The 72,089-nt window shown below is 33.5% G+C and overlaps 6 protein-coding genes and 1 long non-coding RNA gene across 10 annotated transcripts in view; 4 read left to right on the forward strand and 3 right to left on the reverse strand.

Moving 5' to 3' along the window:
• LOC119642993 (serine/threonine-protein phosphatase PP2A 65 kDa regulatory subunit-like) overlaps positions 1-667 on the reverse strand; it is a 1,989-nt gene extending 1,322 nt beyond the window's left edge. For both annotated transcript variants that reach the window (XM_038042334.1, XM_038042335.1), the window contains exon 1: positions 6-667. In XM_038042334.1, coding sequence (XP_037898262.1) covers positions 6-249 — 244 coding nt within the window. In that variant the 5' untranslated portion in view covers positions 250-667. The remainder of the gene's footprint in view (positions 1-5) is intronic.
• A 5,105-nt stretch (positions 668-5,772) lies between these two features.
• On the forward strand, positions 5,773-6,149 carry LOC119642979 (LIX1-like protein). The gene is made up of 2 exons (XM_038042312.1): positions 5,773-5,976; positions 6,043-6,149. The coding sequence occupies exons 1-2, from the start codon at positions 5,837-5,839 to the stop codon at positions 6,092-6,094; spliced, it is 192 nt and encodes a 63-aa protein (XP_037898240.1). The 5' UTR covers positions 5,773-5,836; the 3' UTR covers positions 6,095-6,149.
• A 13,338-nt stretch (positions 6,150-19,487) lies between these two features.
• On the forward strand, positions 19,488-22,061 carry LOC119642963 (nucleoporin Nup37-like). Its single transcript, XM_038042298.1, has 4 exons — positions 19,488-19,559; positions 19,883-20,017; positions 20,079-21,426; positions 21,655-22,061. Exons 1-3 carry the CDS (start codon positions 19,488-19,490, stop codon positions 20,679-20,681), a joined length of 810 nt encoding a protein of 269 aa, XP_037898226.1. The 3' UTR covers positions 20,682-21,426; positions 21,655-22,061.
• A 3,551-nt stretch (positions 22,062-25,612) lies between these two features.
• Positions 25,613-52,098, reverse strand: LOC119643000 (protein yellow). The gene is made up of 3 exons (XM_038042350.1): positions 51,660-52,098; positions 28,490-28,838; positions 25,613-28,436 (listed from the first exon to the last, which is right to left on the reverse strand). The coding sequence occupies exons 1-3, from the start codon at positions 51,872-51,874 to the stop codon at positions 27,759-27,761; spliced, it is 1,242 nt and encodes a 413-aa protein (XP_037898278.1). The 5' UTR covers positions 51,875-52,098; the 3' UTR covers positions 25,613-27,758.
• On the forward strand, positions 45,603-49,414 carry LOC119643001. 3 transcript variants are annotated; one of them, XR_005248188.1, is made up of 5 exons: positions 45,603-46,046; positions 46,115-46,207; positions 46,268-48,795; positions 48,854-49,076; positions 49,145-49,413. It is a non-coding gene; the product is annotated as an uncharacterized LOC119643001 (long non-coding RNA). The 3 variants fall into 3 exon arrangements; XR_005248189.1 differs by having other exon boundaries at positions 48,883-49,076; XR_005248187.1 differs by having other exon boundaries at positions 46,268-49,076; positions 49,145-49,414.
• Positions 52,099-62,982: 10,884 nt separating the features above from the next.
• On the forward strand, positions 62,983-63,597 carry LOC119642981 (probable ATP-dependent RNA helicase DDX55 homolog). The gene is made up of 2 exons (XM_038042316.1): positions 62,983-63,144; positions 63,211-63,597. The coding sequence occupies exons 1-2, from the start codon at positions 63,043-63,045 to the stop codon at positions 63,283-63,285; spliced, it is 177 nt and encodes a 58-aa protein (XP_037898244.1). The 5' UTR covers positions 62,983-63,042; the 3' UTR covers positions 63,286-63,597.
• A 5,412-nt stretch (positions 63,598-69,009) lies between these two features.
• LOC119642964 lies at positions 69,010-70,368 on the reverse strand. Its single transcript, XM_038042300.1, has 3 exons — positions 70,299-70,368; positions 69,405-70,231; positions 69,010-69,240 (listed from the first exon to the last, which is right to left on the reverse strand). Exons 1-3 carry the CDS (start codon positions 70,366-70,368, stop codon positions 69,010-69,012), a joined length of 1,128 nt encoding a protein of 375 aa, XP_037898228.1.
• Positions 70,369-72,089: the final 1,721 nt, after the last annotated feature.

Here is a 72,089-nt window from a genome sequence, read left to right on the forward strand (position 1 = left end):
TTTACCTGCTGCTATTCCTGCCATAGCTTCCGAGTCAAAATGTTTTACATCGACGTCTACACCGCTATTAAGTTTTTCCAAAGTACGTTTAGCTTGAGTGTCAATAACACTGCTTTCAAGATAAGGTGACATTTCTTGCAAACTTTTCGCTACGTTAAAACGAACATTGGCAACACAATCGGAAGCCAGCAAAAGTACCTTTTCGCCACACACTTCAGCCAGCATATTTAAGCAGAACGGACAGGTCATCCTGCGATGAAAGTGTGAAATTATATAAAGTCTTGCAATCCAATCTCTTAGAACTTTCTTGGTGCTCCAAGCCGTTCTTTGTCATTGACATCAAATTCATAACTTTTAAACCGTTGAGACTAAAATCGACAATTGGCAATTGATGAAGCAGCGTCAGCATAGACTTCTGAAAGTGTTTGATGAGTTTTGATAGCAGCTTCATTTAAATCAGACTACAAAAATTTAATTCAATAGTACCAAATGGAAACCTTTGTAGTTTATTTCGCCCACTTGTCCGGCCTTTTATTAAGTGCGAAATTAGTATTGTGTTGCTGAAAACTGGATAAAATTGCAATTTACATACCTTTCCATTTCCTACGCAACACTACATTGCTTAGATGCCAAGCTGCTCAATACATAAGTGCTAAGACCAGGAGATTATTGCGAAATCGGTAACAAAGAAGTTGCCTTCGCAGCCTGATCTTGCAAATTCTCGCTGCATTACTTAAGGGAAAGATAATTAAAAAGAAATATGTCTTTAAAAATATTCGCCCATGCTTAAATCATTTATATCAGATTAGAAGAGATTTTAATTTATTGCAAAATCGACAACAAAGACTGCTTTCTTGGTTTACGAAGTTCCCAAAAACAGTTGCAACCGCGGCTAATTCACTTTCTGTTTCATGTGGTTTCCCTCTTGGTCCTTGCAAGAAGGAGAGATATGTTCGCCATAAAAATTTGCAAACCATTTTTAGAAATTAATTCATTAACCAATTAAGGAGTGAAAGCTGAAATTTTTCGAATATACTACTTTGGTATTTCCTAGAGCCGCCGAAAACTGGTTTCAAACTTACTCAGACTATTGATGCATTACAATGAAATTTATATAGAAATACATGGAGCTGGAGACTTGGGCTTTTAAGATTTCATCACTTCTACGCTAAGTCGATATTACACCTTATGACAGATTATTTTAAAGTGATTACCTATTCTTCTTAAACGTCTATTCCATTCGACTTACTCTTTTTTTTTTTTTTTATTGAACAGAGATGGCCAATAAATTTGTGGCTTATATGTCCAAATAATAAACTGTTGTAATTTTTAGTCACGATTATGTATAAACCGTAACAAAAAAATAAGAGCGGCCGTAATAACTGGAGTGAACATGTTAAATGTAATTGTGTGTGTGTGTGTGTGTGTAAGTGTGCTTGTTGAGCTCCTGAAGCTCAGACAGTATTGCAAACTTTGGCTGAAAACGAAAGGGAATGTCATGGAAATTGAAAATGATTGAACGCAAAAAAAGGAAAAAAAAAAAAAAAGAAAGAGGAGGAAAAAGAAAAATTCTAAAAGGATAAATTGGCTTTTCTAATAAAGCAAGTTAGTTCCCCGAGATGACGTACATTTTTTTCTGCAAAGAGATCGAGGAGACAGCCATATAACTTGAAGAAGCTAAAGGAATCTCTAATGCCATCAAGCCTGTGACATCTGAAGATTAGATGCTCAGCAGACTCAACAACATTGCAAACTTCACAAACATCACATGGTATAGCGCGAATCATTTTCAAATAAACATAAGTGTGACCACTCATGAGCCTATAAAGAATTTTGATTTCCCAGGAATTAAAAGCAGAAACAGAGAAGGGTTTGAACTGAAATGTGGGATTTAATTTATAGAAAAGACGATTGGATTTAACGCGCGCGATTACTTTAAATTCGTCGTTTAGCTGTTGAAGGATGTGGCTGCGAATTGCCCGAATTGCTTCATTGGGAGTATATTTGATGGACAAAATTATCCCATCAACACGAGCTCTCCCTGCATGAAAGTCGGCTTTTACATTTAAAAAAAAGCCGCAGTGGCCAGGTACCCAAACGAGGTGACAGTCATCCACTTGAGATTCGTGCAATGTCTTGTGAATGTCAAACACATATTGATTTTCTGCATCTCTTTTATTTATTAGAAGTAGAGCAGACCTGCTGTCGGAAAAAATAACAAAACGTCTGATACCATCGGAAACAGCAATCATGATAGCATGTCGAATGGCGAGCAACTCAATAAAAGTAGAGGAAAGTTCCTCTTCCACTTTGACTCGAAGTATTGTTTCAGATAGATGTTTCACGACCGAGAAGCCGGATACATTATGTCCGACGGAACCGTCAGTGGCATATATATCATATCCGTTGTTGTAATAAAAAAGGAGCTTTTCTTGGCATAACAACCTTATACAAGAGAAGTTGACATTTTGTTTTGAGGTAGAGATTGGTTCGAGAATGTTCATGAAGACTTTGCATTTGCTGGTAATGAAAGGCAAGGGGGGAATTGAATCTAACTTATCAAAAATATGACGAAGTTTTTGATAGCAAAAAGTATAGCTGCAAGTGACAGTGTCACTGAGAGATATAATTTCCTGAAAAAAGGAAGGTTTTATCATCTTGACATTAATTAACTCCTTGGCAGTGCAAAAAAGGGCTCTTTCGGAAACTGGCCATTCACCAGATATAACATTGAGAATATGTTGAGGAGTTGAGGGGGTCAGTCCAGTACAACGCTTTAACATTCGGTTTACAAATGCTTGTAAACGTTTTTTAATATATTTTGGGAAATTGCAACATGTGGAATGTCCAAATTCAATTTTGGACCTGACTAGAGATTTGTAAACGGTCAAAGCATTTTTGGGAGGCAAGCCTGCCTGATTGTTTGTCATGAGTTTGATGATGTTGCATCCAGACTGACAATCTTTGAACGCCCTTTCATAATGCCCACGAAAGGTTAAGCTGTCATTTAAAATTCTCCCAAGAAATCGAAGAACCTGATTAACTTAGGTACCTTTGATAAGAAGTCTGATTTCACGTTTAGAACCTTTGGCAAAATAAATAGTGTTTGTCTTGCTGGGGTTAAAATATAAATTAAGATTAGCCCAGCACCAATACACGCTTGGATAAAAAATTAAGTATCCACAGCCGCGTTTGAAGAGGAATCGAAAAGTTTAGGAGAATTCTACAGAGCTTAATCAAGTTGACAAAGTCATAGGCTTTGCTGATGTCCAGGGAGAGCATGACAACCTTTTTCCCTGCTTCGGCTGTCTATCTGTCCTTCTGCTCAACTTTGTAGTATTTGTCGTAAGCATTCTCGCTTTTTCGCAAAAATAAGGAGACCGCTCACACATTTGCAAAAGAATTTAGTATAAAATGTGGCTCACATATTACATATCGTTTTTCTTACAAATTGTTCGATACATTTTATATTTCGATTTTCATACAAATTGTTACACACATTTTATATTCCGTTTTTCACACAAAATAGCAATTCCTCGGAAAAATAAATAAACTGTTGATGGACTGGATTTGAGTACATCCAAAAAAAGTGAAGTCTAACCAACGATAGCAACCAATCATGGCTTACCTTGTGCTTTGGTGGGGAGAGATGATTTTAATTATTTACTTTAAGGCCTAAGGCATAGATTATGCTGAAATGCATCTATATTACCTTTGTCCACAGCGAAACCTATGCGAGATTTTTGAACAGAAGTTCAAATGTTGCAATGTTGTCAATCAATCAATTGTAATTTCTTCCACTTTGACGCGGGGTAGATAACAATTTCTACACGTAGTTTATTGGTATATCCCTCAGACTTTGAGGACGGTGCTCCCGCCAGCCAAAAACAAGTAAATATAACAGCTATATTACTTCAAGCTTGCGGGCTAAGTCTAAAGTGTCAAAATATTACTTTACCGTCAATACCGGGACGACAATTGATATCGCGGTGATTTACCGACTGTGGGTCTCCTGTATTTGCTGACTTATATTTATTCAATCAAATGTTCTGTTATTTCGTTCTTCTATAAATTCTGTTATTCTTCTACCCCTTTATTTTGTTTAAGCATGGCGAAGTTAACCATTTTTAACCATTCTTAACCATTCACATCTGCTATATCCACCCATCAGAAGGATATAGAAATAAACCAAAGGAAAACCCCTTATTATCGCAAGGAAACGCGCCCAGCGCTTCTGGGCGCGTAGCTGCATACGAACAATCTCATCCTCGGCATATGACCGAAATAGTGCAGTTCTTCAATAATAAAACTCCAGCCGCGCTGTAAATGGCAATTAATGTAAATGTCTTCGCGAATAATGTTAAGCGCTTCTGCGAATTCTATACAGTACTCGTGCAGTTCACAAACGTCTTTCGTCAAAGCTCCATATCGGCCACCAATTGGGAGAAGTTCAAGGCGAACTGCAAGCTGTGAGCGGTTAATTGGAAACAATTTTTAAGACCGACAGTCTAGCGGCTGTCCCCCCGTAATGAACGATCCGGTGGAGGCTCACCCTATGGCTTCATATAGGGTAGACCAGGAAGTTCTTGAATTTTTCTTTACTAAGATGGCCGTCTCTAGAGGAGAAGAACCAGGTCATCGGAAGAAACCTTAAAATTGTCCACCCGATTAAGCAACCTACAGATCTCCAAATAAACAAGCGCCCTCACAACGAGCGGCGATTACCTGCTAATCAAAAAGATGAGCTACGAAATTGAGCTCAAGGTCGAAGACGAGTTTTGCCATTCAGCCTCCATGGGAAGATCTTTAAGGGTCTCCGCACAGCACAGGTCAGCTGAGCAACACAGAAGAGAGCTACCTGCGGCTGCTTACAGGATACCGAATAGCGCGCTACATCCGTGAGCAGCTGAATTGCCACTCATGAGAGGAGCAAGAGGAAGACGATTTTTGCGAAGAGATGACCGGCCAAAAAGTAGCAAAGGACTCGAAAAATAACTTGATCCAAACTTTCAAATACTTGGAGCCGACCTTCCCAAAACCACAAGGTCCACGTGGCGTTCTACAGTGCGTATGACATCTTTTATGCTTCAATAAACCACCAAATGGTTGGACGGGACATCGGCAAGCGCGTGCAAGCCTCGTTAGGGTCGTGCTAAAACATGTGGTTGCTCACAAGCAATTCGCGGGTTCATCTGGTCAAGGCTTTATACGACTTTGATAGATGTTTTGTTTAACTTTCTATCAGGTATTAACAGAAATTGGTAAAGGAATTTATTAAAGAATACAAACGTACTGCAGAAATACGTCTATCTATTTATTATTTATGTATATGTTTGTTCAACAGAAACTATGCTCTTACTTGCGAAAGGATTCAGCTTTGAGAAACAGAGCAGCTCCTTTTCCTATTGTCGTACCCTGATTAGTTCTTTATTGTTCCGAAAATTACTGGAAGCGATGATAATAATTTCTTCATAACTCTTTCTTTTTCTTCCTTTTATTTCCAGTCAATGTTGTTGAAGCCTTACAAGAGTTTTGGCAAATTAAACAAGCCAGCGGTGCTGACTTGAAAAACGGGTCAGTTAGTGTGTTATGTCACCTTACCGGCGGGCAGTTGTTTTGGTAGTTTTCAGGTGCACTCTCACATTACGTTATTATTAATAACAACTCCAACAATAATTGAAATTAATTATTTTTATTATATCTTTAAGTTTACATTTTAAAATTAATAATTAAAAAACAAGTTTAATATAAACGCAAAATTATAAGAAATTAACGCTTTGTTTAGAATTGCCCCACAAAAGCTGAAGCACGTCGCAGTTCGGCAAAGATAGCCCTAATGAATTCAGTTTTCAATGAGCATCCATCGAGACGCATTACCGATGAATTCATAGAAAAGGCAGTGCAAGATGCAAGAGCCTCTTTTAAAGGAAACCTGAAAGAAGGGGACGGTCCAAATACCGGAATTGGGGCCTTCAGGTTATCTATGACTTTTAATTTAATATCATTTTATCTCATTTATATCGGAAAATTTTGATATTTTAGGTTTATGTTGGAAGCGTACCATGGCGTACCATGTTGGAATTTCAAGAATTAATGATCGTTTTTCAACTCCATATATATATACTCTGTAAAAGTGTATGGGCAAGACTCATCGTTTTATTTTTTACAGAATGTACGTGGAAATTTATATTACGTGCATATTAGGTGAATAATTATGTCCTTTGAATCATTTGATCTATTTTCAATGCCAACCAAAGTGCAGGAACTTCCAAGATTTCTGCGAAATTTCAAGGAAATATATGTATTTTTAGGAATGGAAAAATGTTTACGGCAGATATTTTTCGGATGAGCAGGTGGCCAGACCAAAATGCATGTTCAATTATTGAGAAGTGTAAACAAACATATACGCTTATTCTTTAAAGCGCGCATAGATTATACATGCGACAGCTGTTCATAAACGAACACTTTTCAATAATTGAAAAGTGTAAACAAATGTGTGGACGCTTAGTCGCACGGCTTGCCTTCGTCAAAGAAACAGGATCCTGCGGCAGTGGTAGTATCCACATGATCACTCTACTTGGATACGTGCTATTTATGCTGTTGACAGGAAAAACTGGAGTGGATCGAAACGCTTCTTCATTATAAGGTAAATATATTATTCTATATTTCCATATCTAACATTCATTCATTGATTCCTATTTTATTTTAGTTTACAAAAGGGGCAGGACACCGCCCACAATGAACAAGGCACAATTTTGTATTAAATACAGCAAAGTAAAGGTATATATGTATTAAAAAAAATTTGTTATATATTACTTATGTAATTATCTATTTTATTTCAGATTAAGCAATAAGCATACGCCGCCGGTCACCGCCTCATCATGAAAGTGAGTTGCTATATTCCAATGGTAAGTTTGTGTTTATTCATACTTATTATTATGTATAACTTATTCATTTGCTTTTATTTCATTTTAGATTAAAAAAGGCATACGCCTGCACTATCATTTCAGCGCAAATCGATATTTCCATAGGCCAATGATAAGTTTGTGGTCATCTTTTTATCGACATAGCAGCAACCCTTGTTTATTTTTATGCATATTTTATATATTATGTATGTATATTATGCATAAGCGGGGGTTATAATAATTTATTTATTATTATTATTATTGTAATGTTAAGTTCATAATGGTGTAGACCTAGAGGGAAACCAGCCATTCAACATAGTTGGCAACGCGCGTATCATGGTACCTCAAGGTTGGTGTGAAAAACCGTCCCAGGCAGCCTGAACTACTTTGTTTGTCAATGGTTTGCGTTGGCGACAATAAAGATATCGATTTCAAATTTGGAAGAAATATTGGAAGTTTCTGCACGCGGGTTGGTATTGAAACTGGGGCAAATTGGTCAGAGTATACACGCGATATATATATATATACACTATACGGGATCTCTATCATAACCGAAATCACAGGTTTGGTTTTCGTCGCAGAATTTTTTTCTAGATTGCCCAGTTGTTTGCAACTTTTTTTTTTGTATGTATATGGGATTATTAAAATATTTTGTCGGTTTAATATACAAACACAACATTTCTTATTTAACATACAAGTGATTTAATTACGTTTTTGATTTTGGCCATGTTTTTTTAGACAACTCATGCTATATCCTTAGACTGACTATGATTACTATGTTACAACTTAGCATTTGGCCTACTTCCACTAAAAATTCCACTTAAAAAAAAGTATCATGTGTTCTGAGTATAGGGAGAACAGAGTTGATTTCAATAAATGGTAAAAGGCAACGTACCAATTCTGTTAAATGAATAAAAACGGAAAAGTGAATAGTGATAATTTCCAAAAAAATGGAAGACTTTCTACGCGTTGATTTGTAAATTGATAATTGCGTTATGGATCGCATATCGTTGTAATGCATCCACTTTAAAATGTAACAGAATTGTGTAAAATCAGCATAATTCATTTGCAAAAAGAAAAAGAATAATTATGTCACACTTCAACTAGCTGAGAATTTCATATCGTAATGCAATACGACGCTAGCCGTCCTAATTAAAATAGCCCGTCGCAATTTTACGTTTACGTTAGCATTAAGGTATTGTGTAAAATCTAAGTATAAATAGCCAAGCCAAAATTAAATAAAGTCAATTGTTATGAATTAACAATTCATCTTAGTGTTTTATTCGTTAGAGAAAAAAAGGCGTTCTAACCTCCTAAATGCATTAGCTAGGGACTACTTCTAGCCGATCTCTGTATTGGCACTAAAAGTAGCGGACAGACTTGGCGGACTGAAACCAGGAAGAGTAGTAATTCATTTTACAGCAATACTTAAGACACCAAACAAGAAAGATTCATAGGGAGTCTTTCCACATAACATTAAATACACATTCATTACTTTTATTATAAAAACAAATGAACATTATTACAATATACCTCAGCCATTTATTCCAATATAAAATGAAGGTCGGATACCATAGCCAACATTTGAGTACTTATATATGAACTCAGGTACTACAGGTCTCAACATCAATTTTTTTGCTTCGCCTTTAAGCGCGACCGTAATTTTATACTTGGCCTTTTAAAATATTGTAATTAATTATTGTAAAATTATTTTACAACCTACTTACCAAAGAATGTGTAGTATCGCAGATTTATACCAATGCGTCAATATGGCTTGTACAATTGGCTAGACACAAACACCGATGAATCTTCGGCGCTCATCACCGCAATAATTTCGTCAAAATTGTTATTAGTGTGATCGTAAACATTATCTTTGTTGTTTTTCATGGCCAAAAATTTGTCGCAATTCTCACAGCCAACGAGCATTAGCGTAAACAAATAGCATGTTAAGAGTCTTCTTTTCGGGATATACTCAGCGTTAACTGGGAGGTTCCTTTCCAAGAAAATTTATATAAAAACACTTGGACCTTCGAATTTTCGTAAATTTATATATTTATTGCTTACGAGGAATTTAATTACTTAGGGTATTTACAATCGGATTAGACCGAGTAAGCGCTAAGCGATTTTTACAGACGGGGCGAAAAAAAAACCGACATGGTGATTCGCGTCCCGACTCTTGTTTGAAATTATTTTCCGCGTTCTGAACACTCTCCACATCACCTACACGGAATATTAGTGAAGATGCCAGCGAAATATTCAACATACAGACGTTAAACTATAAAGAGTCAGCCTTGCGGGGCAACTGCTGACTCAGAAATTTAGTAGCCCTAGGGTCGTTATTACTCAAACAAAAAACATAATAGCAGCCTAACGATCGATGGGAAGATCCAGGGCTGTAACTACATCATCACGCTGGACACTGGTGCTTCTCAATCAATTATCAACAGTACAAAACGGTTTCGAACGGCAACAGGTGAGGAAGCTGCTATTAAAGACCGCATTTTCCGCTGGCGACGGCTTATATTAGTTTACCGTAATGCTGTTTGGATTATGCAATACGCCTGCCACATTTGAGCGTCTAATCTACTGCATGCTAAAAGGGCCGCACATGACTTGCCTGGTGTATTTGGAGCACACATGAACTTAGGATAGGACATAAAACTATACAAACACACGCGAGCCCTAGAAGAGGTAGAAAATACATCAAAGGAAAATGTACAAAGGTGTAGAATCACACATATAAACGTGCATATACAAACATGGACAAACACACATAAACAGAAAATGCCCTTGAGCGAAGATAAACAGAGGCCAGCACGTAAGAGTGTTTTAGCAGTAAGTTAGTCATAAGTAATATCATGCAGGTCGCGTCAAACACGTCGTAGCCAACATAAATTAAGCCACAAATATAGTTCCCTAGAGCATAAGCGTACGCTGAGAACATGTTGGCAACAGGTCCAGCGAGCGAAACGCCGATTATAAAAGAACAGCGCATCGCACAGAATCGTTCAGTTTGGTGTCATAGCCGTCTAAGGTAAGTGCCCACGGACAATTTGACAAGTTGACCTTTACGAAGAGTTTTTTTTTGACTTTACGGATGGGGGATGTGCTGGTTCAGCTTTTTAATCGCCATCCCTGAAGGACTTTCAGGACTACTGACTTAACGGATAGGTGATGTGCTGGTTCAGCTTTTTAATCGCCATCCCTGAAGGACTTTTAGGACTACTGACTTTACAGACAGGGGATGTGCTGGTTCAGCTTTTTTAATCCCTGAAGGACTGGGAGACGTCTTTTTTTTATTTACATACCAACCAGGGACGAACCGTCAGCCCAGAGAGCCACGGCCGCTATGACAATGGCAGCGTTTCTGTTCTTCTGTAGCGCTGTAGTAAGATATTTAAGAAGAAGTAAAAGTACATAAAAGAAGCAAAGTTTTGGAAAATAAGTTAACATACATTAAGAGTAGCAAAATACCTTTGGTCAAATTCAAAAGGATTTTTAAATTGAAATTTGGCGTTTTAAATATTAACGAAAACAAAACATTCACATAAGTAAATATTGACGAATGAAGTTGGAGTTAAGTGAAATAAGTCTACAAATGGCGAAATAGGATTTGATAAACAAACTGTACTCTCTAAAATATACGGTTTTAAGCAGACCGAGCAAAACCAAAGAAAACCGTACAAAGCACAGATTTTATTTATGTACATATATTCGTAAGACGTATGCCTAATGTGACAGAAATGAAAATATGCTCAAATGCCACATTAAAGGAGGAAGAGACATTGGAAAGTGTTCTATTATTTTTTAAATGAAAAGATAAGTTAATTTGTTTCTTTATTTCTTTTTATTTCTTTTTTTATAGTTAGTGTAATTTTATGATTAAGAACTAACCGATTCTAGTAAGTTTTGAATTTTTTTTTATTGTGAGACAATAAGTTACAAAAATATGAAAGCAAGTTGAAAGATGTTCTCTGAGTAGAAGATAAGAAGTTTTCATGAGGCTGGGGCAACTAAGTGAATGTGTGCGCGGGTGTGTAATCACGGATGGTAACTTAACATACAAATATGTACGTTTATACTTATTTTTAATTATCATTATATTAACATTGTAATTTTGATTGATTGTGGAGATAGGACGATTCGGTCAAAAGAAAGCGTATGTTTGTGAAGTACCAATCGTTTCGGTCAATTTTGAATAATATTATATTTTAATCTGCATTTATAAGTTTGCTTTAAAGGTACGGCTATGAATTTGGTCATATATGAGAGTAATTCAAAAATAATTTGGTCATTGAATTTGGTCATACCTGAGAGTAAGCGTCGGTATGTGTTTACAATTGAAAGTAATTTAAAGAGTTACTCTGTATTTGTTATCAACTGTTGCATTGATGACAGCTACAAAGGAACATTTACGTGCAAAACCACTTTTGTGAAATTAATTTTCACTTTAGTGCGTGGCGTAGTTTTGCATCTCTGTGTTTTCCACTTCTGTTAACATATGGCGTTATTATTTAAATATTTGAGGCATCTCTATTGCATGACAAAACTTGGTATTTTTGAGATTTGGTTGTGTTTTGCAAAAAACCCCTGCTAACGGTTTTTTCATGGCAACACAAAGAAATTTGCAAGTTTGCGAAGTGAATGGTTATATAGTTATTGCTGATAAGTGAAAAAAAAGTGAAAAAGAAAAATTTATTTAAAAAAACTTTTAAAAAGAGGAGAAAATTCAATTCAAAAAGTGCCATTTTAGAAATCCAAGTCTTGCAATCCAATATCTAAAATATATCATCGGTTTTGCTGGTCACTTTTTATCGCAGATGTGAGTCAATTTATTTAAATCTTTTGATATTTAATTTCTTTGTGGTTTTAAAAATTTGGTTAAACGATTTTTTATGTGGTTTGTGTATTTAATAATGGCAACAAAATTTTTCTAAATTCCGAAAAAAAGGGTTATTGATTTTTTATGCATAAGAAAAGAAGCCATGTTTCTTTCAGAAAAATTTAGAATGAAATTTGAATTGAATATTTGATTAGACATTTTCTTATTTTTTTAATTTTTTACAACACACTCGGATTATTTGCATTACAACAACTAGTCTATTAATTAATATGATATTCGCCATTCTTCCTTGCTTAGAGACTTTGAACATACACATGTGTATATATAACATATATGTATATATATATATATATATATATATATATATATATATATATTTTTACATATAAAATATATAATGTAAAAAATACTGGCGTCAACAGATTTTTTGTTGCTTTTGTAAACCCTTAAACTTTTATATATTGAACAGTTCGGAAGTTTTTGATTTGTTTGGTCTGCCGTTATTATCGCTTTCACCATTCTCAGATTTTTCAAAATTAAATTTTTGAAATTTTTATATAATTTTAATTTATGTAATTCAGCAAGCAAAATTTTATTTTTTAAATAATTGATGAACTAATGCATTAAAATTTTAATATTTGTAATATTAAGGGGATAAATTATGTAAATATAAACGTGATATAAAAATGAAAATATTGAACAAGCTTGCGAACTCATGTAACATTTTGCGAAAAACAAGAGGTAATCGGATTTCACTTATAGAATATATTCATAGAACAACTTATTTCTCAATCTTTGGGTGCTGTTAGATGGTAGATTACCATTCCGAATTAGGACCATATCTCCCACTTTAAGGTTTCCGTGGGGATTCTTCTATTTATATCTTTTATGGACTTCCATTACATACTTCTTCTTCTACATTCAGGCAAAAACATGATGCAAGGCGTTTAATTTATGTTATCTATTGGAATAACATAATCGCATGTCAAAACGTCCCGCTCAGCGAGAGTTAAAATTGCATTCCCATTGAAGAAGTTACCTGGGGTTAGTGAAAGCTGATCATTAGGATCGTCACTCGTGGAACATAACGTGTTCTTTAGAGAAACGTTCGAGCATACCTTCATATTGAATAGCAAGATATGATTGTACGGGTTTACATTCTTCTTGAGTCAGAATAATATATGTGTACTTAGACCATTACGAAGGGGGTGATTTTAACCATGCAAGTCTATCTCACCATATTTCTGAATGGCGTTACTCTTTAGCCGTAAGTCCTCGAGTGGCGAAGTTGTTGTTTCTCGACTTAACTGAGACTAGTTTGCCAATCGTTTCAATTATCAGACTTGTATCTTTTGCACAAGCTAGTGAATGCCTTTATTTACCATCTCCCGCGAGAATTTGAATTAAAATGAATTATTGTTTTATCTGGTTTAAAACAACTAGAATTAATGATGAGAATTTTATCTATAAGTCGTTGACTTTGAAGAGACTCTTTAGCAGTTGATGACGGTTCTAGAGTATTCCTTTTAAGGCAGAAAAAATTCAAGAGATTGATGAGAGCTCTAGAAACGTTTTATTATATATTAAGAGCTACAATAAGTAAAAAAAAAATACTCTAAAATTTAGACACGATTCTGATAATAGAAGCGCCATTTATTATAAAAATACTATATGATATATAAGTATCACTTAGTATATAAGTGAAATTTTAACTCACTTAAAAAATGTAAAATGGTAACAATAAATCAATTCAAATTTAATTAAAAAAATTAAACTCTATTTTATTTATATCTACAATATTATAACTTATCTTCACATTACATATTTTCTAATTTCTATGAATTGTTATGTAGTTCTAAGTGTAATTCATCTTGTAGATTTTTGTCGAGACGTTGTAAGGCAAATTCAAATGAATTCGATTGTTTCGTGTTGAAAATTTAACTGCACATTTGCACATTTATGTGATGGTGAGTGGATGTCGTTTGTTATAGAAGAAATTTTGGAGCTAATCGGACTTTTATATCTCTTTTATTTACTTTAGTTCGCGGTATTTTACCACGTTTTCGCTATTATAAATTTATGTATTTAGCTCGAAAAAGAAAGCCTTCGTATTAAATTTTACTTCAAGTCAGTTGTTAAGAATTTTCTTGTTAGCGGTCTTTGAAATTGTCCTACCTGCCTGTCCTATCTTAGATTTTACACTAAGTTGATCATTGCTTTACGTTGATTTTCATGTTTCTTTTCAGGTTCCTCGTTGTAATTATATTTATATATTTATATTATATATTATTATTATTATTATTTATATCTGTTATATTTATATATTTATTTTATATTTTATTATATTATTATTATTTATATCTCTTATTATATTTATATATTTGCTATACAATGAATATACACCCGAGTGGGGCGGACATATTCCACACCGCGTTCACTGGTTGCCTCAGAAAACATTGTTATCTGGGGCATAATGCCAAAAAGGGGAACAAAAAAGAAAGGTGTGGGATACCCGTAGAAACAGCTAAGCTACGACGAGCGAAAGAAGTTTTGAAACGGAACAAGAAAACGAAGAGCAAACCATATCTTTGTTCGGTATATGATTTTTTGGCAAAGGAAATAAAAGCAATGCGGCAAAACCCAAAATTATATAGATAAAGAATTACTTCAGATAGAATTATTACAATTAGAGAAATAGAAGTAAAAAAAGAGAGAGGAGAAGCGTTGTTCTTAATATTTGAATTTCCACACAAAACTTGCTAAACTAGGTGGTAATACCGTTGTCGCGGTAGCCATTACCGAATTTGGTTTTACAGTTTTTGATTTTCCTCGTCTCTTTCTTCATATGGTACCCAAATTAACTAAGCGAATTCCGAAGTTCATATATCGGTAGCTTTCTTTGATTTTACTTCCTTTCTTTTTTGTCTTTGCTTTGTTGTAAAATATTTTTACGCACATTTCTCTTCACGCGGCTTCTTCTTTACACGCGGCTCCTAAGGGCATTTGTTGGACGTCTGGTACCAGAAATTAACTCAAACACTTTTGCTTTTTTTTTTTTGAAAGTATTTTTATTTAAAAATTTAAAAAGGATATATACATAATATCATTTTGTTCGCAATACATTCATTCAACTACTTATTCGGCTTTAATTACAAGTTGAGCTAATGTAATGAAATTTATTTTTTCTTTTCTTTCTAATCTTACAGTATTATTTTCCAAATTTACTTTAAGGAACACTCCATGGACAGCATGGTCTTAATTAAATGTATTTTTATCAATTCAACATGTGAAAAAGTACTCCTTTTATGCTAATAAATTTTTCGCAATCTTACATGTGTTTACGTAAATTATTTCCCGGATAATGGATTTATATTTCTTTATACTTGAAACCTTCGAACTCTCTTCTCATTTTAATTAATGTAACAAAAGTTTTCTTTTATTCATGTGTTTTTATTCAAAAACTAAACATATTCTTTCCTCAAATCGATCCGTTCCACAACGGCTTTTATTTACTTAATTTTCCTTTTTTTTTCTTTTATATTTTTTTGCGTTCGCGATTTTGTTGACGGTATTCTTTCCTTATACATCGACCAAAAATTTAAGTTAATTTATTGTTCAGCCATTCCGTTTTTTACAAAAACCAAAATATACTTCACTTAATTCGTAAACAAAAGTAAATAGTCTTTTTCCTCAATACTGGATGAATTTACGTACATTATTTCCCACCAATTCTCGCGATCGGACATTTTCACACCACTTCTATTATTCATGATTTCTGGCTGAGTTCTTTTTTTTCTATTTATTTAATTTCTTTTTCCATTTATTTTAGTTTACTTTGTCGATTATTCTGACTCTATTCTGACAAAAAATCAAAAACCAACTCCAAAAAAGAAAAAAAAACAAAATTCTTCGCACCATTTTTCCCTCTCCCTTCTCTTTTACATACCTAACGGCTAGCCGCTACTTTGCAAAACAAAACAGAAATTCATGCGATGTCGCATAACGGCATGCCGTTATTTTAACATTCGTGGCAAAAGCAGGCTGACAGACACGCTCCCTGAACTTTGTTCGCGGACATTACACATTTGCTGCAGATTTGCTTGCTGTCAATGGTAAGTTTACGTCCACTATTTACAGGAAAATTCGGTGATCATTATAGTGTTCCATGACACAGATCATCACAACAGATGCTGCCAATCTGCGCACCGCCAATATATTTGTAAATTTATCTATATTATGTGTACATATCGTACATATTTATATTATATATTTATGTTAAATTACACCTATTTAAATTTATATTACATATCAATGTATCTATGTATATATCATATTACTGTATTTTTTCCATAATAAATATATTATTATTATGTTATTGTATTATCATAGTTAATTGCTATTATATATGTATATTATTTCAAATATTATTATAGCGTTAAGCTAATTTTATCAATGATGTAGGCCTACTGTGGATGCCAGCCATTTAAAGCAATTGACAATGTGCCTACCTTGGTGGTACGAAAAACCGTGAAGCCACAAAGTGGAGAAAATTAGTTGACGACGGCCTTGTGATTTCGAATATGGAAAAATTAATCGTAAACGCTACAGGTGAAATGCATATAGAAGTTTAATTAACGAAAGTTACTCTAGGAGATTTAGGTGAGAAGATTGGATGAAATGGTGTGGATAATGTCGTGTGGATAATGGTCAGTACAAAGTGTATAAATGCTTAAATGTTTAAAAATACATTTAATTTGCAATTAAATTAACTTCCTGACCAGTATAAACTTTGATGAAAAACTGGACATTTTTTTTTATAATTTTAATATTAAGGGTTATCATTTTTTAATTAAAAGAAAATACAATTACATGGGCGCATTTAAAATAAGGGTAGAAGCGCACCACAGAGAAATCTTTTACTGCTTTTCAAGCATCGGTGTGAGTTTTTCTTTGATTCTAGAACTTTTAGCCTATTTGCTTTTGCATGCTGTTATAATAATAATGTTAAACCTTAGTTTCATTATCAGATTCGATAGAACGCAAAAAATTGTTCTGCATCTATTAATTGAGTTGTTGATTGTGGTTTTCTAGATCAATTGAATTTCGAAGCCATTGCCATCAGCGGTTTTAAAAACAATATTTCCTTTACGCGCTTAGCCGAAATTTGTAGGTTGTCTTCCGCTACATTAGATTTGATCTCTACCTTATTCCCTTGTTTAACCACTTCGATTATTATTTTATTACTGCTTTTATCTTAAAGAATTAAATCCAAAAGTTGCGAAAAAATGTCCAACAATATTTCTTACACTTCGGGCCAAAGCCAAATCGCCATAGGAAAATAAACGACATATATACATATATCTATCGTACCCTTCGAGCCATGGTATACATACAATGAGTCTCATTTATACTGGATTTTTTCAATAGACAAAAAATAAACGTCCATTGTCCAAACATAAAATATTATTCTACTGTTTTGGATTACTAATAAAAAAGCAAACAAAAAGACAAAACATTATTCCAGTAGACAAGAAAATTGTTTAGAATGCGAACCGTAAACATCGGTTTTCAGATTCCATTGTTTCCAATGTGTATTTCATCTCATTTTCTTTTTGATTTCTTCTTTTCTTTTTATGTGGTTTTCATTTACTTGTGCCTGCACTGTACATCGTGCATTCACTACAATATATTATTTGCCTTTATTAAATAACGGCAATGATACTAATAAATTTGTTACGTTTTACTGTACATTTACCGCTTATGTTTCCCGATTATTTTTTCATATATTCAGTTAACCTAAAAGTAAGGTTAAACAATTCTTCCTATTTCACTAGAATGTAGAGAACTCTTTTAACCCAAAAGAAGATGGCGCAAAAGCACTAGATGACATCCTCTAGATTAAATTCTGGTTTTAAGCGTAATCACCGTTAGATTTTCATTTTACAAATTTTTAAATTTGTACGCCGGGACATAAGTAGCCAGCATATTATTATAATTTGTAATACATCAAAGATATACTTGGGTCATCATTGCAGCGGCGGAGTCAACACGAATCCAAAAAGGCGTAGATCTATTGTTTCAAGAAATAATATAATTGTTGGCTTAGTCAATTTAAAAAATGCAATAAAAACTACCTTACTTACACATTATCTTCTTACAATTAAACAGTAATCTTTCTCCGTATACAGTCTTTTTCTACTGGATATAACTTTCCATCTTATAAATTTTATAAAAAATATGCGAGTGGCCAAACAACTACGATTGATTTAATGCTGCAACAAGTAAAGGCCAGAACCCTATTCAAAGCGCAAACTAGAATTTGCTGGTGTGTTACGTAGAACAGGGGTAAGGAAAATATTGCTTCTTTTTATCAAAGACTGCATAAGTGACGCGCTATTATTTTTAGATCATTGGTTAATATTCCATTGGTGATATGTGCACTTTTGAGTTTTGGTATTGTATTAACGACAGGTAATTATCCCATAAAAACGGAGTAACGCCTCGTTGTTGGCTGGAAAGGGAAACCTTGTTGTACCTCGTCTGATTGCGAAATTAGAGGCAAGTAAATACCTTATAAACTTTAGTGGCGTTTTATATAACTTTACTTTGCAATAGGTCTGTTTTGGATGATATGGAGAAAAAGGGAATACTTTATTTAGATGCTCATAATGTTGATAATAATTTAACAGAAGTGGTAGATCCAGTTTTATAGCATATTTCGCGCAAGCAATTGCAGACCGCGCAGCGAAAGGATTAGAGAAGTTTGCTTACAAAAACTTTGCTAAAACCGCCGAACTTCGTGATGCTGAAAAGATTCGTCCAATTTTCAAAGGCAATGATGGAGCAAATTGGCAAAAAACAGGTCAAATATAAAAACTTGATTGGATTGTCTAACTTTACCCGAAATTGAATTACTTTTACATAATTCTTAGCAAATAAATTTGGTAAAAATCTTATTCGCTGTTTTATTTCTCACAGGGTAGTAACCGATAAAAACGAGCGTTCATTACACGCTTTTCCGGCTCGTTGACGACAATTCGAATGTGAAGCCCAGCGTAATTGTCACGTTATAAAATTTTTTGATGTATCAGTTATTAGAATTTTGGTCAAACAAAAATTAATCACTAAGGAAATGAAAATTCGAGTTCATTGGTGAGTCAGAACAGCTTTAAAATAAGCATAAATATTGATCACCGTATTTGATATTTGCACAGTTATAGAACTTTCAGCGCAAGTGGAAAGATGATTGATATATCATGAATAAAGTATGAGATGTATAAGTATGTGATGAATAAAAAAACTATATCTTAACCATGTTTGCACACAAGAAAGTCTTTACAGTAAATCATTTTTCCCCATTTAAATGTAAATGCACTTTAGTAGAAAACCATGCATTGTTAACAGAGAAGCATGCAATTCCATGCATTTTGACGGGAAACTCTACACTTTAACCAGAAAACTATGAACAATGAATAATTTTATTTTGCTTTTTCTTCATGGCAAAGGTTTAAAATGCTATTGATATATTTCAGGAATTTATATATTTATCATTATCATAATTAATTTATCACAGAAATAAATTCTAATAAATGATAATTCTTTACACTATTTTCAAAAAAATGATAATTCTTTACCCTATTTTCTAAAAAATGATAATTCTTTACCCTATTTTCAAAAAAAATGATAATTCTTTACCCTGTTTTCAAAAAAATGATAATTCTTTACCCTATTTCAAAAAAATGAAAGAAACCTCTTTCCACATAACTTATACCAAAAAAACTGTACCAAAAAAACCTATACCAATACGATTAGTAAAGTTTGGCAACCGGCTGTGCATAAAAAAGTTACCAACTGAAAAAATGAAAAAAAACTCTTTTTCTAGATATTCAAATTATCTTTAATGGAAGAATTATATTATATATTAATCTGAATATTTATTTAGCATTTAAAATTTTACAGAACCAGGTTTTGGACTCATATATAGCCACGCCAGCTAGTCGAGTGTATTCTAAAATTGCTTCCAACTCTCCTTTAAACTTCCAATACTACTTCATTTTTAGCATAATTATCATAATTTACGTAATTTTTGTTATCAGCGGTTTGTAGACGGTATTTGTGGGACATGACCGGTTAGCAGAATTACCTGTTTGTGAAAACTAATGCTTTATGTGAAATCCAAAAATTTTTGATACATTTGATACATATACATTTTTTCTTTCTGTGCATTGCAGCACATGAAAATTTTATATTAAGCTTTGTGCGCTTCCCGGTAACTATGACATAGGATTGTTTTTCAGAGGCAAATTGTTTATCTCTTTTCCTTTAAACAGGAAGAAACGGAAAGTGAATCATTTTTTTGGGAGAAAGTAAAAGATATTTACCATGAAACCCGTTGCCATGCTTTGTGTTTTACCCCCGATACTTCACTTATGATTATACCAAAAAATGTAACATTCTGTGCAGCAGGCTCAGATTTCTTGCTTCGAATATTTCGTACAGATCTTCAAAATTCAGACACAGTACAAACATTAAAAGGTCATACCAACTATGTTAACGAGATTAGCTGGAGTAATAAATGCGAATTTTTGGAATTAGTAAGTGATGACAATTCGTGCAAAATCTGGTGTTTTGAATCAAACTATGATAACATCATTACATTTTGTTTGTCATCGGCTGGTATGTCGGTAAAGTGGCATCCCGACGACCCAAATAAGGTGATGGTAGCCGAAAAAAAGGGTGTCATACATATGTACAATGTGCGTTCACAGCAGTCTGTCATATCTGTTGAATGTCCAAAAATTCCATTATTGACTGCTGATTGGGCTCTAAATAATTATCACATTATTACTGCCTTATCCAATTCTTTACAGTGTATGATACATGTACCGATAATGGTACATACGCCGACGAAAAATATATATTTTCTCTCATAAACATAAAAAAGTATTTTATGAAAGTATTTTTTTAGCGTGTACCGAAAACAGTACATGTAACTTTAGAAAAGTACCTACTCATAAGTAGCTTGGCGGGGAGTCCGTTCGATAACTAACTCTGTTGTGGACTTGCTTGCTTTATTGTCTTTTCAACAAGATAATAGAAGCTTCCTGCAAAAGTGTCTGCCGAATGGCACAGCACTGCGTGGTATATTTTCTGCTTCTGAAACGTGATTGGTGATCTCCAACTAAAATTAAATGGGCCAAGTTTCACTAAACATCTTGACATCTTACGCTGGTGAAGATTATGTGTACCTTTGATGTCTTTACCCCTCCTATTCTTATGTAATATTTACGCAATGTGGCGTCGCGATTATTAATATAATAAGCGTGATAGGTGGAAAACGAATCATGTGGAAGAGAGAATAACTTGCATGATAAACGAAGGAAGAATGACATAAGCAGTCAGTCTTCTTATTATTCTTATTCCGCTATTATTTTGAACATAATTGTATATATATATGTATATATGTGTTCATATGAGGTGTAGATTAGAATTGAGTAGAACATTAGTTGAATTGTAATTCTAGAGACTAGACATGTCACTCATTATTAGCTCGGCAAGCGATTTGCCCCACCATCCAATCATTTACTCATTCAGTAACTTGTTCAGTGCAGCAGTCAGTCAGTCAATCATTCAATCGCGCATTTATTTTATTTCATTGTATTTACTATGTATTCGTTGGTTCGTTGATTCGTTCGTTTTTTCGTTTCCTACCCAAAGGGGCACGCATTCAGTCAGTCACATAGTCAGTCGTTAATCGGTCTGTTAATCGTTTGCAACAACTTCCTTAATGTCTTACAGTAGTTCGCGGCGTGTTTTTTTTCTTCTCTTTTTTTTATGTTGAGTTTTGTTTTTTTCTTTTTATTTTAATTTCTCTCCTCGTTTTATTACTTTGATATTTATCATTAGCATAACGCCACTACGGCAAAGTCATTTCCGATTACCTGCAACATCTTTTAATAGATTTGTTAAACGTAACGTTATAAATAATGTGCCAAAAATTAAATTGAACATCGAACGATCGATTGGGCGCTCGATCGTTAAGCGGATTTCGTATGCAAAGCATGAAAAGAACTAATTTTAATCATCGCAGAACCATTGCAGTCAGCGGCCGGTTGGCAAATGTGAACTTTGTCCTCTGCGCGGAGGGTCTTCACTGCAGTGTTAATATATTTGTGGAATTACAAAATTGCAATAATTCTCTGGGTTCAATATGTGTACGTGCCTTGGAAAAAGTATTTATTTAATTATTTATTTGATTTGTCTTTCTTTTTAAGAAACACATTGCGTCTCTTGGCTCTTTTTTTTTTTTTTAACTTTTGTTTCATGCTGCCATCAGTGGCAGATTTTGAAAGACTTCTTCGACTTGCATTATGAGCGGAAGTGTTTATATAAATTTATTGTTAATGTTTTTGTTTTCTTTATCACTAAAGAGTCATTGTATTCGTGTTTATGATTGATTAATTTAACGCTTGACGCCGCTGCCACATGTTGAAGGCAATTCTGTTCTCTCTCTAGTCTCAACACATGTTTTCATTTTTTTAAGCTTGCGAACGGCTTTTTGTGAAAACATAAAGAAATTTGATAAGAAGAAATTTGTGTGAGTGAGTGAGCAAGTTGCAAAAAAATTAAATACAGATAAATAAAAATAATTGAAAAGCCCAGAAAAAAAGATAAAAAATTGAAGAATAAACGTTGACATTTTTTTTTGCAATTAAAATCATAAAACTTCACAGAACCTCGCTTCCTCGCTTTTTTTATTACATATTCGCGTCTTCTTCTCTTGTTTTTTTAGAAAACGATAATGTAGGACATTCCATAGAAAACGTTATGATTCAATCGATTCCTTTTTCTAATAAACTTGAGCCCAATGATGATTTGAACGAATTTAATGATGAGGACCTTTTCGAAATGCCAACAGATGAGGCGGATAATAATCTATCATTACTCCTAACAGAAAAGGATTTGAACGACAAATGGTTATTTTCAACATACACAATTTCATAATTCTTATTCTTGAAAAATTCTTCAGACAATTAACTTTAATTGAGTAATGTGTGGTCTAAGCCAGTTATTTGACATGTATAGCTTTTCGATGATTTGTGTTTGGCGTACACGATTATTGCCAAGGGCATAGCTCCTTTTCTTACTTTTAAGGAGATAAATTAAATGAATTCATTCGTATGCTTTGACGATTATTGTCGGTAAATGTAAGAAATGGCAATTGCTTTGCATAGATTGTTGTGTGGGGAAACGTTATTTTAAATATAGTCCGAAACAAAGTTCTCAAATAAGCATATGACCTCTTTACTATATTGCAAACCAAACTTAGCCTCGATGAAGAATTTCGAGGGTACGCGATAATACCGCTAGACAATCCTGCTCCTCTAAGATAATAAAATAAAGAACATTAAATGAATTCGAACGAATTCTTTCAACCCACAACTAAATCCATTATGTAAATCGGTGAACAACGCTCTTGGACTCTTTCAATAATTTTTATTACATCCAAAATGTCACGTTTCTATAATTTAAAAGATTCTTCGACTTCGTTACATACCACATCAAAAGTATTTTTCAGTTTCATTTCAGTTGAACACAACTTCCTGGGACTATTTTTCAGCTTTATTTCAGTTTGACACAACGTCCGGGGTTATTGTTCGGTTTGGTACAACTTCATGGAATTATTTTTCAGTTTCATTTCACTTTAACACAACTTCCTGGGATTATTTTTCGGTTTGGTACAACATCCGGGGTTTTTCGATGCAATAAGAAAAACACTTTTGAATCATGATGATCTAAGCATTTTATTTCCATTTTCCTCGTATCCATGTTGTGTAATTTCCATTGCTTTTTTTTTTTGTGTCTCTTTTATTATGATATGATTCGGATGAATATAAAAGTTTTGTATATAAGCCACCAAAGAATCCCATCCGCTAGTAATGGCCTTATTAGTGTTACAATTGATTGTAGTTTCAGCTTTTTTTTCTAAATTTCTCAAAATTCATATTTTGATGCCGATATATGACATGTGCCGGTTTCCCAGCATTTTAACAGATTCCCAATATAAATAGAACGAAGGAATATAGCTATATAGCGAACATTTGTTCATGCAATAAAATCTTCCATCTTCTCAACATTATATTAAAATTATTAGAAACTGTCAAAAGTGTGTGTGCCGCCAGTTGATATTGGTTTACATAAATATATATACATGTACATCCATATATAATATAAATATAAATATAATAAAAATATAATTTTATAAATCTCTATTATAAACATAAGCACGCATAATCAATACATTAAACTGCATTTCGCACTTGATCCATTTATATCTATCTAAGATCTATCTACATTTATATATTTTAGTATAAGTATTTCTCTCTCTGCAAAGAAACCTATTTAGTTAAGGGCCTCTGATTCCGTCGAAAAGTAATAATCAACGAAATAAAATTTTAAAACCGCTTTCTAAGACGGTTCTAATAGTTTATTGGTGTCCGAATACAGCAGTATACAGCGAATCGAAAAATTAAACGAAATTAAATTAAACGAATTAAATTCTTAAAAAGTCATCATTATTTACAGTTTGTCTATATTCAAAGCTATACGGAATCCTTCGACTTCGAGATGGAGCACCATCAACAAATTAAGGTATATCATTACAACACCCGGCGAAAAAACTAAAATGTTATGGGTACCTAGTCATATCAGTGTGTTGGGAAATGAGCAGGCTGATCGAGCGGCGAAGTATTCTGCTTCTGCGCCTTTAATTAGGGATGATGTCATAGAACAATTGGATTTTCAAAGATACTTTGGAAGAAAAGTTGCAGTTACTAAGTAAGTTTTTGTGGAATGCTGTTGTTGAAGGTATATCTTATTTAATTATATATACTGGGCAGTAAGAATACTGCAAAACTTACTTAAGGAAGCAACATAGGATATGCTCTTTTTACTTTTAAGTTAAACAAACTAATAGCCTTCAAAAATGTAAATGCAAGAATAATCTTGTAAGCTTTAGTAATTATTACACCTTTAGAATTGCAGTTTAATGTCATTATTGACTAGAAAGTTCGATTAAAAAGGCTAATTCTTCTAAATAAATTTACAATTTATTACCTAAACTTCAGAAATTTAACTAATTTAACTGATCTGGAATAATTAAAACTTCATTAAGGACTTTAGATGAGCAGAATGAGGTTATCCAGGACTATTGGTTGGAAATGATCAAATTTATAACGTAATTTTAACAGCATAGGCTTTTATTAAAATTTTCTTTAATCTGCCTGAGTGGCCGAGTAGGCAAGAGTCTCGACTAGCAACTCATCGTCGTGGGTTCAAATCTCAAGTGCGGTAGAGTTTTTAATAAAAGCCGAAAGTCTTAGATGCTAGTGCTTTAAGACTTTAGTCTTAGAATTTATTCTCTGGCTAAATTTATAATAATAATAATAATAATAAAATCTTCTTTATAGCAATGTCCCCTTATTATTAGGAGCCTCTGATATAGGCTTTCCTCGAACAAATAACACTGTAAAATATACGAGCTACTGGAATTTTTTGATTATTTCTTATTTGATTGAGCAGTTGTAATTACTGCTTTCTTATTACTATTATCCTTGCCTGGAGCTATTACTATATTATTAACAGATCAAAATATAAATACATATATTTTTGATTTTACTTGAGAAGGAGATCTTATTTTGATTTTTCTATCAACCTCATGTATATATCTTAATTCTTCCTGGATTTGGAATAATTTCTCGGACTATTAGTCAAGAATCTGAAAAAAAGGAAACCTTTTGGGCATTAGGAATAATCTATGCTATATTAGCAATTGGGTTATTAACGTTGAGCAGGAATTAAACTATTATTATTTACTGCATTTCCATCTCTTCCTTTATTGTATTTATTATATGAAATTAGTGAGCCTTCTATTATTCTTGTACATTAAAAACTATTGGGCATCGATGATATTGAAATTATGAACATTCGGACATTTTAGATATTGAATCAGATTCCTTATATTAGCGAAGATTTGTTCATGCGCTGGAATCTTCCATTTTCTAGAAATGATATTGAAATTTCTAGAAATTTTCAAATGAATTAAACAATTGGGATTCTGGAAAATTTTTATTTTTATCGTTCACTAAGAGCTTACATGGATGAATGCTGATCAGAGCGGAAGCCCGCCGTGAAGCATAAACTGAGCTCAACATCGTTTATTTGTGGGTTTTTGCTCGTTACTCAGAAATTATACAGATTCTAAGGTTCAAATTCCACATTGTCTTTACGAAACACTCTACTCTTTACATGCAAAAATCGAACAAATCGGCCATGCCCACGGAAAGTTACAATTGTTTAAATTTTATTCCAGTTATGAAAATATGTTATCTGCCTAAAAATGGGTTCATTCAAAAATGAATGCATTAGAGAGAGCTTGGTTAACACAACGTTCGGGGCAATATACTTGAAGCACACCTATAAATTGCACACAGGTAAAGATTTGCATGCGACACGATGATTTTCTTGCGCAAATGTTGTTAGCGAAATACCTTGTTTTACATATATATATTGCCTTGATGTATACCGAGTGCAGTTCGTGGAATGGAAACTCGGCTAACAAAATTGTGTTATTGTTCCGTCGAGCTCAGCAAATCTTTAAAATCAAGGCAAATCAATAAATTAGCCTATGTTATGTTAAGCACCCAACACCCAATAAGAGAAGATGAAGAGAAATTTGTATCTGATCAAAGCTAATGCTAGTGAAAACTTTGGTCAATAAGTTATAAAATTTGGCTATGCATGTAAAGGAATTATGGAAGTATTCAGTGACCGCAGTGCGTCACGTCGCGTTCTCTGCAAAGTATAAGAAGAACGCATCGGTAAATCATTATCAGCAAAGCAACATGAACAGAACGGCTTGTTTCTCGCGCAAAAGTGAGGCTCTTAAAATCTAAAATTGTGTTGGGTTCCAATCTTTAAATTTTGGGTGCCAACTGGAAATGGTGAAAGACAAAAAAATTGCGTTGTCGGTGCTTGAATACAAATCGACGTAAATGTTTCTCCAATAAACAGAGCGGAATCGATGGCTGTACAGCAAAGCATCACCCTTTGTCACACAAATACAATACAACGCTGAGACAAAATTCAATAAATGTCGCTTTGTCTGGATAAACTCGAAATATACATTTAATAGTTACCAAAAGAGGTAAGGTACGCTGCAAGCAGTTTTTCAGAAGTCAGAATCAAAAATTGAGTACAAGCCTGGAGTGAAACGCTTATTTTTGCTCACAGCGGATATGTTTGCTAGTGTATCCAATGATCTATCATCGAATTATCTATTCAAAATACTGAATAACTCCCAGTTCTCTAAGGCTATCATCTGGACAAAAGATGATAAAAAACTAAATGTACTTTGAATTGATAATAATAGCACAAGAAGACCCTATGTGCTTAAAAGGAGGAAACAGGGTTCCCTATGGGTACGGCAAGTTTGTCTAACTTTTTAATGTTCTTGATATCATCTTTCCCAGTTTCGTTTTACTTTTTCGATTATTTGTGTCAAAAAAACGCGAGAGAAAAAAGTAATTTTACTTGGTAGTAATACAATGGCCGAGTATGTAAAAGTTGCGAATTGTCAAATGGTAATAAGATAAATGAATAACCATTTCGTCTCTATTCTAAATAATCTGCTGGTCCAAGATTAGCTGTAGAAGATTTCGTTTTAAAAGTAAGTCTTTTAGTTTCATTTAGGACAAAAATCACTTGAAATACAAGTAGGTGCGGTCACAGAAGTTGAAAAGTTAAGAATTAGTTTTTATAAGGAACATTAAAGACAAGCAAGAAAATGTGCGGCAATGATTCGTATGTGAATATAAGAAATAATTATTATGCGCTTTTCGCAAGTTTTTATTGTTTATTGAAGTTCTTTTAAAAGGTAATCAAAAAAAAAGCTAAAATGCATGCTTATATGTGTACAAAGGGGGATTAGACAAACCCAAAAAATTCATGGCTTACACTTCACATTTCGTACCCTTTATTAGGTCACGGATCTTGCCCGTAAATACACGGAAATTTATGTTTTCTGGATCTAGAGTTTCGTAAATGTATGTAGGCATTTTATCTGACAACACCCAAAGATTACCTTCTGCGTCAATTTTCATATCATTGGGAAAAATCAAAGTCTGCGAATTGGAATCAACTAAACCTTGAGTGTCGGGATTGTAAGGGCGCTTAACATTCCAGCAAGCAATGGCGTCTTTATTGACTTGGGTGTAGAAAATGACTCCTGTTTCTTTATCATAAACCTCGGCAGTTGATTGACCATTCATTCCCCTATCGCCTACCAATTTAAATTCAAAAAAGGCGTCCTTGCTGATAACGTATGACTCATTGCGTAGAACGTAATCTGACACTTTGAACTCTTTCGTGCTGGCCAAAGGATGGAAGTAAATATCCTTGCTATGGTCGGGATTGATTGGTCCAATTGTCATTCCGAAAATGCCGTCAGTCCATTGGAAGTTAACACCACCTACGTTGAAGTCACCTTGTAAAGGATCGAAGTGGAAGTAATGGTGAGCGATGCGATACGAGCGATTGTCGTGGAAAGAATAAACTACAAGGGTATAAGCACCTAAATCAGGCAAATAAGCGTAAGCATTATCACATTCGGAGCGTTCAGAGTCGACAACCTAAAAGAACAAAAACAATGATATAAACTAGAAAGGGCAAATACACAACATACTATGTTAGCTAGAAAACTCTCATCTTTCACTTGGTTCTTGGGTAATTCATAACGTCTAATCAGCTTATCCGTTTTCAAATCAAATATGATAATAGAATTAGGTGCTATCTGTTTAGTATCACCCAGAAGATCAGTCACACCTGTATCAAGGACCCAGAGACGATCGCAGGCATCGGCTTGTACTCGAAATGGAGAAATGACTGTTGAATTATCCCTAAGAAGGCTTTCCTTATAACCAGTAGGGGGTATGTTATTAGACTCCCAGCTGGGATAAGGCTTTAGTTTAGGTGATTGTCCTTCAGAATCTAAGTCCACATAATTTAATGAGGCAGCCACACCGGATTTCCATCTGTAGAGAAAAAAGAAATATTAAAGTTGAAAATTTAGTATTTTATGACGTTATTGTAATATTTTAAATCATTTGACAAACTTTGAACATTAAGCTCGAAATTGTGCCGCGGTTAGATACTTAAGGAGTAAACTGGCAATGGTTTTGATGTTCAGGTGAGATAATTTCACTCTCTAATTTTGATCTATTGCTTTACCTCCACAAATTTTCTACGGATCCAAGTGTGTGTTTATCATACAAAAACAACTTCCAATAAATAAAGTGAAAAATATATTTAGCCTAATGCAGTACAAGTAGCCTATAATCCAAGAAATTATGTTTCTGCGTGGAGATAATTCGCCTTCAGGCCAATATGGCAAATGTTGATGGTAACCCCTAGCAGTGCTCGTAGCGAGATTTTCGATGGACTTAGCTATGCCATTTCACCTTCGATCAGGCTTTGTTGAAATTATTGGATATTGAATAGGTCAAAAAATGTTATTAAAAAGTTTGTTGGAATCATAAATTACCATTACCATGAGTAGTAGCAGCGTTTTAAATCACAGCAAAGAGCAAATTCGTCGAATTGTTCTCTTTCTTACGGATATTTAATTGAAAGGGAATTATTGAATATGGTGTAATCTCGTTGCAATTACTTACTTCACTCGGTTATTTATCGCACCCGAAAACCACGCTGACGATTTTGTAAACGCTGAAATTAATGACAGCAAACGCAATGATACAATTTTTCGGTTTCCGCGTGGTTTGTACTTTTCAGCATAAACTTATAAACTTTCGTTATTATTCATAGTGTTATTCATTAGATAATTAATTTAATTATTTTGTAATTAAATCGACATTAGGACAGCCTTGGGCGTAAAAGCCATTTTATACTCCATCGTAGAGCACATGCTATCTATTAGGGAGGGTTATAATTCGAAATAAAACGGTCTATCGGTTGGTTTGTACATACTTAATTAATTAATAAGCAGCCAAGTTTAATTATACAGACATTAATACACTATTGTTTCAAATTTTGCCTTTATCAATTATTCAAAAAATCTTATTCTCAAGACATTTTTTTTAGAAATCGTTGAGCAATAAACAAAAAGCAATTTTTCTTCAATACACTTTTGAAGTTATTGACAACAATTACAACAATATTTTCGCAAATAGTGTTACGTAATGATATAACGTCGTTACTTGTGAGTAACAATTTTTGAAACGTTTCTCTGGAAAATCAAATTTAATTAAGTTTGCCTTGTAGAAATAAGATAAGGATTACTGCATAAAAGATATGTAAAGTAATATTGTTGTAGAGTACCTTGCTTTGTATTGTTTGTGTGCTTATAATAATTTCGTTTATTTTACTTTTCGCAGCTAAGGCTTATCGTGGGCATGAAATAACTTTAAACGATTTCGTATGGATTTAGGATTTGCCTTAATGCAGATATAATTTCTGTGCATTCTAATGTTATTGAATGCGTGAATATAATTCAGCGTTTTTCTAGGAGAGAGATAATAGCCTCGGGTTTTGAATAAAATTGTGACTTTTTCATTTGCAAGTACTATTTTTACGCTATGGCAACTAAATGGTCCAAGATTTGTTTTCAATTTCAAACTAGGAGATTAATGCAGACTTTCTTTGTTTTTGTTATCAACAAAAGCAGTAACGCTGTTCATTAACAGCCATTAGGCTGCTTGCTTTTTCACTTTCATTATTTATAAGGGGGAAGATTCTGTTAACAGTTTCTTGAAATATCGTGGAATCCTTTCAATCGTTTGCAAAGCAGAAGCATATACAGTTCTTGCTTTCAAGGGGAAATATAAAGATGTAAACTTGGCAGCAATATAAATATAATTGCTTATTCTTTAAAGGCACCATAGATTATACAAATATATGTTCCATTATTGAGAAGTGCAAACAAACATATACGCTTATTCTCACATGGTTGGCATTTTTACAAATTATTGAGAACACATATACGCTTATTCTCTAAAGGCACCAGGGAATATGAGATTCTTTAAGTCATCTTTTTATCGGTTTACGGTTTGGAGGAAAGGTCAAGGGCAAAACTTGTCGAACCAAGGCTTTGAGTTGCCGTTGAGGTTTTAAATTGGTCATCTATACGGGCTCTATCAATTAAAGAGCCCTCCTTAAGAATTGTTTTTCTGGCTTTGTGCATTGTACACCAATTTTCAGGATCAATTCAAAATGGTCACTACCTCCCACAGAATTGCCAGTTTTAATAGAAAAATTGCAGGATCCTAACCTGGATTTCAGATTTAATGTAAGTTTTTCATGAAGCGCATATCAATATCTAATAAATTTTTTTTATGCTTTTTTCAGATTAAAGTGATTTTGACGGAACATGCGAAACATTTCTTAGATTTGGTTAGCATGCCGCAAAGTGCAGAATATTGGATGATGAGATGGAATGGAAAACCTGAAATAAACGCGGTGCTCCAGTAGTGCATATTGAGTTAGCAAAATGGGCCGATTTATTATCAATGGTTTGTAAACTATTGCATTCAATTCCTTTCATGTAATATCTTTCTTTTAATATCTTCTTTAATACCATTTCAGGGATTATGCGATAATGTGTGTAGTACGCGCTTGGGATTTGAAAAACCGCTTTTATTTTGCTCTGCTATGAATACACGCATGTATGATCATCCAATTACTTCGGACCAAATTAATAAACTTATGTCACGAAATATCAAGTATAACAAAGACTCGAATTTGTGGTAATACTGGCCGAACGAAAACACATGGTGGATCATGGATTTCCTGAATTTTAGAATTTAATAGCTTTATTATACATTTAATATACTTTATTAATATATATAAAAATATATGTATATATATAAAAGAAATTGTTATTCTTTTTAATGGTTTCCGATTCTTTTTCCTTGACGGTCGCTTGGGGGAAATAAAATAAAACTAGCGATAAGAATCTACCTGAACGAATTATTTTATACAATTTTTTGTTTCAATAACTATCGGAAATTTTTACTGAAATATTCCATTTTAAATAAATGAAGAATTTATACTGAATACCCATAGAAAAGCATTAGAATTTTTATTTTGAATGTGCCCCCTTTTGTTAGAAAATCTAAAATTTATATAGAAGAATATATAATATATAATTGAATAGCATTTCATTGGTACTATTTGTAAACATGTGAAAAATAAACAAACCTCTTTTACAACATTATTACATTGGGGTTGCTGGAGCATCCCATAATCAACATGGATAAAAGTAATACTTCTTTACAGACTGCACTTACACTCTTCAAAACTTCCCCCATTCATGGTCTCGTTTTTTTAAATATTTTACATGAATACCAACTTGGATCGTCAGGCGGATAATAAAAATGACAATCAATTTAATCTTCTAGATTTTGTGAAGCATAAAAAATTTGCAAAGATATTTTGAAAACTCTCGACATTGCAATGAGACGAACATTTCGGTTTCTCTCTGTCGTTTTCGCCAAGGCATACATTTTGCAGTGATTTCCCTAAAGACTAACTATGTATGATGCATATATCGCTTGTAGTGGAGCGTTCGCTAGTTTTAGCATAAGAGGCCGTATTTGTTTATTGAGCGGCTGAGTCTACATATTTTCTTCGTACACACGAATGATCAAATGTCTTATTGATATTTGAATAATGGCTTACCAAAACTTAAATAAGAAGAACCGCAAACGAAGAAATCTTATCGCAAGCGTGAATTTTAATGAAAAATCTGAATAGTTCGTAGATTATTGAAGCGTGTACGATTTATCGTTACTCTCACTCCAAATTTTATTTGAAACAGTTAGGAAAAGTTAATTTTAAATAAAAATTTCGAAACAGAAAAAAAAAGTAAAATACTACTGTGCACAAGTTGTATTCTATTTATCAGAAAAAGTTTATATTTAAAAAAACCTTTTCTCTGCATTCCAAATAGAAATTTACCTTTTTGTTAAAATAAAACGATTTTCCGCGAGCCTAGTTTGATAGAAACTATTGATATGTTGTCTATTTTTGTTGATTTCCGGATATAGCTTACAAACATTTGTACAAAATTTAACCTTTCTCTCTCAATTGTTTAAATTGCAAGAAGTTTGGGCTTGTTTTTGGGAACAAATACGCACATCTACCGATTAATTTCTAAATTGCACCTATTTTCGAATTTAGTCTGGGAACCTGAACGAATCACGTCACAAACCTAATACTAACACATGATTATTTGCGCAACCTACGCGTAAACATCTAGATGATAGAAGAGCAAAACAAATAATAGTTCAGAATAGTTCAGAAACCGCACAAAGAATGTATATATATGTTGGTTAGTGCCAAATTCTGAATCGGCTTAAATATGTCGGTGTGTTGGTCTCTATAATGATTGCTGTAAACATTCCCTTGGCCGCAAAAATTAAGCTATCGGATTCACGTTGGGCAGGAACATTGGAAGTGCGTTTGTATGAAAAAACACCAATAGTAACTCTTCTCATCGTTTATTTAGTATTGAAGAATTCTAAATTTTGTGTACGCTAAATGCTGCGATGAATTACAATCAAAACTTTCATATCTAGAAATATGGGGAAATTTTATATTACTAAAGCAATTATGTTACAAGAATAGTTTTTATTTATCTACTTTACTTATTATTTATATATCACTTACTTTGCACGGCGCGTTATTTCATAAGACTGGAGTTCTAGAATGCATTTTGGAATGTTGTAGAATATTCCATATTTTATTTTCTAATATTCTACTAAAATTCCTTCCTATTTTTTCACAGAATCTTTTCATTGGAATTTACGAAGACAATTGGCGACCGTAAAATTTAGAATTCTTCAAATAGACGATAAAATGAAAACAAATCACTTTTTCTATCTACCTACTATTGGGATTTTTTGTACGTATGTACACATTTATATATATATAACGTAGTGGATAAAAGACAAAATTGTATATGCGTCTGCTTTGCGAATTTGTCTAAGAGGAGGCGTCATTTCAATAAACTATTAAGAGCATCTTTGCCCTGTGAGGACCAAAGTCATAAATTTGTTTTGGTCATAAACTTAGTTCATAAGCATTTTGTTTCTTTATTTTACATATGATAAAATACTTAAGGGTTAAAGGACAAGGACAAGATTTTCGAGATGGGGATGTTTGATTTTGTCATTTGGCACCGCCAATATAATGTTGATCGGAAGTAACATTAAACGTGAGCTGTTTTTCGAATTTTGAACGTAGTTTACTGTTCTGCTCTCTGCCGAGCTCGGTCTTTTGGTTGCTATCTGTGTTTGAAGCAAAACGTGCGGTAAACAACAGTCCATTGTGCACGATAAAGTACACAACAATAACCTGCCGTTAATGGTGTTAAATGAAATAATGGTAACACGCGTCCTGATGAATTAAATTTATATAGAAACGCTGTATCAAACGACATTCGCCGTCAAGATGTAACTGGGAACCGCAAGGAAAATATGTCTAGTCGTACATTTATTTGTTAAAGCCCCAGTGGATTGTAACATTTGCAACGCTGCAATGGGCTAATAACTTTAATGACGATTATTGGCGATCGAAGGAAGAAAGGAAGAAAGGAGAAAACTGATAAAGACTTTCAAGTGCTGTGTCACAAATTATTTAAAAAAAATGGTCTAAAAAAAAAACGCAATTGAAGCTTACAAACAAAATATTTAAAAGTAAAATACACAGTAAAGTTTTTCTTAAAAAATTTTGTAGACGATCAAAGGGTGATAAAAAAGTAGTAATTAGCTTCAGTTCTCACAACTTTCAGTAGCCGTACTCAGTTCGCAACATATTATGGTCCTCCCTATTTCATTATTTTTCTGTTGATATTCTTAAGTACATTAAGAGAAATCCTTTTAATAAACAGTGACCTCCTATGGTTAATCTCCGTAGTGATCAGATAGATAATAGATAGATAATACAAATCTCCCAATGATTGCCTGAAACACATGCGACTTCACCCCGCCAAGAACGCAAAATTCCTATCGAAGTTTCTGGTCTTTACAGCGCAGACAGACAGCAAGAAATGTTTGCAACTCGTAACTTGGAATGTGTTATTTACCCGGGGCCCTTAAAACGCATTGACTTTTTGTTTGCTGGAACGGTGTTTCTATTCTGATTGTGATACCAAGGTGTAGATTCTCCTGTATGTAATCTCAAAGGAACAGTTGTCCGCTTCGCAATTAATTTATATTCTGCCTAAGAGATGAGAAAAGTAATAATTACTAGTTTTCGACAGCATATTGGAAAAAGTAAGGCCTATTATTGCTTTATAATACTCCTTCACTTTTATTAAAAAAATTACCGGGTTGACGCGCACAGATAAATATGCACTACATCAGCACAGTACAGGAGGAAAAGTGCAAAGGATTTCTTTTCTATAGCTCTCCCCACTACTAGACGAACATATGTACCAGACTGTCGTAAAACGGCAGCGACTTGTTCTGAAACCATTTCTTGTAAGTTTTCGTCACCTATTTGAAGGATATGATGACCTCGGAGTAAATCTACGATTGTCTTAATACTCTCATCTGTTAAAGCTTGCAATTTTGCATCGTCGCTTTCATTAACACTCCGTTTAACAGCCTCGATTTGTTGTAAAGAATACATAAGACAAGATAAGACAAAATAAAGGTGGGAGATGTAAACGATTCAGACGCATGCGAGACAAAACCATCTTTTATTATATCGATCGATTTAGAAATCTGAAATGGGTTTGTCTGTCCGTCATTTCGTTTTGTATTCTTGCATCATTTTGCATATAACGCCTTATTTTGAGAAGTCGTTGTATGACCATTAGGCGAAATTGTGTAGAGTAATTAACTGTTAGATATATGTGCAAATACTTGATACATCAGTTCTTCATTGCTTTGGAGCATATACTAATTAATGAATATGTGCTCCACTCACTAAGTCATTTCAAAATTTCAGTTAATTTCAAAACAGTACACCCATCGACACTAACGTATTTAGAACGTATGCTTCTTGTAGTTACAGTTGCAATTGTATCTGCTATTGATTCTTATATATATCTAATATATCACACGATAATAATGCGTCAAACAGATTATGGTTCGTGGACAAATGAAGAGACACAAACCGTAACAAATCCCAAATTGACGTCTTGATGATTAATGCATTGTGTTTGATGGAGCTGCAGAAGAATCGTGAGTCAAGAGCTGCTCCAATCTGTCTACGCAATGAATTCCATTCACTCATTCAAGGCGATTAAAGTGAACAAATGAGGTTCAGAGTATAGATGCGATCAAAGGAAAAGGCCTTCTATCTTCACAATATATTTAATAGCTCGGAAATAGTGAAGTTTGACTGAGAAAGTTTTAAAAAATCTAAGTTATTATAAGTGTTTCTCTTAGAGATGTACGGTTGGCCTCAAAATAGTCCTGTGCAAAACACCTAATTCATTTTTTCACCCAAAATCGCCAAAGTTGCGTAGTGATGGCATAAAAATAGCTAAAGATTGTCGATCAAAGTGATACGTATTTGTTACTTAAAGTTGATCTAAAGATAGTGAGAGAGGGAGAAAGAGGGAGTAATGGCAAAAAATCCCAAAAAACTTTTTGCTTTCGTTTTTCACAATCAACTTAAGCTTCTGAAACCATTTAATCAAGCCTCTCTGATTGTCACTCCTTCTATTATAGATTGCTAGCATCTCGCAGCCTCCTCCCGAACCGAATATAGCGTTCGTACTCTCTCGGTAGTCTTGGTTTTTAGACAAATCTTATGAGGGCCCAAAAAAATTTTGGAGCGATAGTCTGTTAATAGACTATTAATACAAATGAAGTAAAAATGTTAATCGTATCTGAGGTTGTGGCATTTTTAAGAGCCAAGAATTTCTTAATTTTCAATCCGATTAAAATTTTGGCTAAACTCTTCTAATTAATTTAAATCTTTTTTTCTTTTTTTTGATTATTTATTTAGTTTCTTTTTTGCATAAAAGTCAAGGCATAAAAATGTGATATAAAATTATATATGGAGCTGATAAAATTAATTAAATTAATTTTTTTAGGTCAAATTAGTTTTTGCATATATCAACGCTGAATTTCCGCTGTACTTATCTAATTCTTCATTCTTATGTAACAACTCTTGTATACATTTCTCTTTAAAGGATATATCTTTTTGCAGATCCTCAATATTCCGATGTAGCTTTGCTATATTCTTTTGATATTTTGTTTTTTTTTCTTTGTGGACTTCCAGCTCCTCCAATAAATTGTCTACTTCCTTCGTTAAAGTGTCATATTTTTTTTGTCATACCCCGGCATGACCTCGCCATAATTGTGTTTCTTTGCGTTCGGCGGTTAAGCACTTTTCATACTTTATTTGAGTTTCAACCATATTACGATCATTTTCTACCTCTACCTGGCGACAGTAAGCAATGAATTCAACTTTCTTGTCTTCCATTTCTTTCATCAAATCTCTTACCAGCCCTTCTCTTTCATCCAACTATGTCTTGTAATCCAGCTCTGGACCCTCGACAGACCTTGCTACAGTGGGTCCCTGTGAATGGGTTCCTACTCAAGATAATTCAAAGCAATTTGAATTTCAACAACAAACCGTTTTAAAATCTCAAAATACTTCTCAACATTCGGCTTTAAATGTTCCAAAGATAATTCGTAACATTTCAAAGACAACAATATGCACTTCTTCCTAATAATTTAATTAATAATGTGGCTTCGATCCTAAATCTTCCTTTCGAAGCCCCTTTTCTCTACCATTTTTTTTAATTACAATTATTTTTTTAATTCCTCTACTATTTTCATTGTTATTTTATTACTAGGACTTTAATAATAAATTCATAAGAATGAAATATATTAAATCGATCTAAATAATAAGGTTGTAGTTAAATTAACATCTAATTTGCACTTAGAAAATATTGATTATTCATTTACCGTGAGAAAATATCCAATTAAAGAAGTATAAAGTTCAAGTAAAAGATTAGAAAAATTATTTTCATTTTATATTAAATAAATGTATATAAAAATAAAATATATATAAAAGAATTATCGAATGAATGCTTTTGCTTCGAATTTTACATGGATTATGATGATTATGCTAACAAGGAAATGGTATTGGAAGTTAAAGAAGAGTTGGAAGCAATTTTAGAATACACTCGACTAGCTGGCGTGGCTATATATGAGTCCAAAACCTGGTTCTGTAAAATTTTAAATGCTAAATGATTTACATATAGTTACACGATTTATATATAGTTGCAATATTTACTCAAAATTTAAAAAAAAAAAGAGGATTCCCTTCTCAGAAAAAATTTAGTTACTGGCGGATTCTACTATGAGAGAGATCTGCACTCAAATGCATTTCTATGGATTTATTGGAATGTAGCTCAAGCCTGCAATTGTTTCAGTTTGCCATTGGGAATTTGGGCTGGTACCCAGCTAGTGACAGTTTTGGTAATCGAGGTTTTTTATGGAATAACAAGGAAGCCAATACAACGGCAGTGACCCGCTATGGATGTATCCTCTCAACAACGCTGGTCAATTTCTGACATTGTGTACGTTTGTCAGTCCATACCCTGATACAAAAATGATTCTTCATAAAAATGTTGCTCAAACGAATTGAATTCTTGTATCTATACAGTATATCAGCAATTAAACAAATCGAATGAAATTTAGAAGGTAAAAGTAAATAAAGTTGTTTGCGAAATTCCGGAACAATTTTCTGGTCGTATGCTATACTTTTCTGGTCGTAAGCTATACTTTTCTGTTGTGGTATTACAATTGATGCAACAACAATTGTAATACAATTCAGGCTAAATATTTTGCCGATTATTTTCATCAAAAAAAAGACGGGACTGTTTAGAGAATATAAAGAAATTATTTTTTGCTAACTAAAAATTAGTTATTTTAATCCACTGAACCCAAATTTATTTCTTTAGAATTTAATAACAAGAACTTTCTCAAACAATTGCAAAATTTTTCCTTTTTATTTTGCTAATGAAAACCATGGAAGTTAATGAGTGACCTCAGTATTTTGCAAATATTAATGTTGCCAGATTTAGTAATCCTTTAAAAACGACTTCGGTGCGTCAAAACAAAATAATCATTAAATCATCAAATTAGTTAACAATAAATAAAATTAATGTTAAATCCTTAACACAATGTTTTGGTTTTTGCTAATTCCACTATTTGGTTTTTGTTTTATGTGTACCACCTGTTGCAACGTATTTGAACTTCGAATTTTGTTACTTTAGAGAGTAAGTAAATGAGCGAGCTTCGAATTTTGTTACGTTAGAGAGTAAGTAAATGAGCGACCACTTGTTAAAATGTAAATATGGGAAATTTTTATTAAAAATTTTCGCAGTATAAAGGAGTAAAAAATGTACCATTTTACACAAATGGAGTAAAACGTTTTCTACGGCCGCTTACGTGATACGGGATAGCCTGTTAGCTAATCGGTTGGAAGAATTTCTACTATGCGCTTTTAGATGGAGAATTGAATTTGAAAAAAATATTCGTAGCATTTGTAATTTGCAAAAAGTGCAGTTTTTTGAGGATAACGAGTAATTTTCAATCCGTCTGAGAACAGTGAGTTTAGATTTTGACGTCATTCCATTTTGTACAAATTGTAACTCGAATTTTTTTTTTTTTTTAACTTTGGTAATAGTAAGGTAATGAAGAGGGATTATTTATGAATACTCTACCGTACTTGAAATTTGAACATACGAGTTGAGATTCTTTGCCAACCCAAGTACTCAGGCGGAAATATAAGTTATGTGAAATTTTGTAAAAGAAATCCTCAAAATCATCCAAATTTATGTGATCACTTGTTTAAAATATAACATAAATGAAAATGTATTTATTTTTTCTCTATTAGAATATATATTAAGTTTACAAACATGCAACAGTTCAACCTCTCATAGATGAATATAAAACTGAAAATTTATTCAAGTAAGCTGGGATTGATTTACGGTCTTCGCTTGTGAGTTTATTCAAGGCGACTATTGTCGAATAGAGAAAAATGTTTCAATCGAGACATAACTAGCGGAATATTTGCCATTTCATTATTGATGAATAATGCAAATAAATCCCAAGAAGAACAAGAAACAGAACAAGCAGAAAAGAAATAATTTTTAGTTTATCTAAGTAAAAACTAAAGCAACATTTGAACGTTTAACTTACCTATGCATAAAATTCAAATAACCTAATTTTATACAGGTAAGCACGATGAAATCGGTCATTTTCCGCTACAATACAGAATTGTTGGTTATTACGGACTTAATATAGACATATATATATATATACAGTAATATAAATATCTGAAGCTATATAACCTATAAAAAGCAATTATGCAAATGATTCAGGTTATCTGTTGGAACTGTGTTGCCTTACACCTCCTTTTGAATTGTAAACAATTTCATATGTTTTTTCCATACTTCTGTTTTCATTGAATGCTGTTTTTCATACAATTAAATAAAAGATTTCAAATTTATTCAAATCACCTGTACGAATATATGTAAAAACTATAATATATATTTCCTTTGATGGTTTCTTCTTAAAATATAACAAAAAAAGTATAAAGTTATTTTGTATATAAGTTGGGTGTTTATATTGTCGACGAAAGTCGTGTATTATGAAGGAGGTGATTTTGTTCTGCTCTCGCACTTCCTCTCCTCAATCGGTAGCCATAGACAACTCAATAATGACATACTTTGTGACTTATCATCAATCCTAATTCTAATTTTAATTTATTTTAATGTTACATTTTTAAATAAAGAAAAAAGTTGAAAAACCTTCCAATGTTCGACGGTACGATAGTTATAAAAGTGAATATCCATGGTAGCAAACGAAGGCGACGTAAATAAAGTTTATAGAAATACTTGAACAATTATTAAATATTGTAAACCAGTCTTCATGCTGTCGTTGGGGTGTGCACAACCAACTTCAGCGTGTTACTCAATTGAAATAAAGAAATAAAGAAAAGAGTCAAACATAACCTAGAAAGCAAAAAATTAAAAAAATCTTAGTAAAAAAGCATCAATATTTCATCATCACGTGAAATTTTGAATATCATCAATAGATTTCTATAAATTTAAGTTAACAGCACGTTACTCAATTTAACGTAAACAATTTCATCACCAATGAGTTCAACATAACCTAGAAAGCACAAAAATCAAAAAATTTAGTAAAAAAGCATCATTATTTCATCATCACGTGAAATTATGAATATCAGCAATGGATTTCTATATAGTTACTGGATTATGGATCTAAATTTAGGTTAAAAGGTCCAATCCATATCAAACACAAAAAAAAAAAAATATTGTAAACAAATGTGGACGCTTATCCTCAGATGTTTGGAATTATTGAGAATCATTTTCAGTTGGCGGCAAATTTTTATACGCTTATTCTCAAATGTAGGCAATTTTTATACAAATACTTGAACAATTAATAAAAATTGTAAACAAATGTGGATGCTTATTCTCAGATGTTTGGAATTATTGAGAATCATTTTCAGTTGGCGGCAAATTTTTATACGCTTATTCTCAGATGTAGGCAATTTTTATACAAATACTTGAACAATTATTAAAAATTGTAAACAAAAGTGGACGCTTATTCTCAGATGTTTGGAATTATTGAGAATCATTTTCAGTTGGCGGCAAATGAAAATTGTTTGCAAGGACTACCGATCGATTTGCCACAAGCGCACGAAATTAGTGTAGACATCAAGACGGAACCGCCGCAGACTATTGTGGGCGCCGGGGCAGAACCGCACTTGTCTAAAAGTCTTTCAAGCTTCGATGGTCTAACAGAAGCAACAAAGCAAGAACTGTTGACTGAAAATGTAAATAAGGAAATTAATCAAAGCGACGAATGCTCTCGAAACGATGGCATTTTACGACTGGGTAACGAGGAAGATGCAAAAAGGTACTGATTAAAGTAAATTAAAATAAGAAAGAAGAGGAATATATCCATACATGTGAATTTGTAGTGGCTTACAGGAAGATGCGATGGAAGACCGTTCCCATGAAGTTTGTGAAGAAGGTGGAAGACATTCAATACCTACCTCTACTTTACTTAACAACTGCCATGTGTAAGTTGGTAACATGTTTTCGTACACGTTCTGTTCTTTCTTCGCTTCGACACAATTTTAAAATAAAAGAACAAATGATTTCGAAGGCGCGAACTTCTCAAAAACAAAGAAAAGAAGGTGTTAACACAAGTAAACTACAAAGTATTCTTACGAGATATTTGAGCAGGCTTGGAGTAAAGTGCTTTACCAATTGTTGGCATTAAAGCACGCACAATAGGAACAGACGAATTTGACTAAAATGATTAGTTAGTCACATCTGCGAAGAGATTTTTCTTCATGATAAAAATTCTTTATTACCGAAACTGTTCCCCTACATTTTGGAGGTTTGTAAATATCCATTTAAATATCGTGACCCTACTTTACAGCAATCACCCTCTTTGGCTTTTGTACGTTTTATGTGCGTTCCATCACGCGTCTGTGAGTCTTACATAAAATTGTCCTAGCCAAACCAAATTTTTCATACCAATTCAAAAGTATTGTTACTTACTGACCAAATTTTATCGAAGTATCACGTGGTGAGCTGTGATTGCTTGCTTCCAATGACCATAACGTTGGGCGGATCCCAACCTTTCTCAAAATTTGTCTATTGCCATTAGGGGAGGATATATATGTCCAATTTCAATTGAATTGGAAAATTAACTAAAATAAATTACGTTTGCGGATAATTAATAGAATTACATACACTTGAATTGATTATCATCACGTTACTAAAGCAGGACTTTCCCTTAATTTTCGCCGTTTTTTCACTTGAAGAGGCATTATTGAGAAAGAATGGTATAATATATATTAATCAAAATATTTTCCATCATTTTCTACGCCATTTTACCATAGTTCTGGCACTCTGTATTGTTGCGGTAATAAGAAGGCACCATTTCTGGTGAGTACGCTGCTTACGGCAGAACTTCCCATTTGAGGTGAAACAGTGTATCGTTGACAACAATTGCAACAAGAGGCCAAAATGGCATTTCCAGTTTATCAGTTTGTGGGGCAGCCATTTTAGCCGCTATCATTGATATTTCTTTGCGGCATTGTCCAATTTATTCACTTGATCTTGGTTAACATCTGCAGCAGCAGTTCTAAACACTTTTAGAAGCTCGTAACACACTACACCGTGCTCATCACAACAAATACGCAGCAAAACGATCGGTGTCGATGTGGATGGTGCTCCTGGACAAATCCATGACGTTTTCGGTTATTATTGTCGTAATAGATCCACTTTTCGTTGGCAGTCACAATACGCTACAGGACACTTTTCTTGTTTCCTGGCGAACAATGAAACCGCGATGTTGAAAGCGTTCGAAATGGCATTTTCATTCAATTTGTATAGTAGACAATTTTCCTCCTTTGGACCTTTCCCATTGTACGCACGTCTAGAAACACTTGATTGATCAACTGCTAAAGTGTCCGAATATTCTGTAAGAGTCTGAGATGTGTTTTCGTCCAATAAGCCTTGTAATTCATTGCCGTCAAACTTCTTTGGTCCTCTAAGCGGTTCTTTGCACTTGACATCATTACCGCCACTTGGAACGCGATAAAGCAGCGTCGCCATAAGCTTCTAAACTTTTTTGGTCGGCTTCGGTAGCAGATTTCTTCAAATTTAACAACAAAGCTAATAAAGATCGAAAGTGCAATTTTGCAGTGCAATGATTAGCGTCAGCATGGGCTGAATACATCAATATTCAATGGAAAACTACTATTTTATGTACAGAAAAGTTAAAATAACTCAATTTAATCGTTGCATACCCCGGTATTCAGTTATTTATTTATTTCAAGTTGGTTACAAAAACAAATTAAAACTAAAAATATAATAATAACAAAATAACCCAAAACCCTAACCTTAAGCTAACTTTATTATTGATAATAATAACAATAATATAGGAAAACCGTCTGGTGCGGATTTTATCATTCCTGTCTCTAGATGTCGCTGGCCAAAAATAACTGGAAATGGTAATAAAACAAGCAAGAGGCAACGTATCCTCTAAGTCGCATCATTTTCGCATTAGCTTCTAATCATTTTATCATTTTAAACGTTCGGCAAAAATTTCCTTGTAAACGATATTTACCTAACATTTTTGCTAACGATTTCTGCCCTTTTCTCTAAAAATACCGCAGTAATGGATTTGATAAATTTTGTATTCTTTTTCTCTTTTAGATTTTCTTATGAAATTCTTTAATATAAAAAATACATATTCACGTCGTAAATATACTTGCATATATATTAAATATTAACAAGAAGTATAAAAGCTTAATTAAACGGTAAAATAAATACTCTAAGTTCACAAAAAATAAATTTAACGCATTACATACAAGCAAAATACTTATAATAACAACAGAAATATATGTCTATAATGTGAAAGACGTAGAAATTGCTGTATTCAAATAAATATAGTCAGCCAATTTGTAGTTCTTTTACATGGAATTGCAAAATAAAATGAGAAACCATGTTGGCTTTAAAATGAATCTTCAATATACATAAATGCCAAAATGTGGTTTTCAGGTCCGCTCATTTAATACACTCAGATGACTCTGAATCGAGGTGGTTTTCAGGTCTGCTCATTTAATTAATGTCATATGACCGCGAATCGAGCTGGTTTTCAGGCCCGCTCATTTAATTACTCTCATATGACTGCGAATCGAGGTGGTCTTCAGGCCCGCTCTTGTTCGGATTGCAATGTGCTTTGCATTTTTCCTAAGTTAAGTTGTTAAGTTCTTAAACAAAGCACGTGGAAATATGCAAACCTAGAGATATACTTGGAAAAGAATTCCTGAAATATGTGTCTAATCCAGAAGAAAAATTGATTACAAAGATTTTCGATTATTTCTAAGGGCATGTCAATTCATTATTTCATTTTGCAGAAATATGACTATCAACAATTTTCAAGACAAGCGGTGCTCGAGGGTTTTTATTTACATGAACATCTCTTCTAATAAGAACTATTTTTCAGAAATCCATTCCAAATAACCAATTTTCACTAAATTCTTTCAACTGTGTAAAATCTGTATGAAAGATGAGGCGCGACAAAATATGAAGAACACATAGACAATAAAGGAAAAATTATCCAATTGAAGTACAGCAATTTTGATTAGGACACTTTTTATAGAATAATGAAATAGATGTTTTAAGCGCTTCATTTTCAACGTCAGAAAATCAAGCTGGAAAATCAACAAAAGTTTAAACATAACTACATAATATTGGTCTTTCTATGTATGACCTATTTTCTTTTCTTTTATTTTCTTTTTAACAGTTTGTTATTTTCACGAGTAATGAGGTATTAAGAAATGCTAATATGCACGTTGCGTAATAGTATACTTAAAATGCAGTCAAGTATTTAAAACAACAAACATGTGAAAACAGTTGAGACAGAGTATATATTTTTATTGACATGAATTTGTTGTAATAAAAAAAACAAGAAGATGGGTAAAATATACCAAAACTCTCCCATGCTTCAGTTTGATGTTATTTTTCCATAATTTTTCTTGTTTCAAATTGTATAAAGTTGCGAGAGATATGTTGAAATAATATTAAGAGCGAAAAATATTAGTGTGCGTGTAATATGTTTAAATTAAAACTTCGGATCGGATGAATTCAAATTAGGCTGAAATGGGCTACTTTTATTATTATTATTATTAATTTCGCCAGAGAAATAAATTCTAAGACTAAACTCTTTAAAGCACTAGCATCTAAGGCTATCGGCTTTTATTAAAAACTCTACTGCACTTGAGATTCGAACCCACGACCATTGACTTGCTAGTCGAGATTCCTCGCCTGCGGCTACTCAGGCAGATTGGGCTACTTTTAGATTACGAAGGAATGTAGAATGTAATCACACCTCTAAAAGCTAACTTTCGTTTATGACTAAATCGATAATTGATAAACGTTTTTGTTGTGGTCACGTAAAGCTTTCATGTCGTTTTCGTTGCTATCACCCATGTGGAAATGAAAAAGTAGTAAAGAGAAGCAAATTTTTGTTTATATTTGTTTGTGGTTTCCAAAATCCAAAATCGTTAAAATAAACAACAAATCAAATATTGATGAAGTAGCGACTCTCTTTCAACTAAACGGTGGCGTGAACAATTAAAGAGATTCGCAAGTTGGCTGAGAAGGAAATGGTCACTTAGCTTACCATCAGCGAAGTAGCGCGGTAAGCAAACTTTTAATGTGCAATTTTCTGCTTGTAATGAATAGGTTTTATGTGTTACGAACGGCCAGTGTAATGTATGTATCGGTAAAATTTGTGGCAGTGATGCTAAGCGGGATATATTGGATGCTGCTAACGAAGAAATATATCCAATTGCCTACAGGGTAAGAAATAATGCTTGATAATTAACATTCATTCAATTTCTTTTTGTTTTGATTCTTAAGAGAGAGCTCCTAAAGAAGATAGTTTTTGGTACGCCAAAGTCAGCCAGCATTGGATAAATAATTGCCCAAAATTTGCGTTTATGTCTGCCAAATGGCCATAGCATTTCCACACTGGTGCAGTTAAATGTCGCAGATTTTCATCTAGGACAAATAAGTCCGATTACTCAAATAATAAAAGCTTTAAGCCAATTGCACAACAACAAAGATACAAATCTATGGAGCGTTATAGTAAGATGGAATGTTGAATCTATCACAGTTGAGAAGTAATCCTAACTTTGCTGATGTGGTGGTAAATCTGGGCAATAGTGGTGTTCTGGAGCGTATCTGTAACTTGATTTATTCCAACGATGTGAAATTTCGCAATGTCAACGGCATATTGATGAAAACTAATGGTATGAAGACCATTAAAACAATTTACAGGAGTAGAATTCGCTATACTGAATTTAAGAGATAATAAGGTAAAATAGTCTTAAGGAAATAGAAACAGAGATAAAAGTGTGCTGCTAAACTTTAGCATACTAATTTCATGCTCGCGATTTTTTTTTAATATATCGTTCAAGAGTATATGAGCCTTATGGCCGAATTGGGTGAAGGTCTACCTCCATCAGCTCAATCGAAACAAAATGCTGATCCTATGTTTCAAGTACATATCAATAGAGGTTACAACATTTTTGGTAAGAAACCGTCTGCTATGCCAGCTATACAAGCACGAGTACCGAGTCCCGCCCACGACAGTACCGGATTTGGCGGGTGCTCCACCAACACCATGCCACCCAGTTGGGGTGCCTCTAACGGAGCTCCTGCTGTGCGGATGCCGCCATTAATACCACCACTACCCGGCACGGCACCATTGTCAATATGGCCAGCGGCTACTAACATAATACCAAGTTTCCCGACTTGGGAACCAGCACCAGGTGCTTATCCGCCCCCTCCTCCGCCACCTTGCGTACCTCTACCAACAAAAATTAGAGGGCTCGCTCAATCCTCTCCTCTACCTTCTCCAGCTAATTAAAAACTTTCGATACTATTTCGTAATTAAAACATTTGGTTGAAATAACCAACAAACTATAAGGCTCCCATATGTACTTGTAGCTGTCAAATTCTCCCGTCTCAACATTTCTTTTCGCATATTACTTTGTTATATTATAATTTGGTAAACATAAATCGAAGTAATGTATTGTATATACAAACTTGTATCTTAGCTCATACAATTTTTACAATTCTTCCTCGTGCTCATACAATTTTTACAATTCTTCCTCTTGCTCATACAATTTTTACGATTCTTCCTCTTGCTGTCCATCTCAACTAAATCGAAGAAAGCAGTCACCTATTGCTGCAAAAATATCGTATATAAATTAAGGAATTTATTGAAACAGTTTCAACAAAACAAACTCGCATAATATATTTAAAACATTCGGTCTAAACGAAAAATTTCTTAAGGTTTCAGATCATTGCTTTAAATATCAAACTAAATTTAAAAGTTTTACCTCTTTGTCTTCGTCAGGTGTAACATTGGGATTTGTCAATATTATTTTAACAGAGTCGCTGGCGAAAATCGCAGCCCATTATGCAGTCGAGTGTACGTTTCGCACAGACTACGATTTGCTTTCAAGGCATGTTACAATTACAGGGCAGTGTGAAGGTTACCATATGACGTGTTATCATGTTACGTAGGAAAATACAATAAACGTTGCTTACCAATATATTCCGTACAAATCAAATACAATTTCTTTCGTGTTAAATTTGTTTAAAGGAATAGTTGAAATGTTTACAAACCTGTTAGTTCAAGGTCATGTAAATATAAAAGCGGTTTTTAACGAATATAAAATCGAAGATAATTACATACGCAATCGTGATGATAGTTTTTTGTAAACAGTAAAGCACATGTGTTAGTTGCATTAGTTACACACAGGGTCTCACAAAATTCACGCAAGATAGTGTTGAGTAGTAACTAAAGTAAGTAAGATAATGTTGAGTAGTAACTAAACAGACAGGGTCAATTGATAATTTTGCCCTCTCTGGTCTTGCAACACCAAGTGTTGTTGGGAATCCAGGGGCATGACTTCTGCATTGTGGTCAAGAGTTGAACGTTTAGAGAAGCTCCCTACATCGAATTCTAACGAACGATTTGCATCCCATGTTTACGAAGTTCAATTCATTCAAGAATTGATGCCTACTGACCATGCACAGCCATTGGAAATCGATGAATGGACTGTATCGCATCGCCCAATAACTATTCGGTCTGACGCACAAAACTGGATCCATAATTTTTGGATGGCACCAATCTTCAAACGATGCTTTTCAAGATTGCATTAAATTCTGAAAATTAATTTATAATTTACAGTTGTTCCCATGCCGCTGATTGTTTGGACTTTTTTAGCAGCTTTCGGCTGTCTCTGTCCAATCGGCAGATTGAACTTTGGAACTTAGTGATGAACCCGTGTTTCACACATTGTCATATAACGCATTGAAATAACGTGTTTATAGCGCTTACAGCGCTATGTATCATCGACATGATGTTGTCAAAGGTAAAAAAATACCACTTTACACAGAGTTTTCTAATGGACAAAAGTTTATGCCAAATAGTAAATACACTGCCTTCTGATATGTTTAAGATGTTAGCTTTTGGCTTTCGAAAATAATTTTCCGCTACTTTTTTATGTCTTCCGGAATAATTGCCGAATTTTGGGCGTATAAAGCGGTCACCATCAACGGTATCCATGGGACTGTGTTTAAAATTGTCAAGCCATTTAGAAGTTCATTTTTCGACGTGGGTCGCCATAACATTTTCCACATCCACGCTTATAAGGTACTTTCTTTCATCAAAATGCAATGTTTAATTAAAAAACAAAATTCTGAGTATCGTTTTGAAAATAGCAAAAGCAGCTTTACTAAAATAACTTTAAACTAAAACTCGCAAACTAATGGTCTCAACATCTTCAAATGTGACTGAGTATCCTTTGAAGCTGATGCTATTCAGAAATGATGTGTAAGGGAATTTAGTCTGTGATGTTCTAGCACAGTACGAGGATGCTGATGAATACGTATATGCTAGCATGGGTTTTCATGATCATTTGTAAGACATGTTCCTCCGTACATAAACCCTTACGGTATACTTTATGAATCGTTAAAATATTCACGAATTTTAATTAAACGCTACCTTTGTTTTCTTTCAGATTCACTTCTTGATTGAATTTTTGAGCACTTTGTATATAAATTCCGTGAATGATTGCTATTGCAATTGTGTTTATCTTATTTCAGCAATTAATAAAAACTTTTAAAGAAATCAAACTTGATTATTTAATGCACTTGAGTTAATTATACTTTAATTAATTTTAAAGAAGTGAAATAAAAATTCCCACGCTTTGGTAGTTAAAGCGTGAATTGCAATAAGAGTAAAATGCATTGCAACAGAAAATTGTTTCATTAATTATAATTTATTTATACATAGTTTCATTATATACTTATGCAATATGCACGGTAAATGAAAAGGTTATCAGATATTATTAATAAGGTATTTGAAATGAATATATGAAATAGGCAAATTGCAGCATGTCCACGTGAATGCCACATCTGTAAATGCTGGGAATTATAATAATAGTTACCGTAGCGGGCATTTTTGTAACGCATAAAAATATTTTGTAGGATGTTTCTAGACGGCTTGAATACCAGAATCAATTCATTCAATTTGCTTGTTTGTTGAGCGCTTGTCTGCTGAGATCACGATTAACAACGCTTGCTTTTACTTTTTTTTGTTATAGCTCTTGTCAAATTGAATTCAAAATTCAGTGAACTGGGGTCAATCACCCTTTAAGCTAGAGCTTTTCGCTTAGACACTTAAATTAAGTATCAAATTTGATCTTAAATAATTGATCTAAATTAATATGCCTTTTAGTTCTTACGATAGCTTAAGAAATGCTTTAAGATATCTCCTTGAACATTTACGTAAAGAAGCAGGTACCTCATTGCATTTAAACGACCTTTTAGACACGTCTTAATTGGAGTTACCACTGAATAAGGTCATAGATTCAAATCCTATTTTGGTAGCTCGTTCTAAGAAAAGAGCAATTAAATTAGGAGTACGCTAAAGCACTTGTAAGCATTATCCCTATCAGAGTAAGTTTAAAATAAAAAAATTTACTTTGCAAAAAGATTCATAATATTTATTTGCAGTCAAAGCATTAAATAGTCGAATAATAGTTGTGCTACAGTTTGTCTTCTCGGTAGCTGCAGATTTTTTTGTAATTCTGTTATTCTTGTATCCCTTTATTTTGTTGTTTCATCAAGCATGTCGAAGTTAACCAATCTTAACGAACTTCAAAATTTAGCAAAATTAAGCCAAATTATGTATTGTTAAGCTTTGTTAAGCATTGTTAAGCATAAATAAAATGCTGTCAAGTTACATAAAAAATACGATTTAATATATATGCGATTTGTGATGTACGAAAGCCAAATATTTATACTGCAATTAACAATTAAATGTAAGCTGTAGCAGAAGTGAGTATTAAAAAAATTAGCCAGAAACGAATATAACTTCTTCTTAGGTTAGGACTTTTTTTTTGGTAACACACGAGCCGATTTAATTCAGTGTTTGATAAAGAATTGATATCGATGTTCTTATTCAAAAACAAATTAAAAATTAACAGAATTATATTCGGCTACGAGTGAAGGTTTTCTACTGAATACCTGTATGTTCGACACTATAATATTACCTGGCCATTACCGACTTTTAACGTTACCCACGTACAATACCAACCTGCGCGCAGAAATTTCGAAGGTGTTTGAAAAATTCAAAATACTATATGAACTTTGCTCATGTGTGTTACAAACTTTTCGACAAAATGGATAAACTCTTAAACCTTCGCTGATGGGTATAAGTATATTTACAGGTCTCGCGGCTCTAATTGCTTTTTGAGCCTGGAAAAATGGCAATACAATTTAATATTTTGTAAGTAAAAGCATTTGTTCTTTGCAAGGAGCATAAATATGATTTCAACAGACACGAGGACACAAGCAGAAAAGTAAAACGGCACGATTATACACAATGATCAAACAAGCCGATGCATATTCCCCGCTTTACGAAGATTTGACAAAGCTTAACACATTATCTCTATGCTATGGTTGCCACAATAAGAAAAACGTTCAGGAAAATGTAAAAGTCCTGAGAACTTGATTACAAGAAAACACTAACGACCATCTGATCCTTGTTTATGTTAATGGTGATATTGCCCTATGAAACTTTTGTTTCTTACTATTATAACATTTAATTTTTTCCCAAAAAACGCTAAAGATTATAACGCACAACACGCACGATTTTAAATATTAAGCAATTAATGGAAATCAAAAGTTTAATGAGCAATGAATCTTGAAGACGTTTGAAATCTGTAGTTACCTTGGTATTGTAATGAACAATTTGTTTTGCCAACGTTCAACTCCTAACGGCAAATTATTCTCCACAACATATTGTCCTGATTTGATGGCTTTTTGTTCTGCCTCCGGGTTAGGCCAATCAAATTCCATTTGCTTCCATGAAAATTTTTCTTTTAATTTTGCTTCCGCTATTAACACGACAAGAACTAAGGTGAAACATTGTGGTAATATATACATGGTTTATACGATTTAAAACCGACCGAAAATATATTAAAAAAAAACTGATGTGATTTAAAAAAAATTTTCTTATTTCTCAGTTTTTATTTAATGCAAAAGCACAAGAAAACGATTTTATAAAATTTCACTTCTTTTAATAAGTTTTCAAGTCATTCATGCGGCTTAAATGACTCTCGGGTTTGACAGCAGACAAGAGTTGTTCACTGACAGCTCTTGCTTTTAAAACTGTTCAAATTTATTAATGATTTCAAGCTTTTTAAACTAAGCTTTAATGGATTGGAAACTCGCTCTTGAGAGTTTGTGTTTATATATATAATATAAATTAAACGTTTACATATTCTGTAAACGTACTCTTCCGTTAAGCAGGGAACGCAGCACTAAAACATATCATGTACCTGTAAGTGTATGGTCTTGGTAAAGTAAGGTTTATAGGCATATTCTGAGCAATACGATAGAGAAAGTAGAAGTTAGAAGGTAAGTATTTCATTTTAGAGATTCTCGTAAGGTAACAGGATTAATAATAAAAATAATGATAAGAATAATGTATAATATATGTAAACGTAAATAAGTAAAACGTTGGACTGGGCCACGGCCCACCGTAAACTACTTCGGTTAATAATGTCATTATAGATTATTAGATAATATGAGAAGTAACCGAAGAAGCGATCCGATCTGAACCACTTTAAATACCTTGGATCAAAACGAGTCTTTGCACATTTAAAAATAGCGACAAGACTGCAAAGCGGACAGACGGACAGTCACACTTACATTCAGAAAGTGATCTCGAACGGAGGAAAGCTGGGTCCATCTTAAGAGTATAAAAGTACAATTTTATAATAAACTTGATTTTGCAGACTTCCATTATGGCTGTTATTCCGGCATATCAAATTTACAGAAAATAGCTATGATAAAGAAATATAGCTACAACCTCTTATGAAAGGTGGCTGGTCAATATAACGGCATACGACTTTTGGAAACATTTTGTGGGCGCAGACAAAAGGGTCAGAAAAGTTTATAAAATTTTTTTATTGTTATAGCGATACAAGTACAGAACAAATTACACTCTTTGCTCGCTTTAGTCGTAAAGCAGGGAATTTTTCCAATTCTCCCCGCTGTGTTTGTTAGATTTAAATATTTTAATTAATTTTTATAATTTATGTGTTTAGCCTTTTCAATTGTATTTGCATTTATTTTATAACTTTTAAAAAAAATTCATTGACTTTCATTAAGCATCGTTTGTTTATAAACCAAGAAATTTTGCAATTTTCTTCTTCTCCTCATTTTAATGTACCCGTAAAGTTCATATTTATAAAACGCATAAGACGGGGGCCAATGAACCGATTATCCGCACCATTATAATTTTGAAGTAAAAGTTGAACAGACTGCTTTTATTTGTGTTCAATAATGAGATTTGCTAAGGTAATCACCTTAGAGGTTGTAAGAGGGAGTCAACTTTTTAGTGCATTCTACGTGCATACAGCAGATTCGTTCTTTTGATATAAATCGCTTATCCTATCTTGTGTATCGTATTCCGCATATATACAGGCTACTCTTACATTTAGTACATTTATATCTTAGACTAAGTTCAGATAATTAGTAAGATTAGTTTGGTATTTTATGTATATGAGGAGGCCATATTTGGGGCGATTTGGCCAGTGATAAATCCTAATTAGGTTTTTCTGATAAATTTTAGAGTCCTTTAAGACGTGTCAAAAATACAGCTACAGAGCTAAGTAATGAAAATTGTTATAACACTAGTTGCGCATTGCATTATTTCAGTATTTGTACTGTCCTTTTGCATGAGAATTAGTAGCGATTGCACGGTTGTTAATATCGTTTAATTTGAATACTTATCTTACTCGTTTGTCTTTTATTTCGCGATAACTTGGCAAAGACGTTTTTAGTGACCATACAAACCTTAAAAATGTGAGTTCTCTTGGTGTGTTATACTCACTTCGGTGACAAATTCTACTTTGCTTGGGTTCAAAACTAGCTTATTAAGTGTTGTATATTTTGCTGTTAAGTCAACGTCACTATTAGACAACGATCCTAATTGAGAGTCTTCATTGAATGGGTAAGTCAGAAGCGTACAGTAGTTTACAATGTAGTCCAAAATTGTTTAAATCATTCATGTCCAAAGATGCTTTTCAGCGGTACTCCACACTTAGCATCTTTCATGGTAATGCATTGCATTTCATTTTGCTATTGTTCTTAAATTTTGCAAATATGTTAGGAAAGGTTGCTGCAGCCTTCATGCAGACTTATTTTCTAAAATCATATGATTTCATATAAAAAAGCAAAACTTTATAAAACAATTATGAATGCTATAGTCGGACGAAACCGACGATTAGATTCTGTACACCATGCTCCCTAGTCCAGCCTTTCACTCATTTTCCTAATAATATGCGAACAAATGTACTTTAGATATACATTATTATGTCAACGCATAATTTTCATGAAAACATATTCGGAGATACTCAGAGCGTCAACCAGCCTGTCTCAAATTTAGTATTAAAAATTAAGCCTTTTTACCCTATAAAGATTCGCTGTTCGTAGGAACGATTATATGGCAAAGATTTAGAAACATTGTTCTAGCCGAACCAAATTTTTCATACCAATTCAGAGGTATTGTTACTTAGTGACCATATTTTATCGAAGTATCACGGGGTGAGTTATGATTGCTTGCTTCCAATGACTATAGCATTGGGCGGATCCCAACCTTTCTCAAAATTTGTCTATTGCCATTAGGGGAGGATATATATGTCCAATTTCAATTGAATTGGAAAATTAACTAAAATAAATTACGTTTGCGGATAATTAATAGAATTACATACACTTGAATTGATTATCATTACGTTACTAAAGCAGGACTTTCCCTTAATTTTCGCCGTTTTTTCACTTGGAGAGGCATTATTGAGAAAGAATGGTATAATATATATTAATCAAAATATTTTCCATCATTTTCTACGCCATTTTACCATAGTTCTGGCACTCTGTATTGTTGCGGTAATAAGAAGGCGCCATTTCTGGTGAGTACGCTGCGTATGGCAGAACTTCCCATTTGAGGTGCAACAGTGTATCGTTGACAACAATTGCAACAAGAGGCCAAAATGGCATATCCAGTTTATCAGTTTGTGAGGTTGCCATTTTAGCCGCTATTATTGATTTTTTTTGCGGCATTGTCCAATTTATTCACTTGATTTTGGTTAACATCTGCAGTAGCAGTTCTAATCACTTTTAAGAGCTCGTAACACACTACACCGTGCTGGCCACAACATTTACGCAGCAAAACGATCGGTGTCGATGTGGATGGTGCTCCTGGACAAGTCCATGACGTTTTCGGTTGTTATTGTCGTAATAGATCCACTTTTCGTTGGCAGTCACAATACGCTACAGGACACTTTTCTTGTTTCCTGGCGAACAATGAAACCGCGATGTTGAAAGCGTTCGAAATGGCATTTTCATTCAATTTGTATAGTAGACAATTTTCCTCCTTTAGACCTTTCCCATTGTACGCACGTCTAGAAACACTTGATTGATCATCTGCTAAAGTGTCCGAATATTCTGTAAGAGTCTGAGATGTGTTTTCGTCCAATAAGCCTTGTAATTCATTGCCGTCAAACTTCTTTGGTCCTCTAAGCGGTTCTTTGCACTTGACATCATTACCGCCACTTGGAACGCGATAAAGCAGCGTCGCCATAAGCTTCTAAACTTTTTTGGTCGGCTTCGGTAGCAGATTTCTTCAAATTTAACAACAAAGCTAATGAAGATCGAAAGTGCAATTTTGCAGTGCAATGATTAGCGTCAGCATGGGCTGAATACATCAATATTCAATGGAAAACTACTATTTTATGTACAGAAAAGTTAAAATAACTCAATTTAATCGTTGCATACCCCGGTATTCAGTTATTTATTTATTTCAAGTTGGTTATAAAAACATATTAAAACTAAAAATATAATAATTACAAAATAACCCAAAACCCTAACCTTAAGCTAACTTTATTATTGATAATAATAACAATAATATAGGAAAACCGTCTGGTGCGGATTTTATCATTCCTGTCTCTAGATGTCGCTGGCCATAAATAACTGGAAATGGTAATAAAACAAGCAAGAGGCAACGTATCCTCCAAGTCGCATCATTTTCGCATTAGCTTCTAATCATCTTATCATTTTAAACGTTCACCAACTATTGTGTTTCATTTCTTAGTTTTTGTTTGTAGAACAGTCCTTGTTACCGTTATAAGTGCCAAAAAACCGGCGACAAACAGGTGTGTGGGTGGGAGAAAGAAGGTGATAAACTTGATTTGCAATGTTACGCTGGTTAGAAGCAAGTATAATTTATCGAGTCTGTACTGAGTATCTCTTCGTGCTGCAAAGAAAAACAAAATTTAATATAGTTATAACCTCTTGTGATGATTGTATAAAGAGTAATATACCATCTTCAATAGATTACATTTCCACTATTTCATATAGGTAAGCAAAAGTTTCGAAATAATAATAAATATGACTACATGTGGGCACGGTGTTTACAGTCGGATATTTTTATAATATTGTTATGCTACATTTTTGATCTAACTTCTATTATTTTTTAGATTAATACCTATTCTCATTTGAATGTTAGAAAAAACTTGTCATTTTTATGCGATTATTTTACTGTTCAAGAAAACTTTTACGTTGTAGGGCACATTAAGCAATTTATGTAGTCAGTCTCCGAAGGTTTTTTTAATTTTTTCAAGTTTGATACCTACATCTTTATTTTTGTATATACTAGCGAAAAAGACGAGTGTATACATCTTATTTATACGTTTGCAACGAACAGAAGGATCCCATAAATTGTATGCAATCTTGGTCAACATTAAGATCCTCATCGATTTGATGTCATCCATCTGTCCATCCCTCTACCCATTTAAGAGCTATTTTGCTCATTCGACGTAAACTGTAACAAACACAATGAAGAAAATCGTTTGCAACGTTATAGAATATGAAAATTTAATTTTTTTCGTTTTTTTAGTAAGGCTGGTGGGGATAAACAATTCGGTCATGACGGAATATAATTCAACCGAATTAATGAAATCATCACTGTAGACCTATTCAGGAGCTCTTAATTTGTTTACTTGTGTCAGACGCAGCCATTACCTTTTTCTATTAAAAGGCAATGATGATTAAAGTGAATACGTTGGGGTAGGGTCATACAAAGCTGCTGTGTACACAAATTCTCGTGTAGTTGATATCTTAGACAAATGGTCCCAAAAACTATAGTGATGATAATTGTTGTTAATCTTTATATTAAGAAATCATGGGACACGTGTGGTTTTGACTTAACAATTTATGTTTGCTAAAAATGCATCCCGGCATTAACTAGTTTGTGAAGCTCACACGCAAACCAAATTGGTAGTGAGAGTTTGTATTTTGATGTAATTGTTTTTTTTGGGCTTTGCACGTTTTTCGAGAGAATTGGCGGAAAGTAATTAAAGAGGTGTTGTTCTGGACGTAATGACAAAAAATGTGAGAAAGTTGCTTTGTACAGATGGTCGGAAATTTATAATAAATCAAAAGACAACAGTGATAATGCAGTATTTGCAAGTTGTTTTTTATTTTTTTGCTAAAAGCACTTACGGAAAAATATGTAATGTTTGCAAAAAAAAAATTAATGAATTAATTCTAGGGAAAACATGTAAGAATTCAGTTTAATCAAGAAGGAGTTTTAAAAGGAAAAATTGGAGAATGTCTTAAAATATTTAATAAAACCAATGTTTATTACGAGATAAAAAAAGAAAAACAAAATTAAGAGCAAGTCAATATGGAGCAAAATAATTGCGAACATTACTTGAACTTAAAAGGTCTGATCAAAATTTTTTTATTGTTCTTCACACTACAAATTGGTTATCGTTGTTTTTTTGTTATATACTCGTAAGCATCTATCGTATATTACTGCCATTTTCATCATGATAATGATCGTCACTGTAATCGCTGGAACCTTTTTTTGGTAAACGAAAATATATTTACGAAAACATTATTATACTTGCAAGAATACAACTAGCGATTATGTAAGTTAATACTCTGGAAGTGTTGAATGACTGTATACGTTTGTATATACTTAACGAAAGGGTACAGCCGACTTTTGGATACCTAATACATATGAAAATTATTAGATGCGTAGTAATAATGGAACATTAAATTTTATTCAAAGACTTGAAAGCAGTGCGTTCGTGTTATATTTATTTAAATATCTTGTATGTAAGGAGAATGCTTGACATTCTGCAAATTTAGTTACTCTCTACAAATCTACAGCCAAGTTAAGGTCTTTTAGATATCAGGTACTTTTCGCAGCTTTATTAATATTCCAAGCAATAAGGAAGAGCCGGTGCGGCATTTTAGTAATATAAAGCAGTTCTTCTATCGTAAAGAATTTGACATATAAGTGTTATTTATATTTAATAAGAAATTTTCAAAGAGAATTTAACTAACAAATTATAAATCCATATACTTAGTGTGGCCACTTTTATTTCTAAATGTTTAAGTTAACAAGAGTAAAAATTAAATATAAGATGATCTTAAGAAACATTTTGTTTTGATAAGAATATGTAAAACAAATGTAACAATAAAAACACATGCACGTAAAACGAGGAAAAATAAAAATAAACAAAAATAATACAAGTAAGAACATTACGGTCGGGCAAGTTTCATTAATAAATACTCTATTCCACCTTGTCTAACACAATTCTTACTTTATAGAACACAAAAATTATATCTTGTTTGTATATAAAGGCACATTTTTCGTGTGCGAAGTTCTGGGGAAGCGGGCCCAAAACGCATTTTAATGTAGCACAAGTTTAAGCCTTACATAGGCCAGAATCCAAAAATAGGCATATATGATCCAAATTTTGTAGAGTTCATTTTTGGATGGTATTGCTATAACATTATAGATCAATTTTCATTGTAACATATTAAAACTTAGACTTTTCTGCTATACAAAGGATCGATTTTCGTAAAAATCCTTATTAGGGTAAGACCCAAAACTTGATCGTCATGGTCCAAATTTGGCACAGTTAATTTTCTTATGTCAAATTACTATTATGATATAATTTTCATCGTGAGGCATTGAAAATTCTGTATATTTTGTGGTACGAAGTTTTGTATCAATTTAGAATGCCGATATACTACAACTTACCCGCTTTTGCCGAGAAATTTGAAAAATTACAATTTATTTTCATATAACGATTTTTCAGAATAGGGCGTTCTATGGGGAGTGGTCGAAAAAGTGAACCGATCCGATCTATTTTTAATAGTGTTCGTCCTTTCATCAAAGCACGTCGCTGTACCGAATTTCATCAAAAAATTTAAAGAATTGCGACTTGTAGCTTAAACAGAAATTAACGCGGGCAGATATCTGTAGGACGAACGGACAGACAAACTTAGATCAATTCAGATAATGATTCTGAATCGATCGGTACAATAAAAAATGGGTTTATCTAAGCCCTTCTGTGTGTTAGATACGATCGCATTAACTTAGTATGCCACAAGTGGTCTACTTGTAATATGAAAATTTGCTAAACTGCTTTTTGCTTTTTGAGAGGAAAATAAATTAAAGGTGTCTTCGGATCCAACTTTGAGGTACCCCGTAGACATTATGAAAGAAAAAGTCGAAAGAAAACCATTGAGTATGGCGAATATAGAAAGGCCCAGGGAAGCCCGTTCGGTAGTTTAGGTGACGTCCGTCCGTGTGTTCGTTGAAGGATAAGTACATGCTGTTCTTTTACTAGCAACAGTCTGAAAAATATAGAACTCCTCCCAGACAGGAAAAACACAGACATAATCGTTATACATGTTCTATCCAGGTGTTGCAATTTCAGTCAAATTGGAGTGTCATACCAGGCAGATAGCAACGTAGACATTTAACAGTTTTCCTCCTAAAATTTAGTTGTTAAATGAAACGAATGAATCACGTAAAATTGAGCATATTAATGTAGTTGCATAAAACAATAGTTTACGCTTGTACAATTCTTTTAGTAATGTTACGGAAATCCCAAATCCAGTTTATTGCAACTAATTGCTTTTCCCAGAAAATAAATATCCGAGAGAAGCAAAAGTACAAATTCGCGTCATGCTGCTGCCAGGCGAGGAAAAAGATAAGTGGACAAGCCATGAACTTAGGTTATAGAAATTTGTTTGTAAAAATGTATATAAACAGAATATTTGCGGAAGCCACAGTCAGTCGGACAAAAAGATTTGAGTGGAAAAGGAAAGTTTAAGATAAGAATGCTCTCAAATTAAGTAAACTGTAACTCATGCTAACCGTAAAAAAATTGATTGTAAATAAAGCCACGATCTAGTGATACGAACCGTATCCAAAAAAAATTTTGTAATAATAGTTTACGAACATCATTGTGGTATATGGCAACCGTGTGAAGATATGCCCTTTCGACGAAGAAGTTTCTTTCTGCTCTGTTGTAGAAAAGGCTGCGTTTGGTTTAGATGCTTGGGTCTTGCATAAATTTGCCTATAGACCACTCGTCCGTCACTACCTACATTCTATTTGTATTCTTTATTGTTCCGGACCGTTTTAAGGTCGTTGAAGAGAGTTTTCATTCCAGGTGAGACTGCTACCCCGTATTCGTAAGGGTTAGTGGGTCTACTATTTTTCAGGGATGACGACTAAGCTGAGAGTGCCATCTCTTATCCGTACAATAAAAAAAATCGCTGTCGGTAATGTTAAGTACAGAAAGAGTGAGCGTATTACGACACTCTCTTTTATAGTCGCGAACACCATCGCTGTCCCATTACATAGATGTTTTGCCTGTATCTGTGTTACAATCTCAACACTTACTTGTACATGGGTTACACGCTTGCGCACATCTTATTATTAATGCTATCTTAGGTACAAAATCGTACGATCTGATATGTACAGAAGCCGTTAATACTTACTTAATAAGAACGATTTAATGTGCTAGCTGTTGATATGCAAGCAAGACAACAACGCTAAATGGAATATTCCGGACCATTAAGTACATGAATTTGCAAACCACGAGACCGCTAGTTTAATGCCAACTGTCGCTTATTGATAAGTAGGAACAATTTTTTATACTGATTAACAAAAATGAAAATGGTCTTTTTTAAAATTTTATTTATTTACATTAATTAAATGGTAAAAGTTCCATCCATATTCTAAATATTCTTTTAATAGCCATTTAAAATTTATTTTTTTCCTAGGCTCTCTCCTATTCGTTTTAACATTTTCATCCACTTTTAAACGCTTTTTTGTCCGAACGAATTGTTCCGAATCATCGGCATCGGCAGTACAGACCTTTTCAAAATGTTTAACCTTAGATTCCTCAATATCTTTACGTTCCAATTTAGCCCTATGCTGGGCCTCGCTCTTGCAAAGCCTTTACTTCGTCTTCCTCGCATTTGTACAAAGGCAGTTTTTTGTCGAGCAAATGTTCAATTCGTTGATAGAATTCAACTTCATATTGCGTTACAAAAGTAACTGCTTTTCCTGCTCGCACGCGCGGTGTGACCAACTCGATGTATATAACGTATAGACATTTTCTGCTCAACATCGGTACGCTCAAGGACTTTACAAAAAGCTTCAAATGAAATTTTGCCCTGACAACATAAATCGGCCTCTAGAATGGTACGTTCAGCTATACTAATCAATTGTCCTCTACTGATATTCGCTTCTGATATTTGCTCCGACCATCATAAGAAGAATGCTTAATAATTCGTCACGACTATTTACGCCGGTAATGATGCGGAGACAGTGACCGGGTAGGCGGACTTAATATTCATTCTAATCTAAAATAGAATAATAATAGGCAATTTATAAATATATCTTTGTAACATTATAATTACCTTAGGACGAGGAAGCAATCGTCTTTGATGAAATATATATTCTGCTGCGGCGTGAGCAAGGAAATAACATAAAGGAAACTTTTAATGGGGAGAGAGAAACACATTTACAATCAACGATTAGAAAATTAAGCTTTTTATAAAGAAATAGCTTTCTGTTTAAAAGCTTGATGCGATAGCGCATAACTCATAATAATGAGTATTTTTTAACAAACTTTTTCTTGCATTTAAATTGATACTCGAAAAATATTTATTTAATAATATTATGGATTATACATTGTCACAGAAAGATGTGTAGCTTTTGTTTATTTTCATTCATTTCACATTAACATCATAAATTTCAAATTTATTAAAAACAATTCTGTACTCTCTGTTTTCTGAACATGGTGGGTTTCTACTTAATGACTAAACCTTTTGTGGCTAGCAGATGTCGGCAGTAGATTTCGTTAATATACAGTCGCGAAATTCGATATCCGCTTGTTTATTGAAATCTTAGTTGATGTCACAGATATTTAAACAACTTGCAAAATCAGTTCCAATTAGTTGTGATTATCTCATCCAATTTAATACTAAAATTTATTGCAAGAAGTCACAAAAAAAAGCAAACGATTACAACGGTCTATGAGACGACAGAGAAAAATCCTGCCAGTTCGGAATCAAATTGTCGTAGTACTTTCGCGAATGTCGAGATTAATAACACAAGTACGTCTATTACCAAAGTGATTGCCTTGATTAATTTTGAAGTTCAAAAAGATTGAGAGGTCATTCAGGAAGATGTATTTGCACCGAAAACTTTCTACAGCACTAGGAACTCAATACTATGCAGATGTAATGGTATCAGTCTCTGCTTTGCAAACGTTTTAGAGAAAGCAACGTTAAGTAAAGAACCTAATAACAGAATTTTTGCCTACGCAAACAATGATCCCGTCAAAACGCATAACTTTCAAATATCTACAGAAAAGCACCAGAAATTTTTTGCTTGTGTTGGTGTTGATTCGCAAAATCTTCGATGATAGTTTTGTTTCTGTTCTGCATACATGTTCTTACAATAGTATGCAGATGTAATGTTTGCTCGGAAGAGAAAAGCTGACTGACAAAAAAAGAGATTATTCAAAGCATTTTTACTTATTAAATATTGTTTTATTTTGTAATATCGAGAAGATTTTCAGGGTGCTATCATCCTGCGCCCTAGTAATTAAAATAATATAGAAAATAATAAGAAAAAGTGTAAAAAAAGAATTTGCAAACACGTGGATAATTTCTTTACAAAATAAAAAATAGTAAATATTAAGTTTTTTTTGGATATTAAGTTGTTAATGTCACGTAAGAAGTGGAGTTCATTGCAAAAGCCACCGTTATCTAGGCCCGTATTAGGCGTTGTTGAAAGTATGGGTTTTGAATTAATGACACCTGTTCAGGTAACCTTAATACATACTCTAAATTCATTGCGATATTAAAGGAAATTTTTATATTTCTAATCAAAGGCTTCTGCTGTACCGTTACTTATGTCATGCAAAGATGTTTCTGCGGAGGCTGTGACTGGCTCAGAAAAACATTAGCCTTTTAAGTGCCTTTATTGGAAATGAAGTCGCAGGCCTAATTAGTCACTGTAGACTCCTAAAGAAATTGGCGCTATAATTATCTCACCCACAAGAGAATTGGCTTTACAAATCTCGGAGGTATTGCAAGTCTTACATTTAGCATTTACGTCAAAAACTTATAGTAGGTGGAGGCAGCATAGAAGAGGATATAAAATCTATACAGAACAAGGGGCCAACCATCACAACCAATCAGCATCTTTACTAAAAAGGTTTAAATTGGTGGGATCGTTTCATTGTATTTTGAAATAAGGTAAAAAGTCACTGGACTTGAATGGTTATGCTGTTATTGTTCCTAGCATATTTGTATTATTATTGTATTTTGTAAATTTATATTTTGTAGTAACTAAACATATTCAATAAAGTTAAAAAAAGAAAGAAAAGCAGAAATATATATGCTTTATTTATATATATATATAAATATAAACGTTTTATTTATTATTTATTGTTGCTACTAGTTGCTTTGTCAAATTGTTAATTTTTCTATCGTTTTACCAATGTTGTAATTTACGTGAAGTGAGCAAAATTGTGAATGATACATGTTCTTAGTTTAACCTTGTATTTTGGAATGTTTGTACGTAGAATAAAATTCTATCTCATGTAACGAAACAGAAATACACATAACAAAAAGGTCTAATTTTCAACGCTCCATGATGAAAGTCACACCACAGCTATAACAACAACAACTATAACGTTCTTACTTATTTTTAATTTAATAATTTTACTTCAACAATAGATGATTTATTGGGCTGTGCACAACAGGTCCAAGCACAAAGTTCTTTAAACGAGCCTTAACAAAGTTAATGGTTAACTTTGCGACCTCTCGCGTCTACGACGTAACCAAAATCATTTTATAAGAAGTTTAGTTTTTCCTGTTTTTTAATTGGCTTCTTATTTCATTTTATGGCATTTTATTTTTTTAGAAGATTTTTATTATTTTAAATATTTTGGGATTTTGTTTATTTATTGAATAATTTTAAGTTGACACAGAGCAATGAGTAACAATAGCAATTTAAGATGTGTATTAGCCTGAAGGTAGTAAGTATACATGCATATGCATTAAAGTCTCATATAGGAGTGCAGATATTTTAGACGAATAGAAGGATTTGTGAAGGAATATAGTCACTATTTGATTGAGACCATTTATATGTTCAAATTTCATTACCTTACTATTCAATATAAGTTATAAAATTTAGACGAATATTCTACTTCTGCTATCCACTTTGTTTATAACAGTCCTACTCTATAATGACAATGTATGACTACAGCCGAGAAGGTCCCAATTTAGTACAGTTAATTTTTTTATGTTATATTACTGGTATGATATAATGGAAGCATTGGAAATTACACCCTTTTATCATATGAACTTCAGTTTTCGTTATAAGTGACCAATTGCACTTATCAGTAAATGTCAGCATACAAATTTCATCAAAATGTTTAACAAATTGAAGCTTGTAAACTAAATACTTCTTAATGTGTTAGGTATTGAAAGTATGAACAGTTTCGGATGATGGCCACGATCGAGAAAGTTTATTGTCGGAAAAGAATAACGGTAAACAAGAAAATTCAAAAAGCTAATTTGATAAACAATTTCTTTTATTTTCTTGAATTGCAAAAAATTATATCCTTTTTAATATTTATTTCAAATTTCGATAGATTGAATCAAAATTGTCACCACACGTTCGAAATAGTACACATTCCAAAAGCCTTAAAAAAAATGAAATTAACACAAACGCTCAGGACAAGACCAATCCCCAGCAAATAATAGCGCTCCTTTAATCATATCGGCGGTTGTCAAAACAATAGAGTAAGTGCCGAATCGCGTTACCCATCGTATTATAATAATAGTTCACGTTTTTTGTCATTTTTTTTGCGACATAAAACGTAACGCCTCTGAATGCGTAGAAAAAGCCAATTCATCAGCCTCGATTAGTGACTTTTTCAAGAATACAATGAAAACACAACCCAAATCTGATCTGCCATATTTATTCGCCTCTGGCTCAAAGTCAAATGTTAAAATATCGCAAATCCCTTTGGTGCAAGAGTTGGAGGCTGAATGGCGTCAAAACTGTACAACTCATACTAGTCCTAACAAGGGAAACAGTATTAATAACGATGCAAAGGAACAAGATACGGAAAATATTCGAAAATTTGTTAGTCACATAGTATGTAATAAAGACGACACTCAGGGTATGTACAAGCAAACTCCTATTTGCAATGGTGAAAATCTCGCAAATTTCCTGCTTAGACAATCTTACCAAGCACCAACCAAAACCAAGCATTATGCAGTTATCAACGACGATTTACCACACATACAGCAAACACAACTTTTTTTTACAGCGCAAGCAGCAAGCTGCCCTATGCTTATCGAGGATCAACAATGCAGTAAATCCTTAATTGAGGCTTTAAGTGAAAGATGTTCAACAGAAAGACCTTCAGCAGAAACAAAAAGTGTGAATTTCTCGCCGGTGGTTACAAACTTATTCCTTATAATGAATACATCTCTTTTTACAACAGAGCAGGTTGTAACTATGCTCCAATGCAAGAAAAGAAAATTGCATGTAAAAACTTCGAAGTTTATGATATCTCCTAAAACGAACTCGTTACTCTCTCAAATATGGCGCAATCTAGGTATAATAACTCTGCAATTTCCTTGAATGGCGTTATATATTCTCTAAGTGGATGCGTTTGAAATTGTACAGAATTGACTTTAATGTGCATACTCAGATGAGGATACAGGCGGGCAGACATGAAACAGGCAAAGAAGTTATCAATTTACTGATCAATTCAATTCTTTAAGTCTGGATGAATTTCTTCGCGATATTAATAAAAACAAAAGTTCGTAAAGATAATTTAAAAATTTTTTTTATTTTTTGAGATATAGAAAACGAATGAACTAAGGCAACGAAATACGTCTCGTATACGTATACACGTTTAGACTGATAGCAATTTTAAATTTCAACGCAAAATAATGAGTGTACAAGAGACATTCTATATGTTGTAAGGAAGCGATTTTGCTTTCTTACGGAATGCAAGTCCGTCCGCCTGAAATAGCTACCCACAGCGAACCAACTGTCAGTCCGAGCTGTCCGTAAACCTCTGTCTGGGGTAATAAAGCATGAACAACCTCCTCCAGCATAAGTCAAGAACTCAAATGTAAAAAAAAAAAAACTTAGATTCAAGAAATCAATATGTATACAAGCATAAGTCAAGAACTCAGATTTAAAAAAAAAGTTAGATTCAAGAAATCAATATGTATACAAGCATAAGCGAAGAACCCAAATGTATAAAAGCTTAGATTCAAAATCGCAAAATGTTTAATAACAGGATTAAGAACTCAAATGTAGGAAAGGCTAAGTAAAAAAACTTAAAAGTATAAACACAAGTAAGAACTCAAAATGTTTAATAACAGAATTAAGAACTCAAATGTATGAAAGACTAAGTAAAAACTCAAAAGTATAAACGCAAGCAAAAACTCAAAGTGTTAAAAGCAGAGTTAAGAACTTAAATGTATAAAAGGAGAAGTGGAAAAACTCAAATGCATAAAACTATAAGTAAAAAAAACGCAAAATATCCAAAAGTATAAGGAAAAAAACCCACAATGTACAAAAACAAGAGTTGAGAACTCAAATGTAGAAAGCATAGGTCTAAGAACCCTATCTGTATTAAAACATAAATATAAGAACACAACCCGACTTATACAATTAAGTAAAATCCAATCGGTATGAATGCAGTAGGATACACGTACACTCACATGAGCTCAAACATACACAGAAGCTACAGCAGCATTGCACAAAGGTATAGCGCCGTTAGGTCACATTGAATCTTCAAATAATGGACAAAGCTGATAGCACCGTTAGGGCAAACAAAACATGCAGAACTGACCTTAGGTAGAAAATCTATACATGCAAAACCAACAAACTTCAGCAAGAATCTCTATGTTGTAAAATGCGCAGAATGTGTAGGGTATACCAAACTTACAGGAGTAAGTATTTAGGTAGAAAAAATAAGAACATACGACAATGCATAAACTGCATACATAAAATGTACAAAGACACGATCACACATGCCAAGCATGTAGAAACACACAAAGCAAAGCATATGCAAACACAAAGGCATAGGAAAGCACAAGCACTCACGTACCTAACGGTGATCAGGCTATAAAAGAACAGCGCGTCACACAGAATCGTTCAGTTTGGTGTCACAGCCGTCTAAGGTAAGTGCCCACGGACAAATTGACGAGTTGACCTTTATAAAGAGTTTTTTTGACTTACGGATAGGGGATGTGCTGGTTCAGCTTAATCGCCATCCCTGAAGGACCTTTAGGACTACCGATTGACGGATAGGGGATGTGCTGGTTCAGCTCAATCGCAATCCCTGGAGGACTTTTAGGACTACCGACTGACGGATAGGGGATGTGCTGGTTCAGCTTAATCGCCATCCCTAAAAGGACCTTTAGGACTACCGACTGACGGATAGGGGTTGTGCTGGTTCAGCTTAATCGCCATCCCTGAAGGACTGAGGGGGGGAACATCCTTTTATTTTTACATACGAAGGACCATCCAGAGACGAACTGGCGGCCCAGGCAGCTATGACACTGGTAACGTTTCCGCTTTTCTTGTAGTGTTCCGCGATCGTTAAAAGAAAACAAAGTAATAATAAATATAAATAAATCTCGTACCACGTGGAAGTCACACCACAAGTCGGGTCACCTCGCTGGTTCCTTGCCATAGCCAGCTTCTACACATCGCTGTACCCCGCTTAATATACAATAAAGGAAATTTTACGTTCTAAATAAATATTCTTGCAACGAACCCCGGATTGACTGAGTTCTACCCCGGATAAGAAGACTCGTTACAATGTGTCAAACAAGATTTTCTGTCTTCTACTGTCGTTTTTTTTTTCTGATTTGTTCAAGTAGGAAAAGACTGATAAACGTTTCAAGAAGGACTATGAGAACGAATGGACAGCATGCAGAAGCAATTGATTTCAATTGTTACAGATTTGAACTAGAAGTCGTGGGCGTTTTTGCAATTTTAGTTTAACAAATTGATATTGACAACCGCTTTGAACTTTCCACGAACCCAGGCGAAGACAGAGGAAGAGAAACAAAGATCAAAACAGCCGATCGAATTTTCTTACAGCTAAAATAAATTGCTTACATATTTCTGCGCATACACTTGGTTTATTCTGTTCAAAATAAACATAATTATATTACGATATTCCTAATAATATTATATATCATACATGATGTAGAATTGTAGATGTAAAATTAATTTCGTTCAATTTCGATTAATACATAAGATAATTGCTAACTCAACATCCCAAAAAAAAAAGAAAAAAAAGAAAGATAATGTTAAAAGTAAAACGACGAAACATAAATAGGTATTTTCAAATTTTAGACATTTGATGACAAATATATGGTTCTGAGCATTTTTGAGATGCTATTTTTGGCGGTAGAAAATGAAGAGCCAATGTGTTTTTTCCTTCAAAAAAATAAACAGTTTAGTTAGGAAATTAATGACGATTACAAAGCTTCTTTAAGGCTAAAGTTTGCAATGGTGCATTTCAACATATTAAAGAAACGTTTGAGCGGATGTTTTTTGTTTAAAATAATTTCTGATGAATCGTTCGGTAAATGCAGCCTTAATTCAATGCTTCGATGTTTCATTGCTACCGTAAGAGTTAGTGCAGAGAATATAATGGATTTTGAGCATTGTATAAACGTTCGGTTTGATCCATACGATATTCCATGAATGTTCGATCGTGTGTTTTCTGATGATAACGGCTAGTCCATAAGTCAGTCGAACCCGAAATAAACCATGATTTTATGTCTTCGCATTTGCTACTGTCCTTCGAAAGTGATCGGTTTTCTTCTTGCTGCGTTGAATTTTCGTCTAGTTCCAGACGATACAACTGCGAAAGTATAATTTCAACTGCTTTTATATAGATCAATATTTAAAAATTTGCAGATTATCGCCCAAACTCTGTGAATAGTCTTTATGCGCAATATAGCTTTAATATCGTTGCGGCTGGGGGTGAATACAAAGCTAACATGCTGTTGCTTCTCATTATCAAACTGGTGGTTTTTCCGATGTGCCATTCAAGTTTTCCGTTGGCTCAACATGCTTTGTTTCGTTTACTTTCATTGGTAAGATTTCGAACGGATCGTGTAAATCGAAGATGAGTTTCTCATACAATTCTACCATGTTATCGTTGTTCTGACAAATACTAAAAATACTAAAAACATTAGCCAGGCAATATTCAAAATATTCTGTCTTAGTCCCGTTTAAAGAGTTTGCCTCATTCTGATGAAGACAGAATGGATCGTGAACGCATAGACAGGTATCAATTCGAAGCCATTCAGGATCTTTATCAAAATATTGACTCATAGTAAGCAACTGGTTGTGATATTCGAAGAAGTTAATGCTGTCATTGGCGTAATCGTTACGGGGAATTGCGCTGCCCAAATAAGATGACAGTACAGAAGATAAGTCACAACTTTTATAAAAACCAAAAAAACCTTTCATTAATTCAGTTAGTTCAGTAGTTATGGAGGGGGCCAGGCAAGGTTTGTTTTCATTACTTTGTACATCAAAAGCATAATTCACACTTTGCCCGAAATGCTCGTTGCAATTTGCTTGCAACTTCTTTATTGGCAATAAAATTGCCAAATTGTTGTAATTCTCTAGAGGCTGTTGCAAATAGAATATCGCCAATATCATCAGACAATAGCTGCTCATATTACCGTATTTCACAATTTGCATATGTTTAGCCCAAATTTTCAAAAATAACAGCAAGAAGTGTATACGAACATCAGCTTCCACTAAAGCGAGTGCTGCTGTTAATAAACAAATTGAGGAGTGTAAACAAATGCGGCTTAGCTGGCGTGTGATCTTTTGATATGCTTAAAGCAATTAAAAAAAATCGGTAATATACACCATGCAACTTTAATATCTACTTGTGGACCATACCAGTGCCCGGAATGCGGAAAATTTTGTAGAAATCGCCGAGCTCTAACCAATCATCAGGTATTAAAAGCATACTTTAGTGTTTCAGACACAGCTGCAACGTGTTGATGCAAGATATCAAATGGATTGAAAGTCTTAGTCTTTTAATAGGTACTTAATTTTTCATACGTACTGAATTATTTATACCTACTTTTTATTAAAATTATACAGAAACTTAAATGTATGGCAGACGTACGAGACGCTTTCAAGTATTGAAATCGCAGGTTTTTGCTATACGGAACAAAAATCTGAAAGGTAGCGATATTAAAGGCTCCAACGTGGAGCGTGCTTTTCACCGCCGCAATATTATTATTAAAAAAACGAATTGTAATACATTGTTTCTTATGTTTTGATATTATTTGATATTTATAATAAAACTAATTTGTAAAACAAATACAGTGTATGGAAACTTAAATATTCGAAATTATTCGATTTCTTTTTGATACATGCAACAAAGGCCCCTTAGATATTATTGCTTTATTGATTATTGTAGAAATAAGGGACAATTTTCTTGGGAAATTGTTGGTCGACTTTGTTTAAATTATAAGTCATACGCATTGAAATCTATATATGAAAAGTCAGGCTAGATTTTTTGAGGTCAAAAAAGCGCTGTCGTCTTAATTTATAAGTCGATTTTTTCAGATTTCATTCTTTTTCTCTAGAGGAATTAAATAACAAAGCAGATTTAATCACTACCAATTCTTCTTGCATTCTTTGTCCACAAACTACTACTGCTGGCAACGCAATACATGAAAGACATGCCTAACTTATAAATATTTTAAATATTAATGAAGAAAAAATGGTTTTTCAACAAAATTTGTGACCTAGAAACACTTTCGCGGAGGGTATTTCAATAGCAACGTCATTATAAGTGCAAAACACCAAAAATGGATACAGGCAACACAAGAAAACAGAATAGAAAGCTTCCTTTGCTCTGTTCAGGTTTTACTGTTTGTTGAAGCCATTTCTGCAGCAATTGAAAACGAGGTAGCGATTCTTTACTTGAAATTTAGCTACTTATACCAAAATAACGTTGACCACGCTGATCAGTCCACATTTAAATAATATCTAAATAATATTGAAAGATTCCTTAGAAGAAACCAGGGCAAATGGTTGTGACCTCACAAAGAGAGTAAAGTGCTTAGGGATTTCTGTTCGAAAAATGCTGTTAAATTTGCTTATACTTTTTCCACAGAAGGATTCCATTCAAATAATCAGCATATAACAATACTACTACAAACGTTCCACGCGGTATTCTTTCAGCGAATACGCCAATACTGATACTCTATATTTATTCTTTTTTTTTTGGTTTGTAAAAACAGAATAGTTTAGGTCTGCAAGTTGGGAGGCCTACAATTTCTTACTTCAAAGAAAAACACGTAAAAGTTTCTACTAGTTCAGCCCGTATAACTCGCAATGTAGAGATATAAAGACCTGGCTTTTCTTGTCTTAAAGAAACAGTGTAAGCTATTTATGATTTTAACGATTGTAAATAAATAATTTAAAAATTATAGAAAAAAACTCATAAAATGAACGGAATTCAAACTCTCTTTGAATGCCAAAGTAGCTTAGTTCATTATTCAAGTAATCCTGTTGTGTCTGAATTTGGTTACATCTGAGAATAAGCGTCTATATTTGGTTACATCTTGGAATAAGCGTCGGAATTTGTTAACAACCACCTAGTGTGTCTGAATTTGGTCACATTTGAGAATAAGCGTCTATATTTGGTCACATCTTGGAATAAACGTCTGAATT

Source organism: Glossina fuscipes, unplaced genomic scaffold, assembly GCF_014805625.2.
Source record: "Glossina fuscipes isolate IAEA_lab_2018 unplaced genomic scaffold, Yale_Gfus_2 303, whole genome shotgun sequence".
Classification (NCBI taxonomy): Eukaryota; Metazoa; Arthropoda; class Insecta; order Diptera; family Glossinidae; genus Glossina; species Glossina fuscipes.

Excerpts from the sequence above, each read along its gene's own strand:
- LOC119643000 (XM_038042350.1), bottom strand. The coding sequence starts at position 51,874 with ATGTATATATTACCACAATGTTTCACCTTAGTTCTTGTCGTGTTAATA. Across the intron at positions 28,839-51,659 it reads TTGTTCATTACAATACCAAG|ATGGAAATCCGGTGTGGCTG; the intron begins GTAACTACAGAT and ends TTTTCTCTACAG. Across the intron at positions 28,437-28,489 it reads AGAGTTTTCTAGCTAACATA|GTTGTCGACTCTGAACGCTC; the intron begins GTATGTTGTGTA and ends TTGTTCTTTTAG.
- LOC119642979 (XM_038042312.1), top strand. The coding sequence starts at position 5,837 with ATGAATTCAGTTTTCAATGAGCATCCATCGAGACGCATTACCGATGAA. Across the intron at positions 5,977-6,042 it reads ACCGGAATTGGGGCCTTCAG|GTTTATGTTGGAAGCGTACC; the intron begins GTTATCTATGAC and ends TTGATATTTTAG.
- LOC119642981 (XM_038042316.1), top strand. The coding sequence starts at position 63,043 with ATGTCACGTAAGAAGTGGAGTTCATTGCAAAAGCCACCGTTATCTAGG. Across the intron at positions 63,145-63,210 it reads AATTAATGACACCTGTTCAG|GCTTCTGCTGTACCGTTACT; the intron begins GTAACCTTAATA and ends TTCTAATCAAAG.
- LOC119642963 (XM_038042298.1), top strand. The coding sequence starts at position 19,488 with ATGAAAGAAACCTCTTTCCACATAACTTATACCAAAAAAACTGTACCA. Across the intron at positions 19,560-19,882 it reads AACCTATACCAATACGATTA|CAGAATTACCTGTTTGTGAA; the intron begins GTAAAGTTTGGC and ends ATGACCGGTTAG. Across the intron at positions 20,018-20,078 it reads TAAGCTTTGTGCGCTTCCCG|GAAGAAACGGAAAGTGAATC; the intron begins GTAACTATGACA and ends TCCTTTAAACAG.
- LOC119642964 (XM_038042300.1), bottom strand. The coding sequence starts at position 70,368 with ATGCTTTTAATACCTGATGATTGGTTAGAGCTCGGCGATTTCTACAAA. Across the intron at positions 70,232-70,298 it reads TTTCCGCATTCCGGGCACTG|CATATCAAAAGATCACACGC; the intron begins GTATGGTCCACA and ends AATTGCTTTAAG. Across the intron at positions 69,241-69,404 it reads GCACATCGGAAAAACCACCA|TTGTATCGTCTGGAACTAGA; the intron begins GTTTGATAATGA and ends ATACTTTCGCAG.